Consider the following 72,089-nt stretch of genomic DNA (forward strand, 5'->3'; position numbering starts at 1 on the left):
GGTGTTCCAGCTGTTATTTGTTTTAAATGCTAAAACAAATCAATTAAAAAATATTCTTTCTTTATGTTATTTTACCCTATATTTTTATTTCAGCTTTATTGACAAAAATGGAAGATGTATAAGGGAATCTTCTGTCTCCTTTTAAATTTTTCTCTAACAATATCAGGCAGAGTTTTGCTGCCTTTTATTCACTCATTCATTCATTCGTTTAAATTTTCACAATTAATATGTTCTATTGGAATTCATGGTGTAAATCCCAACATTAGGTGTAATATTTTGTGTTCTCTGACATCTTGTAACTGTGTAGGACATGGAATGTTTTGCCCACAGTTTCCCTCCCCTCCCCGCTCTCATGGATAAAGTCCACTAGTCAAACAATCTTCCTTGTTGAGGGGATCAGGCCAGTTGCTGCTTATACTTGTGTAGCATGCTACAGTTCCCTACCAGCCAGTCGAATTATTCAAACAAGTCAGTCACGTGCTGTGGTGGAGACCGGGAGCCACCTACAAAGATTGCCTCCCAGAGAACCAAGTTGGTCACTCCGTTCCCAGGTGCAGTTCCCATGTGAACCTGGAGGGTGCAGGGTGTTCTCCTCTCTCAGTCCCTCAGTTTACCCAACGAAAAAACTGCTGTGACTCTCACTTCTCCAGTAGGGGAAACCTTCCTTCACCAATGAGATGAATAGGAGGTGATTAAAACAGAATTTCCTTTTTGAAGGCAGGCCTTAAGTACATAAATTTTGTTATTATCTATCCTCACCATGTAGCAACTAAAGCTAGTGTGGTGAGTACTTTAAAGCAACCTAATTAGTATCTGCAAATTCAAGATGTTCCTTCTATAAAAGAAGAAAAATCCTCAGTGCAAAGATGCAGACTCCTGGAAATTAACATGAAAAAAAAATCCAACAAAATACTGAGTAATGGAATCGCAACTGCTGAAGGTCTGGACGATGACATTTAGAAAACTTAAGAGGACATACAGTAAAAAACAATATGACAAAATTTAGGAACACTCCACTCTATATCAGCATGGTCAATATTCTTAATAAGTTTCAAAAAGAGAAAAACAAGAAAATGAAGGAGTGGAAATAAAGTGGATAAAGGAACTATTCACCAAATAGAAAACAAAATAGAAGTCCATTAATTGGGGAAAGTCTTGAGAAATAAATGTATGTTTATTCTATGGGATAGTACACATAAGTTAGCTCTAGAGCCAAGTATTTGAAGATCTGAAATTGTTTTCATCTTTATTAAAGGACAATGATATTTGAAGTATACTAGGTAGCATAAGCACACATTAACTGCCATTTTTGTAGATCTGTGAATATTAATTTTCATATTTGCATGTGATTTGGGTCACTTAGCCTAGCTTGGCTGGCCAGCTGCATTCAGACTTGGATCAGCCTCAAGTTTCCTGTACTGCTTCTTGAAAAAATGATTTTTCAGTGAGTGCTTCCTTTTCCTTAGAATTTCATTGCTTTTTAACGTTGGGCTTGAATTTAATTTCCTCTAGAGAAAATTTACATCTGATGCTGCTTCTTATCTGGAGGCTCTACAAACTGCTCTCACAGGGGTGAATTTGGACGACAAACCCACAGGAGGGCTCACTTATGGTTTTAAATTTTCTAAAGATAATCCCCTCCCCCTCCCACCTGCGATCATTTCAAGGCACACAAACCTTACTATCCTCTCTTGCACAGTGAGGATAACTTCTTGTCTACTTCTCCATATAGGTTGCATCCCTTTATTGCCCTAGCTTAAACCCTGCATTTTCTTCAGTCCTCCGTTTTATCTTCTGTCCTGCAATCCTGTGTGTCATCAAATGAGGATTCCTGGTCTCCAGGATTCAGTTAGAAAATAGGCTGAAAGTCAGCTATGCTGTGATACCTCCATGGTATATACGCATGCATGTACATGTTATAATTTATACATATGTATATACATATATGTATGTTTGTGTAGGTATGTGTGTGTGTGTATATGTATATATACATATATATATAATGTTGTAATTCAGTTGCTTCAATTGAGAGGATTGTTCATAATGCGTTATTCACAATATTGAGAGATGCTAGTTCACTCTTCTAGGACCCAGACTTGGCACAATTTCTCAAACGCTAAGCTTGCTTCCTCTCACAAAGCTGTGCTAACTCTCTTCCGTTAGGGACTGTGCTCATGGAGCTGGCGTCCCTCAAGGAAGCCGTGCCACTGGTTTTAACTTGAGAGTTCAGTATTTGCCCATTTTGTCTGGGAATTGGTTCAGTTTTATAATTATCATGTTATGATATAATGTTCCTTGTATTCTCACTCATTCTCTAGGTCTTCAGTGAGAGCTCAGACTATTTTCTGCCTTTCTCCTGGCACATCAGTCCAGTCACCTCTGTGCGTGGAGCTCAGCACAGCAGGAGGGGTGGCCTTGATTCAATTCATATCCGTGCTGTTCACCAGCCAGGCAGTGTGCAGCCACACAGAGCGTTGAAAAGCATGTTTTTATGAACTGATGATTTATAACAGCATGGGTCTTGGTCTAGCTTTTGTCTCTCCATCTCTCTCTCTTTCTTCCATTGTTGTTGTTGTTATTGTTAAGGCAAAACATGGAAGAAACATAATTTAAGAGATTTTCTCCTACCCCAGAAATCTTAACAAAAGGATTAGAAAAAAATGCTCTTATTATTGAATAAGCATTAAGTCAGAATGGGATGCACATTCTAGGCAATCTGCTAAGATATTGCAATGACAAAAATAGGTTCTGCCCTTTCATTTAGCCAAGCAGGTACAACCCATTGTGTATGTGTTCTCAAGATAACTAGTCAGTCCTCGAGAGGACTTGACAACACCACAGTTCATCCATCCACACCACACACACACACACACACACACACACACACACACCATCCTAGAATCACTGGAGTGACCATTTGTGTTAATTAATTGGCTTTACATATAAGCCAAGTAAACTGCTCAGATCTCCATGAGAGGAGGTGGTTCTGCAACTTGGAGCCAGAGCTCATCCAACAAGTTAGGATCCTCCTCATTCACACAGAAACTGAGAGGGAGAGGTACTATCTCCCATAAGGTTTACATTTCAGAATTGCTCCTTCGCCTTTCAGAAAGATGTTTTTGGGACCTAGCACTGGCAAAAGTTCTATCTTACTTCCAAAAGGTCTTATATACATTTCAAAAAAGTGGAGAAAGTACTTAAAATAAGTTTTCTAAAGTAAATGACCTAAGAATAAGGAAGGAGACCATGTCTTACCTATTAACAGGGAGATTTAAACCTCTTATTTTTAACTTTAATCTGTCCTTGCAAAATGGTAATTGGCAAACATATAAGAAGACTGGCTTCTTTAAAACAGCACTTCTTCATTTTTATTTATGGCATTTTCTTATCACACTTTTTTGATCATTAAATTCCTTAAAGGAAAATAATAGAAAGCACATAGTATTAAATTTACTTCTGTGGTGGGCTGAAATCCACAGATATTAATTCAAGTGTTCATTATGGTTAGTGTATATTTTCTCCTATTTTCCCTCCCTCACTTTTTTTTTTTTCCACCTTTCTTTTTAGACTTTTTCTTATTTAGATGATAACTAGACCACCTCTGTGTTCAATACCTTCAGGGCAGAGCTGGTACAAGAGTTAGGAAAAGAAAACACCTGGGGTGCTCAGTCGGTTAAGTGTCTGCTTGGCTCGGGGGAGGGCATCAGGTCATGATCCCAGGGTCCCGAGATTGAGTCCTGCATCAGGCTCCCTAGTTGGCAGGGAGTCTGCTTCTCCCTCTACCCCTCCCCTCTACTTATGCGCTCTCTCTCTCTCTCTCTCATGTTCTCTCTTTTGATCTCAGATAAATAAATAAAATCTTTTTAAAATTTTTTAAAGAGAGATAAGAAAAAAGAAAGAATGAGGCAATTTAGTCAAATAAATTTTAGTCAGAAGTAGTAAAGACAAAAGTGCTCTTGACTTTGAAAAACTGGAGATTGTTAAATGCCAGAGCCTCAAGGACTCAGAATCTAAACTTTATCTGAAAACAATAGTTTGTAAAGAGGGCACTGTAGAGAGAACAGATTACTCTGCACTGGGAAATGGCTTAATATTTACCTATAAGGTAGGGTGGAGAGGGAGAGAGAGATGAGAGACAAAGACAGAGAAACAACTAGCTTTGAACACAAAACTGAATGTTAAACTCTTTAGAAAGTGGCCTATTGTCGGATAAAGAAGATGTGGTATATATACAAAATGGATTATTATTCCGCCATAAAAAGGAATGACATCTTGCCATTTCTAAAACATGGATGGAGCTAGAGAGTATAATGCTAAGAGAAATAAGCAGAGAAAGACAAATACCACATAATTTCACTCATATGTAGAATTTAAGAAACAAACAAATGAACAAAGAAAAATAAAAGCCCAGAAAGAAACAAACCAAGAAAACAGACTTTTAACTGCAGAGAACTGGTGGTTAGCAGAGGGGAGGTGGGTGAGGATAGGTCAAACAGGTGATGGGGATTAAGGAGTGTCTCGATGAGCACAGGGTGATGTAAGAAATTGCTTAATCACTATACTGTACACCTGAAACTAATATAGCACTATGTTATATAACACTACATTAACCATACTAGAATTAAAATTAAAAAAAAAAAAAAAAAGAGGCCCATTGTCTTCTCCCACCCAATGGCAGAGGGGTGAAAAGGAATGAGGGATACTTTGGAGGCGAGGCTTCTTAAAGATGACTAAGGATTAAAACAAACAACCCAGGAAAGTTCTTAAAAAAAAAAAAAAAAAAGAACCAGGCAAGACTTAAGAAAACATGAAAACATGAGCATTTCCAATGTACACCTGAAGGAGGCAGCAGCTTCATGGAAGGTTTTGGATTTCCTAGGCTGACCTGGCAGCTAGGCAGGTCTACACCAGAAAGCCGTACAACCTCTCGTTCCCAACTCAACTACTTCCATGAGTTTTCTGAGAACCCCAAAGGTAGAGGGGAGATCAGTATATTTCTGCCACCACTCACTGAATAAGGGCAAAGAAGTAGGAAAGAAAGACCCACTTTATACCTTCAAAATTCATAAGATAAGAATCAATTCACCTTTCCAGTATCGCAGTGCTTCTCCAATTGTAGACCTCCCAGGGTTCATGGAGATCAGATTAGTTTGGTAATAATTATAAATTATTATCTTTTTATTCTTCTTTTTCTCATGAATATAGAGAAAATTTTGAGGTGCTACATAGTATGTAATAGCAACACCAGACTGAAAAGTAGCTTTCTTTCACTAAACCAGGCCTATGGTGTTGAGTAGAGTATCCACTGTCTTTATAGGGCCACTGAGCACCTACACTGTGACAACTTCTGAGATGAGCTGTAGTGTAAAACAACTACTGGATTTAAGAGATTTTGTATTTTTAAAAAAGAGAGTAAAATATCTTAATAATTGTTTCTCTTTTTTGTTTTAAGATTTTATTTGTTTATTTATTTGACAGACAAAGATTACAAGTAGGAGGAGAGCAGGCAAAGAGAGAGAGGAAGAAGCAGGCTCCCCACTGAGCAGAGAGCCCAGTGTGGGGCTTTATCCCAGGACCCTGAGCCGAAGGGAGAGACTTTAACCCACTGAGCCTCCCAGGCACCCCAATAATTGTTTATCTTAATTACATGTTGAATTGAAAATAGTTTGGATATATTGAAAATAAAACATAAGAAAATTAATGCCATGTGTCCCTTTTTAAAAATGTAAATACAGGAAAATTTGAAATTGTACATATGGCTAATATCTGTGCCTTGCCCTATATTTCTATTGAGCAGCATTGAACCAACCATTAAAAAAATTAGAAGGGGAAAAAAAAGAATAGGTAAAGCAATGCTGCTTCTATGATGGTTAATTTTATGTGTCAACTTGACTGGGCTAAGGGATGCCCAGATAGCTGGTAAAACATTATTAGTGGGAGTGTCTGTGAGGATGTTTTGGTAAGCGATTAGTATTTGAAAGGGTAGACTAAGTAAATTAGATCACTCTCACCAATGTAAGTAGTCATCCTATCTGGTATGGGCTTGAAAAGATCAAAAAGACGAATCTACTCTCTGTGCAAGCTGGGACATCGATCTTCTCTTGCCCTAAGACACTGGACACTGGTGCTCAGGTGCTTGAAACTTCAAACTCAGAGTGGGACTTACACCATTGTCTTCCATGGTTCTCAGGCCTCCATGCTTGGAAGGGAACTATACCACTGGCTTTCTTGGGGCTCCAGCATGCAGACAACAGATCATGGGAATTCTCAGTCTTCATAATCCCATAAGTCAATCCTTCAAATATTTTGAAAATTTGTCAGTTTCAATTGTGAATGCAGTATGTACTGGTAGATAAAATGCACACAAACAACAGTCCTTTTGGATGCTCAATAATATCTAAGAGTGTAAAGAGTCCCTGAGACCAAAAACATTTGGGAATCACCGTAATAGTCAATAAATCAACATCATCATCATCATCATCATCATCATCATGATAATGTGTCACTTACTATGTATTGGGCATTGCACTTAAAGCTCAATGTAATTAGCTTATTTATTCTTCAAAATATTATTTAGTGATACACGCTGACTATCCAGCTTGGTCATACTCTTAAAATTATTCCTGGCCTAGATTTAGCCCTGCTAAATTTAGACTGCATTGGTTATGCTTGTATCCTATAAAGAAGGGTTTCAACAAGACTGTTCTAACCAATGAGATGAAAGACCAGAGTAGGCTAGTCTTAGAGCCAGAACCTTGTCAGTCCTTATATCGAGCCATACCTACAATCTGAACTTTGCTATCTCAAACAATTGAATAATGGGATATTAAGTGTTACTAATAATATTAATAGGGCAATAACCAAGAAACCAGCTGAATATAATTTTATAATGAATTAAATATTATTCCAGAGATTAATTCCAGGGATGGGAGTGCTAGGATGTGAAATTCTTACATGACAGTGAGCCTTCACTTTTCATTCCACTTGAAAGCACTTAGCCTAACATGTGAATATTTATCACCTTTCAACCTTCTTTCCCAATTCTATGAGAGTATATAAGAATTGAAGTGAAGGATGAATTTATAATCATTCATTCAATTATTCTGTCATTTGTTTAAAACTACCTGCCTGGACCCACTGCTATCCTGAGGGAAGTGGGGAGTGGGGAGAGGATGGATGGCGGCCATCTTAGGCAGTTGTTTGTGAAAGGGTGTTCTATCTGAGCTTTGAATCAGCAAGTTTAAGAGGTATCCTGAGATGTTGTCCCAGAAGACCAGGGTAGACTTGTAATATCTCAGTACCTGTTTGAAGAGCTCTTAAACCTTCCTCTTGTTCATTTTTCTGTGGATGTTGGAAGCCAGATGCTGGAGAAGTAACAATCTCAAACGAGGTGTGGTGACAGCAAGGGCAGGTGGGAATGTTTGAGCCCCACAGCTAGAGAAAGAATACAACCATGCTACTTTGAGAAAGTTCCTACAAAGGATGATTTTAAAAACACAGAATTTGTAGTTTAGGAAATTTAGAAAATTATTTAAAATCACTTAAATTTAAAAAATAGAAAAAACTAACTGAAATCTAAAATGATGATTTAATAACTATACACTTACACTTAAATTCCATGATGAACTACCTTCAACAGGCACATAAAAACCAAAATATTTGGATGAGAGAGGACCAGATGTCTGTCTGTGCCTGAACTATGTTTTAACTAAACATGACACAGAGGTTCCTTTTAACCATGGATCACTATTGTTCCCAAAATAATTACTCTCAATTTTCACAGATTTTCCATATTTTTTGAATTTCAGTGAAATATTTTATTTTTTATTTACACTACTTACTTAAGAAATAAAAATATAATTTGTTATAGAAAACTTAGAAATTCTCCACTGTACACATTGGCTAAATAAGCTATGTAAGATAGTTGAAGGTTTTTTTCCATTCATACAGTCTTATGTTAATTAAAAATGAATGTACATTAGTTTTTAATTAGCTGCAAAATTCCATGTTTGGAAGTAACAAAATTAATCCATCCAAACCCCGGGGGCAGTCATATGGATGTTTATAAACATACATGTGCTTATTTAAATTTTTGCCATTTTAAACTGTGTGGCTGTACATTTTTGATGTTTTCAATTACTTGTTTTATTATAATCTAACCTGCATCTCCCTCTCTACTTTCCTTTTTCTACCTCCTTTCTATAAACTGTGTTACCAGATTAATATTTTCCCTTCCAAATCGATCTTCATGATTATAAAATTATGTAAGTTTGGGATCTTGCTTATTCATTTGTGATTTATATCAAGACGTACTACTGTAAGACAGTCCCCAGCATACAATGGCTCTGCTTAGGGTTTTTCAACTGTATGCTGGTGCTAAATCAATGCACATTCAGTGGAAAGCATACTTTGAATTTTGAAATTTTTACCTTTTCCTAGTCTAGCAATGTGTGGTACAATACTCTCTCATAATTCTGGGCGGTAGCACACGAGCTGCAGCTCCCTGTCAGCCCTGTGATCATCAGGGTGAACAACCAGTGTACACTTACACCCATTCTGTATCCGTACAGCCATTGTATTTTTCACTTCCAGTACAATAGTCAGTAAATTATGTGAGATATTCAACATTTTATTATAAAATAGTCTTTGTGTTGGATGATTTTGTGCCAACCATACCCTAAAGTAAGTGTTCTCAAAATAGCTATCATGTTTGACAGGGTAGGTGTATCCAACGGATTTTTGACTTCCAATACTTTCAATGTATGATGGGCTTACTGGGACAGAAGCTCATCATAAGTTGAGGAAGAGCTGTATATACCTTTCATTACAACTTACTCTTGTCATTTAAACCATCATGTGTGGGGCGCGTCGCCGGGCCGGCCGGAGACCCCCACTAGGGGCTGAGCGGGATGGCGAGTGTCGCGAACCCTGCGAACCCGGAACCCGCAGAGGAACGACACCAGGCTCGGGAAGTCTGTCGAAGCAGGATCTCGCTTTATTGAGCAGGGCAGCAGCTTATATGGGGTGAGGGAAGGGAAGTGAGGTCAGCAAAGTGGGGGCCAATGGGGATGTGTCACGTTGGCGGGAGTTGGGAGAGACACGCCCTGCAGGGGGTGGAGGCTCTCGGGAAACGAAACTGATGGGAAACCGAAACCGCCACTTTGGCGCCTTTGTGGTCGGCCATGTGGGTTCCCGATCCGGAAGAGAAGGCCACCCGGCGCCATCTTAGCCTCTTGGGGCCCAACAATCATGGAAGCCTCTTCCAGTCAATAAATTCAGAAGAAACTCTGTCTTTAAAAAGGCATATTATTCCATGATCCAACATAGTGTATTTTTTCCAATCATCCCCGAACTGATGCAAATTTACTCTAATTTGGGTTTTCTGGCTGTACAAATCATATTGCACTCCACAACCTTATACTTGTAAAGCTGTAGCTTTATGACAGTACCGCCAAAAGATTGAACCCTAGACTGAGGAATTTTGTTTCTTTTTTTTTTTTTTTTTTTTTTTTTACACCTAGATTGAGCAGGAAGCGGAAGTAGAGAGGGCTAATATATTTTTAATTTAATTTAATTTATTATTTTTTTAGATTTTATTTATTTATTTGCCAGAGAGAGAAATGCACAAGCAGGGAGAGCAGCAGGCAGAGGGAGAAGCAGTCCTGCTGAGCAAGGAGTCCGATGCAAAACTCAATCCCTGAACCCTGGGGTCATGACCTGAGCCAAAGGTAGGCACTTAACCTACTGAGCCACCCAGGTGTCCTGATATATTTGAATTTTAAAAGAGATTAAAAACTGCTAAATCAAATATAAAAACTGATATGGCCACTGTCCTGTTTAGATTGGATCGTTATTAATAAATTACCACAGGCTTATAACTGAAACACTAAACACATTTCTCATATCTAAGAAGCCCAAGATGAAGGTGCTGGCCAATCTGCTATCTAGTGAGAACTTGTTTCCTAGTTTGCAGAAGGTTGCCTTCTTGCGTCCTCCATGGAACAGAGTAGACAGAGAGAAAATAAGCTCTCTTCTAAGGACAATGCATCATGAGGGATCCACCTGATTATGTCCCAAAGGACGCACTTCCTAATACCATCACATTGGGAATCAGGGGTTTCAACATATGAATTTTCAGAGACACAAACTTTCTGTCTATAACAGCCACCAAAGTTTATGAGAGAATAAGCAGTATTAAGGATAAAGTTTTCATTGTGTTTCAAGTATTTTTTTCCCCAGCCCTTTTGCAAAATACTACAGCACCAGGAGGATAAGAAGGGCAATAGGGCCTTATTTGAAACCTTGGGAGACTGATTGCACAGCTTGTTGTATGGGGTGGAATTTCAAGAAAATTGTAGCCTTCAGGGATCCCCCCCAACCAGTACTTATACTTTTCAGGAGAATAGGGAGAATCAAACTCCTTACGCCTTAACAGCGACCTCACATGTACATTCATTCTATGTACTTAAGTTGAAGGGAGAGAGAGGAAGAGCCACAGAGGGAAATAGAGAATCTTAAAGGTGTACACACTTCCATCTGCAGTTCCAGTCAATGAACCAATACCTGTGAGCTCTCTTCAGATGGGAGACAGGATTGTCCTTGTCATCAGTTTTTGCTGTTATTTCACCAAGCTGAACGTAGCTGTAGTGTGTAAAGATATTTTTCTTCTTTTTCTAAAACTAGACTTCTGAATTCCAGTCAAACACTGTATTTGGTGTTCAGCAGAGGAAATAATGATCTGTTCTTTCACTCGTGAACGAACAGGCTGGGCTGGACTTATAATGAGGGAAAGGATAAGTCTGTCTTTCTTTCTTTCCTCCTTTCTTTTCTTTTTTTTTTTTTTTTTTTTTAGATTTATTTATTTATTTCAGTGAAAGTGTGCACGAGGGAGGGACAGAAGAAGAGGGAGAGAGAAAATTCAAGCAGATTCAGCACTGAGCATGGAGCCTGACACAGTGCTTGATCCCAAGACCCTGAAATCAGACCTGAGCGAAAGCAAGAGTTGGCCACCCAGGAGCCCCAGTATTTCTTGAATATACTAAATTAATGGTTTTTAGACTAGTTCAGACTTGAATTGATTATTGATTTTTGAAAAGACTTTAGATACCTTAGGTTTCTTCACCTTGGAAATCCCTTAATTAGGAAGTTGGCCATTTTGCATAAATACAACCTCTAGACAAGGTAAAAGAAGGGTATGTGTTTTCTACTGAACGTCATAGATGAAAAAAAAAAAAAAAGAATTATTACTTTGAAAGCTTTGCAGAACAGTTAAAATAAAATTTTAAAAATCAGGTATATAAATTCTGAAATATAACCCATAGTTCTGTTTGGTAAGGGTAAAATAGCAATAAGGTGGTCTGATTTTTTTTTTCAATTAGAAACTAAATTGTATACATTGGCATAAAGCTGTAGAATGAATGCTTCTCTCACATGCTCTCCAAATTTGTGTATTCTTTCTACCTGTTCACAGAAAGAAATTACTCGTGTAGATATTTATTTTTCTTTCAGCTCTCCAAAATTGTTCTGTGGTCCATTATGGTCCACATAGTTGATCTTTTATGCTAACTTTGATTATTCTAAAACTGTATCAAAACATCAATCTGTATTTTCATTTTTCTAAAGATTTATTTATTTGAAAGAGAGAGAGAGCTGAGCATGAGTGGAGGGAGGGGCAGGAGGGAAAACCTCAAGCAGACTCCCCGCTGAGCAGGGAGCCCAATGCAGGGCTTGATCCTACAATCCATGAGATCATGACCTGAGCTGAAACTAAGATCCAGACACTTAACTGATTGAGCAACCTAGGCACCCTGCATTTTCATTTTTAATAAGAACTTCCAATATGTCACTTAGGGACTCTAGGGTTTCACTGATTCTTTCATTCATTCCTAAATTGGTTTATTCATTTAACTTATACATATTCGTGCCCTACTGTATGCTGGGACTTCTTCTAAACATGTGGGACATAACAATTTAAACAAAATAAATTATTTCTTTCTTCTGGAATATAGAGACAATAAATAATGCATGTACAAAATAAGTAACTTACATATTATGATAACTAATGATAATCCCATGGTAAAAATCAGTTGAATTATTTCCAAGTGAGGTAAACTGGGGTGCTTGGCTTGGAAAAAGATGGAACAGGTCCAGAGAGCAATTTTCAATAGGGTCACTGTAGATCTCCTTGTGAGAATATTTGAGGAAAGACTTAAAAGGGGTAAAGGATTTTGCCAAATAGATATGTGGGGAAAAACATTTCAAGCAAAAGGGTAACCAATGCAAAGATCCTCAGTTTGGAGTGCATTTTTGAGGAACAGGGTAATATTGGTGATACTAATACAAAAAAAAAATGAATTGTTTCACCAATAGTAAACTATCTGGCTAAGTCTGACCTCAGTACTGTGGCAAAAATAACTAAAATTTCAGTTCGAAATCATGCATACCATGTGAATTTGGGGCAAATATAATGAAAGACATTCTATAAAGTTACTTTAAAAGTACAAAAAATTCATGACAAATCTCAAAGTATATACCGGTTCTCAAATATTTGGCGATTAGAATGTAATATGGTGTAGTTTTGAAAATAGTACTGTGATAATGAATCATTCATAATATAAGATGTCTATTTTTAAAACAAAATCATTAGCAAAAAAAGATCCAAATATCAAGATATATCATAACTGGGGGGTGCCTAGATGGCTCAGCTGGCTAAGTATCCAACTGGGTTTCAGCTCAGGTCATGATCTCAGGGTGATGGGATCGACCCCCACTTCAGGATCCTCACTCAAAGTGGAGTCTGTTTGTCCCACTCCCTTTGTCCCTCCCCACTCTTCACATGTGCCCTTGCTTTCTCTCCCTCCTTCTTTCTCAAATAAATAAATAAAGTTTAAAAAAGAAAAGATACCATGACTAGAATTAACAATTATTCAGATTATCCAGTGTATCAGTCTTTTCAGACTGCTGTAACGAATTACTAGAGACTGGGTAGCTTAAAAAAGGAACATTAATTTCTCACAGTTTCACAGTTTTGGAGGCTTCAACTCAAAAGATCAGGGTACCAGTATGATTTGGTTTTGGTAGGAACCCTTTTCCAGGTTGCAGAAAGCCTACTTCTCCTTTTGTCTTCACATAGTAGAAAGAGTAAGAGAGATCTCTGGTGTGTCTTTGCATTCATGGGAGCTCTGCCTTCATGACTAATCTCCTCCCAAAGTCCCCACCTCCTGATACCACCACTTTGGGGGATAAGGTTTCAGCATAGGCGTGCTGGTGGGATACAAACATTTAGTTTGTAAAATCTATAACTGTGTCCATAACTTGAAGTAATGTCTGTCAATGGGATATGATACCCAGAGAGACCATCCAAATGTTTCTTGGTTTTCAACTGATAATGAAGATGATGAGTATAATTTAAACAGTTACCAAAAAAAAAAAAAAAAAAAAAAAAAAAAAAACCCTCAGTATTGTCATCATTATTTGAAGAAAATGTGTTGCCAGGCCTATGATAGCATTGCTGTCATGTGTGAAAGCTTTAATGGAATGCAGAAATATTTAATGAGGAAATGACAAGAACTTTATACACATATTTAAAAGAATATCTTTGGCTTAGAGGAGATGAAATGTGAAAAAATTAAAAGATTTCCAGACACTTTTGATTCTTTCATTTGTTTGTATGATACTGCTCATGCATATGCAACAATAATAGATTGACAAATTTTCAAAAGTTCTTAATGGGAAAAAAAAAGTTTAACAAGTTGGAAATCCATGTAAAATTTATGTAGTCTGTCAAGACACACTGAACAGTATTAGCTAGAAGTGAAAAACTTCTGGAGAGCAGTGAAACATTCAAAGTTCCACTGAATATCAAATTTACAAACATTTATGTCAGTGGTTAGCTCAAATCTGTTCTGAATTTAAAGTAATATTTAAAATAATTTTATTTGCATCAATTATATATAAAATGCATTAGGTTAATTATTTTTATTCATATTCAGAAACTTTCAAAATCTTGATTAATACCTAAAGCTAAAAATTAAATAACTATTTTTGTTACATTCCAGAATATCATAAATGTTGAAAGTTGAAAAATCTTTTGCAAAAGGGAGGAAAAATAAGAGTCAAGAAGATGCTATAGAAGGAGTTCTTGAAAACCTAATAATTTCAATAGTGCATATTTTCCTAACATTTCTCAAAATAACAGCATCGTATAAATACTGATTTCTAAAATTTGAAAATAGTAAATCACATTTAAATTTATGCTTTTATAAAAAGTGTTGCAGCAAAAATATTCAGCCTTTATTTAGATAGAATAACTCACTAAATTAAGCAAGAGTTATCTATTTGCAAGAATGACACAGACTTGAAATCAATATATTCTCAGAGCTTCCAATTTTACATAAACAAGTCAAACTCTACATTTGCATAAATTATGCCATGAAAAAAAGTCTTGCATTTTTTCTTAACATGTTCTTTCCAGGATTGTTTCTTGTACTTCAGAGCTACTAAATGCAACTTTGTCTTGACCAAAGACCACAAAGAGCAATTAAAAAAAAAAAAGTCTTCTATTTTTGGTCCTTTGCAACGAATTTTCATAGCAACATGTGGTGAGGGAGTCATTGACTGTCACTTAGGGCTATGCAATTGTTGTGCATAAGTCTAACACACTTGAAGATAAAAAGCTTGCTCAGTTGGAAGATAAAAATGCCTTATTGCATCTGAACTATCACACTTTATCCTTTGGCTGGTAAGAAATACTTTTACATTTTAAAATATACTGCTTTAACCACTGACATATATACTATTGATACCATTTGTATTATAATACAATATAATATAATTTGCAATTATTTGTCATTAGACCATTATTTGTAAGAGTTAATGGAAATTTAGTTCCTAATTAACCAAATGTCTCTGCCTTTATAAATAACTCATTGGAATCTACTATATTGGAAATGTGGAAAAAATATTTATATATATATATATAGTGTTGGTGAATATATGGAACCAAATGCATTATAAATGAGCAAAAGTACTTTCCAGACGTACATTTTCAAAAAGTGCACTTGGTGACCCCTTATTTTTATTTTATTGTTTTTGACAGCTTATTTATTTTAAAAAAGGAAAAGGACTCATTTTGTCACACACACATATAAACACACACACACACACACACACACAAAGTAAAGTTATTAGGCATATATTCTCCCTTATATTTACTTTTCATTTGCTTGTGGAGAAAGATACTTATTTTTGTGAATGTGTAAGACAAGATTAAACATGCAGTACTTCTCAATAACTATTTATGGAGAAACTATGACACTCCAAAACCTTCATTATGAAAGTGTTAGGAAGGATATGTTGCTCAGAGAATTTAATGTCTATTACAATCCACCGTTACTGGCCTGAAACTTGACTTAAATTCTTACGTGTTTATTATTTCCATAGTCTGTTGGAAAGATCCTAGTCAGCCCCCATAATACCCACTTCAATTATTCACTTCTTCATGTCATCCTCTCCCTTGATTGTAGGCAGGACCTGTGCACTAATACAATATAGAAAGATCCTGAGATAGCAGTGCTGTGACTGTGCACTTTATATAAAACAGTGTCTTGTCAGCAGCCTTGCTCTAGAGACTCTCCTTGCTGGTTTGATGAAGTCAATGACCATGATGGTGAGTTCAAATGGCAAAAAACTGGACCATAAGAAATGTGAGTAGCCTCAAGGAATCAAAGGCAACCACTTGGAGTTGAAGTTGGCCTTTAGGCGGCAGCCAACAAGCAGCCCAAGCCTCAGCCCTAGAGCAACAAGGGAGCGAACTCTGCCAACACGTTGAGTGAGGAGAAGGGAAATCCGTCCCCATTCAGATCTTCATACAAGAGCTCCTTCCTTGAGCAAAGCCTTCAGAGAACCCAGATAAGCCATGACAAGACTCTTGGACTATAGAAATTGTGAGATAATTACTGTGCTTTATTAAGACACTAAGTTTGTGGTAATTTGTTACATAGCAAGAGATAATTAATACATGGAGTTTTAGTTGTTTTTATTTTTTCCTATGCACACATTACTAAGCCGATGCTAAAAAAATTTTTCTGTAAAACATTTTACTATAAAAATAAGAAAACAAAAAATCTCTGCTCTATAAGATATTCTAGTTAAGTAGTCTTTCTGATACGTTTTTTAGAGCCATTTGTTGACTTTAAAAAGATTTTCGAAAATGTTAATAATAAATATATTTTTTGACTCTAAGACAGGTGGATGCATTAACAATTGGAATGAAGTTGATTTAAGTAAGATTTGAGAGATTCTTAAATTCTCAAAAGCCTCTAAAATTATATTAATTGATAATTAAAATTTTCTTCAGTTTTATAATTAAGCTTGACATTTTAGTGAGATTTCTCAGAAGTGGTACCCTTGAGTATATATGAATTTAAATATATGTAGCCATTCAGTTTATATTATGCATACTTTAGCATTTTTTTTTGCTTTCTTCTCACTCCAGTGATTTCCAAAATCAGAAATCTGAATTTGTTATAATAAATGTCTTATCTTTATTTAATAATGCTTAATATCTCATTACCATCTACTTTCAAAATCACAGTATGTTAAGAATATAATCTTCGTTATTTTCATCAATACAATCTTTATTTTAGCAATATTTCATAAACGTATGCTAGCATTTATCTGACATTCACAGCCAAATTTCTGGATTGATCGATTTATAATAAACTTTTAAAAATTATTTGATACATGGATACTTAATAATCATGTAACTGAACATTTAAGTATGTAATTGTAATGGTAAGTTATATTTCTATAATAGCTTAGATATCATAAAATACTTTTAAGTCACTGAAATTCTGCATCTGGGGGCATCTGGGAGGCTCAGTGAGTTAAGCCTCTGTCTTTGGCTCAGGTCATGATCCCGGGATCCTGAGATCGAGCCCCATATCGGGCTTTCAGTGGGGATCTTGCTTCCCCCTCTCTCTCTGCCTGCCTCTCTGCCTACTTGTGATCTCTCTCTCTGTCATATAAATAAATACATCTTTAAAAAAAAAGAAAGAAATTCTGCATCTGAAGAGAGGAGAAAAATATATAGTTAACATATATTAGAGGCTTGCTACAGTACTGTACAATATGCATCCTGAATAAATAGAAGAGACAATTGTCTAAATCACTGAATAATGAAAAAGGGGGGATGGGTGGGACTTTAAAAGAGAGGAGGACAATTCACAAGAAGATAGGAGAGCAAATGTTTGGTAAACAAATTATTGCCTTGCCCTGCCATGAGGAGAAGTCTTTCTGAGTAAAACAAAGCAAAATGAGTTATCTTTAGTAATAGCTCTCTTCCTGGTGCAGACTCCCTATTTAAACTTTTTTAGGCAATTGTGTGTGTGGGGGGGACTCTTCTTGAGTCTGTTTGGCCTTGACTCTTTTCAGCTTGAAATAATCCACATGCCAAAGTAACACATTCTACAGTCGCCTGCCCGAATCCCATCATCACATTTGTTAAACTGCACTTACAAAAAAGAAGATGTAGACAATCAACCTGTCTTAGGTCATTAGCATGGGCCAAATTCATATCCAAGTTTATTTTGCCTTCGCACGAAGCCTCTGATACAAATCCTCTGCTTAACTCTCCCCATAAAGTCAGAAAATATGTGGGAAATTATTGAAATACCCAAGAGAAATGATAATCTGAATAAAGGGCATAGATACCATGGATGGAATTAGGGACACAACTGAAGAAATATCAATGAGTTAAAATCTTAATGGGAATGGGAAAATTCTGGGGATAATTCTGGCTACTGAGCTAAATACCTGGGAAATGTTAAGTAATGACATTAATGGAAATGAACCCAGGAGAGGAAGAGAAGGGGGCGGGGTAGAGTGGGAGCACTGAGTCGTCCCATAGTATTTTTGAAGTTAATCATAGCATCAAGGAGATTTATATATACATAATACTAATGTATGCAGTGGGCTATAGAACATGAAATGCATGCCCCACTAAAGGAAAAAACAAAAATTGAAACATTTTACTATATCTTTTTATCTTGTAACTGAATATTCCCTGAATTTCCTGGTCTTGACTGAAACCTGGCTCTATGGAAGGTAGATGTAAAGTTATTACCTTGACTTCTCACTGTCACTTTTAAAACCTTTTTCTACCATTCGCCTAGGGTTCTGGAGGCATGTTATCCTACCAACATCCACTCACAGAAGACCTCAATGCATGAATCTTGACTTCCGCACTACCCAACTTTCCTAAGCCACAATCATCTTACATGATTTCATTTTTCATTCAAATTCACTTAAAATTGAAGAAATTTAAGATCTATTCAAAAATTAATTATGAAGATCCTAAAATGTGTCAGGAATTGTTCTTCTTGAAGTTTGGAATATAGCGGCTTTGAATATAGAAAGTTAGACTTCATCCTAATAATCTTAGGATAGAGTGGCAATTAAAGGTCTTTGAAAAGATGTTATTCAACACATGATCAGGCCTGATAAATACAATCACTTTCCCTGAGTTGTACAGGGGTAGATAGAAGGAACCCGTGTTAGCGGGAATGAGACAGTCCTAGGAAAGGATAAATGGACGGTGATCTCTAGGTGTGGAGAAAATCACCCTGTTGGGTGAAATCTCTGAAGATCAGGGGCCTGTTGTTTCCTTTTGTTTTTGTAGGAAGGATAGACAACCTATTCATTTCTTCTATTTAAGAAAATTCTCGGCCTACTCCTTTCTACACAAACCATAGATGGTATCACCTCCTCGTTAACAATGATCCATGAAAATGAAACATACACACGATGCGAGAAACAGTACCAGTAGTTATCTAGTCAGTTGAGTTATACTTACTTGACAACCTAGACCACTCAAACTCATGCCCTCAGTAGATTAACACCCAATGGCTTTAGTAAAACAAAGCGTAATCATTTTGGATGACTTCGCAGGTAAGAAAGGATAAGGACAAAGACCCTTCGTTTATAATGTTTAAATCACAGTGATGTGTTATATAATTTTTTCTTTTTTACAATGCCAAGTAGTTCTAAAAGTCATCAACAGCGACACATGGCAGTTGCAGCAAGTGAAAGAACAGCTTTTCAAATAGGTGTGCACATGACAAAGGCCTGTTGGTTATAAATCAATTTCTTCAGAAATACTGATGTACCTGGTGACTGATCACAGTCAAAAGGATCCCGCTGGGGGCGCCTGGGTGGCTCAGTGGGTTAAGCTGCTGCCTTCGGTTTGGGTCATGATCTCAGGGTCCTGGGATCGAGTCCTGCGTCCGGCTCAGCAAGGAGCCTACTTCTCTCTCTCTCTCTCTACCTGCCTCTCCATCTACTGTCAAATAAATAAATTAAATCTTTTTAAAAAATTAAATAAAAAAAAAAAAGAAAAAAAGGATCCCGCTGTACGCAGGCCTGTTTATCATCACATACACTCACACACGCAGAACTAACTTTGTGGCAGAGAAATTAGGATTTTTAAATTCTGTAACTCGCATTCAAGAATTCTTTCTTCCGTTTACCAAGTTCGAGAATTTAGACAATTTAACTAACTTAATTAGTTGAAGACTAACTGCCGCTCGCTGGAATCCTACCCCATGCTAGATGGGATTCTGCCCAACTTACAAATTGTTTAATACAGCCAATTAGATCTAAAGATGTACTTGTTTTAATTTTGTTCTTTAACATTAGAGAAAAAAAATAAGAAAACCAAACAAAACAAGGCAAACAAACAAAGCATAAATTTGAGTAAACTGCTACTAGTCTGTCATACTATCCAAGCCCATTTTTCTCACACATAAATTTGGAAAAAAAATACCCCTTGGGAAGTTGTGAGTGTTCAACTCAGTCAATCCACCGAAGAGTGTGATTTGTAGGTGACAATGTGTTACTTTTCCATTGGTGTGTCCTCAAATATGCAAATGAAAAAGCAACATATTTTGAGGGTGTACCCAATTGTCTCTCCACCTCTGTATTATAGAAGCTGCAAATCCTGGCTTAAAATCACTACAAACATTTCTTCTAACAAAAATGGCAGAAATGCTTGCACAATTTTGGTTTTAATTATGCATAATTCTTAGATTGTTTTCTCAGTATATTCCTAATTATCTTTCAATAGAAGTGCTTTGGGAAAAAAATGTATACCTTTGGGCTCTGTTTAGTTAGTTTCTAAACGAGATCTTACTGAGGATAACATGAGAGTAGGTGTTTGTGGGCAGAATGAATTCATTCTTCCAAATTTCAGGAGAAGCAGGTGCTCTGTGTCACTTTAAGTTTATCTTTATAAGGATCTTAAGTATTCAGACTCATTTATTTTGGTCCCAGATAATTATATCATCTTGTTGGCTACTTGGATGTTTTATACTTACAAAGAACTTTTTCCACATGGATAGCTCAGAACTAGTCATCTTGGATACAGCTCAAGCCAATGAAAATTTGGCCTGTTACTAGTACAAGGCTTTAGTACAAGGCCCATACTAGTACAAGCCTTTGGTAAACTTGACCAAAATAATGTTCTCTAAATCTCAGTAGGAAGTCATTGTCCGATGGTTATTTTAAAATATAGTACTATCTAATGCAATCATTTAAAAACACTTAATCATGAAAAATGATCACTAATAAAAATTTACACCATAATAAAATATAGGAAAATGTTTATTTTAAATATTTATTTATTTATTTGAGAGACAGAGAGCACAAGCAGGGGGAGCAGGAGGTTGGGGGGGGGGAGCAGGCTTCCCACTGAGCAAGGAGTCCGATGTGGGGCTTGTCAGGACGCCAGGACTCCAGGTCCTTGACCTGACTCAAGGACAGATGTTTAACTGACTGAGCCACCCACGTGCCCCATGAAAAATATTTCTTTAAAGATTAAAAATATGTAGGATTTAGCAACTAAAACAAAATTCCTCTGAAAAATTCACAGAATCTCTAAAAATAAACATTCATTTTCAAACAAATAGAAGTTCTGTAATCATCAGATAATGCGTTCTAGGAAGAAAAACACTGAGGTTATTTGCTTCCCTGTATTTTATTATTAGATTTGCTTTGTGAGAAAGTATTATTAAGGTTTCGAGAGGACATTAGATCTGGTAGGCCAATTTTGACAGTATAATCCAAATCCTATATAGGGAGACACACTCAACACACATTTGGAATTGCCTTTGCTCAATTTGCTCTGACAATTGTATAACTGAACATTTTCAGGTATCTAATATTCAAAATTAAATTAGAGATCATTGAGCAAATAGACTTATGCCAGAAATTGATGAAAATCAAGTGAGTAAATCATGTTTCAAAAAGTAATCATTTAGACCTTATGTTGAACAAAAATACATTTTTACAATTTCCTTGAAAATGACATTTTATTTCGAGTTGTTGAATGTGCTCCTCTACTTCAATTTAAACCTGACATACCAATAATGACCATTGTATTAGCCAATGTTAGTCAGGAAAATAGAAACCAATCTATATATACCAAGTAAAAAAAGTTTTAATATACAGACTTATAGGAAAATAGAGCTGTTGGAAGTCCTGGAGGAATGAGGTTGAGGAATGGCTTTTACTAGGTCTCTAGAGGTCGGGGAGGAGCATAAAACTTAGAACACTGCTAGTGATGATCATATCTCCCTATACACTGAGCGAGAGTTTTAGATAAAACACACAGACACCTCCCCAAATTTTCTGAATTATCTGCTGAATTCCAACATGCAAAAAGTGCCATGTTAGGGCTCCTGCTTTTCTTGTACATTTCAAATGTCATTTCTGCATAATATAACTCAGAAACCTTCTGAAGTATTAAGTATGCAACCATACTTTTTATTCTTTTTAAAAAAAATGTTTAATTCATCTGTGAATTTGTTGATAAATGCTAAGCTATATGGTTCTACTTTGATATTTCCACTTCTAAACAATAGTGAATTTTCTACACATAATTTACTTAGTAATGAGTTCCCTCCCAAATATTTATGACTCATTTACTTTGAAATATTAATTTGTTTTTTAAGTTGGGTAATTGGGTATATTTTTGAGCTTTTAGTTTCCATTATTAAGTGTGCTAGCAATTGAAACACAGATAATACAGCATTAAAATTATTTTAGTTCATAATATTTTACAAATCTCAGGGAAAGTTTTTTAAAATGTTGTTACATCCTTATTTTTCCTGTTTCATTTTCCCTGGAGATGAATTTTTTAAGGCCTCATTTGAACTGTAATAGATGTGTACTAATTTTTGTAGCTTCTCGGTTGTTTCTATTTATGTATATGGATAGAATGTTCTGAATCTTCTTCCCCAAATGTCACAGATCAGTTTAACACCTTACTGCATTTTCCAGAACTTAAAAAAAAAAAACTATTTCTATATTCAATCTAAAAGTAAAAATGATCAAGGAGCATAATTTACATTAGAACTAAAAATATTTTATTTAAAAACACTTAAAACACTTCATTTTACTTCTGTTATTAGTAATGAAAAAGAAAATGTGTACCACTGTCCAATCAAAATTGTTTTTCTATTTTCACCAACATTTTATAATTGATAGTTAAGTATACATTTCAATTTAAATTATCAAAAAATTCTCTCAGTAGAGAAATTAAGGGTGCAGTATAAAAACCGTCCTTTATAAATGCACTGTTAATCACTTGTCATCAAAGCTACAATGAGATACCACATCACGCCAGTTAGAATGTCTAAATTAACAAGTCATGAAACAACAAGTGTTGGCGAGGATGTGGACACAGGGTGGTATTATACACAACCGGTAAATGATTGAACTCTACACATGAAACTAATGATGACTACATGTTGGCTAATTCAATTAAAAAATAATTAAAAATAAATGCAATGCCAATTAATTACCAAGTTTTTTAAAATATTTATATGTTAGGATAATGCCCAAGAATAATATAGTCATACTGACTTAAAAACAAAACAAATAAAACACAGACATATATATAATATATATCATATTATTATTTATTACTGTATTATCTATTTGTATTATATATTAATATTATATTATATATTATTTATGTATTATATATTATATATCTAGTTATAGACACATCTCATAGTTTCATTTTTAAATAATTAAATTTACTGTTCCATAAATGATGTGTGGCTATTAAGTAAATTCTTTAATATTGATAGGAGATTTAGGTACCTTTGGTTTTGATGTTATAATAACAGAAGAAAATAAAGTAACATTAAATTTGTATCACCTTGAAGAATAACACCTTTAATTCACTTACATAAGCCTTTGATGGTTAATATAATTTGAAATTTAAGGACAGACTTTCTTCATTTCATTCAAATAATATAAAAGTGTCATAAATAAATTAATGCTATTAAATGCAGTGTTCCCATTTATAATATATCAACTTCAAGGTATAATTGTTAGTATTTCAAATGTTTATTAGATTATATGTTTATGATATACTTAAATTACTGTTTTATTGCTAGTTTAATTCTCCTTAAATTTTGATAAGTGTGGGCTTCATATTCCTATGAAAGAATAAAAAATGTAAGTGAAAGAATGTAACATGTGGCATTAAACAAGTCTACTCTTTGGGGCACCCAGGTGGCTCAGTTGGTTAGGCATCTGCCTTCAGCTCAGGTCTTGATCCCAACGTCCTAGGATGGAGTCCTCTGATAAGGCTCCCTGCTCAGCAGGGAGATTGTTTCTCCCTCTGCCCCTCCCTCTGACTTGTGGTGTCTCTCTCTCTCTCTCTCTCTCACAAAAATAAATAAAATCTAAAACAAACAAACAAAAAACATGCCTATTCTGACTGCAATCCACATAATAATCCATTCATTTATTTTGTTTTTTAACTTTCTGTCTTGAAATAATTATAAACTCAGGAGTGAGAAATACAGCCCAGACACATCTTGTGTACTCTTTGTCCAGCCTTCCACAGTAATAAATGTTGCATTAATATGGATACAGTATCAAAACCAGAAAGTTGGGGCACCTGGGTGGCTCAGTGGGTTACAGCCTCTGCTTATGGCTCAGGTCATGATCCCATGGTCCTGGGATCCAGCCCCGCAACAGGCTCTCTGCTCAGCAGGAGGCCTGCTTCTCTTCCTCTCTCTCCCTCTGCCTGCCTCTCTGCCTACTTGTGATCTCTGTCTGACAAATAAATAAATAAAATCTTTAAAAACAAAAACAAAGAAACAATAAAACCAGAAAGTTTACAAGTTTACATGAATCAACTGGAATAATCTTAGAGGCCAATTTTTATATGCATTCATTTGTGTGTATGTGTGCATGTGTATAGTTCTATTCAATTTTACCACACTTACAGATTAATGTAACCACCACCACAGTCAAGATTATTAAAAAAAAAAAAAAAAAAAAAAAAAACAACTTTCCTTCATTACAAAGGAATTCCCTAGTGCTGTCCTTATAATAGCTATTCTGCCTCCACCTTGGTCCTTGGCAACCATTAATCTGTTATTGATTTCCATAGTTTTGTCATTTTGAGACTGTTACATAAAGGGCAGGCAGTATGTAAACTTCTGAGATTTTATATATATATATATATATATATATATATATATATATATATACACACATATTTTATTTAGCATAATGCCTAGGAGATTTATCCAACTAAGTTTTTTAGTATACCAATAGTTTCTTCCTTCTGTGAGAGACTGGGATCCTAATCATAAAAAGAGCTCGAAACCATGATGTAATTCAAATCCTGGGTAGCTATTGAATGGAATGCTATTTTATTTTTAAACTTTACTAGCTACCTTAGAAATTATGAAGTATATGCCTTTTCTTTAAAATATCCTGAATAAGACTAAATATGTTCTTAAACTCAAATATTTGGTTCACTTCTAGACCTGTACACATAGCATGATTTATGTCAGTTTTCTTTTAAAGTGCTTACTTTGTTGGAAAACGAAATCAGTTCTCATAAAAATGGCAACTGCTTTTAAAAAGCTGTGCTTTGTGATGTCTAAAGTAAACCCCTGGGGACCATCTAAATGCATATGACCAGGAGGGAAATCAGCCTGCATTTAATATTTATATTGGATGCCAGTTCACATTATCATTGACTCTGGTGAAACTGATGCAGAAATTCTAATTCTAAAATGTCTTGGTTTTTTTCTGACATGCATTTTATTCTTAAAAAAGTAACAATTGTTCTGAAAATGAGCTATCATTAAAAAAAAAAAAAAAAAAAAAGATCTGTCCATTAAATCCGTTGACCCAAAAAGGAGTCACTGCTGTTCATTGTATACTTAAGTGCCAGACACTTTCACCACAAGAAAAATTTCAGTAAGTGTCAGAAGTAGTTTCTGCCTTAAAGTAGTCATTTGTTTACCAAGAACAGGTCTAGGTTTGCCACTCAAGATCTGAGATAAGCTCGAATTTTACTTTAAAGCATCAAAGATTGTCCCCAATGGTCCCCTTGTCCTAATGCTTATGTCTTCCCACATTCTACCAAGATTGTCTGTAGTTGAGCTAAAGCAAAAGTGATCGTGTGTCACATGTCACTGCAGAGATCTGATCATAAGAGACTGAAATTTTTGCTTGGGCTCTTTCTCTTTCTCTGTCATCAGTCACTCTTGGGGAAGCCAGCTGACATATCATAAAGACATTTATGGAACCTATGGAGAGGCTGATGTGGCAGGAAACTGACGTCTCCAGCCAACAACCAGTGCCTACCAGCAACCACATGAGCAAGCTTGGAGGAAGATTTTTCAAGGCCAGGTTGCCAATTGAATGCAATCTCATAAGGGACCTATGACCAAGACCATCCAGCTAACCACCCCAGGTTCATGACTCACAGGAAGTATTATATAATAAATGTTTATAGCTGTAGAATGCCAAAGTGGGGAGTAATTTGTTGTGGAGCAACAGATAACTAGTGCATAGCTAATATGCAGTTAATACAGAATTTTTGTACCCCAAGTGGAATGTCCTCATAACAAAACCATAAACTGTGAGAATGACTTTCAAAATGACAGTGGGCAGAAGCTTAAAAAAAAAAAAAAGGATGTAAGGATTCTGAGGAAAGATGTAGTGAAAGCTTAGCCTTGACCAAACAATTCACAGCACTGGGGCTTCAATGAGGGACTGGGGAGGGTTTAAAGGGAAAACAACAAAAATCTTGTTGGAAACTATAGAAAAGCAGATCCCTATTAGCAAGTGGCAGAACTTTGAGCAACCTTGTTTTCTACAGTGATGTGGAAGAAGGCATACCTAAAAGATGAGGCAATCTAGCTGAGATTTTCAAGCAAAGGGATGAAAGCCTACCTTTGTTTCTTCTTGCTGCTTATTGTAAAATATAAAAGAGTTGTAAGCTGAAGAAATTAAACTTAAAAGGAGCTAGAACTTGCTGGTTTTGAAGATTCTTAGTCTCCCCCATGGCAAACAATGGTAGAATTAAGAAATGTTTTCCAACCCAATATCCAGGGCACTCACGGGAAAGCATGCTCCAAAGACGCAGCTGAAATGTTGACTATAAAATCTTTTAAGACCTCAGAAGTATCAAAAGTGTTGCCTCCAAGCACTGTTCAGCCAGACAAAGGTTCTGTAAAGGAGTGAAAGGTATGTTTGAAAGATTTTTTTGACAACTGATATTGAAACTAATGTAAAAGAGAGGAAAAAGAAAGAAAGAAAGAAAAAGAAACTAAAAGAGAGAGATAAAGAGGGAGAAGAAGGAAAATGAACCAAAGCTGTTGTAATATTATTCTGAATAGCCAATAAAAGAGCAGTAGGAAATCTTTTCAACTGGTCTTAATATTTCTTGGTAACCTAAAATATCCATCATTTTGTATAATTTTAACAAAGAACATAATAAAGCCCTACAGTAGGTAGCTATGAACAGAAAATCTAAACTCTAGCCCTTAGTACATTTAAAACAAAAACACTGGACTCTTACCAGGTTTACTTTAATAGCCACTAATTTGTTTCCCCCTTCTTATCTCTCCCATTTCTCCTACCCCAAACCTACATATGGCACGTTTGCCATTATGTTCTTAAATCAATCAATCAATAAATAAGTAAAATAAAACTTAGATCATGTCACTACTCCACTCCATACCCTTCAATCCTCTCTGTTTTACTCAGAATAAAAGCCAGATTTCCAGTAATGGCCTAAAATCTCTACATAATTTGGGCCTGTTACCCTTTGACCTTGTCTCCTATTGTTATTTTCTACTCAAAGGAGAAGATATTTAACTGACAATTCAGTAGGAACATTAAAGAAAGATCAGAAACATAACCAGGATAATGAAATATAATGAATGAAATGTAATGAAAGAGGTAAAATATATCAGGGAAGATATATTTCAAAAGAAGATAAGCAAAGGAGAACCAACAATATAAAGTGTCCGCACTTCCTATTGAGCAGCGACACTCCTCATGAGCTCCCATCCATTCATAAACACATATATTGAACTTTTTTTATGACTTTCAGACTAATTTTTAAATATAAATGGACATTAATAGATATCCAGATACTTGAGAAGACCCCTTTAGGAAAGACAAATGTCAAAATAATAGAAACAATAAAGGGAACATTATATAAACAGAGAGTATAAGAAAATGTAAGAAATGGGCGCCTGGGTGGCTCAGTGGGTTAAGCCGCTGCCTTCGGCTCAGGTCATGATCTCAGCGTCCTGGGATCGAGTCCCGCATCGGGCTCTCTGCTCAGCAGGGAGCCTGCTTCCTCCTCTCTCTCTGCCTGCCTCTCTGCCTACTTGTGATCTCTGTCAAATAAATAAATAAAATCTTAAAAAAAAAAAAAAAAAAAAAAAAAAAAGAAAATGTAAGAAAAATTTATTTGGATTTTAAGATCACTAAGAGAAGGTATTATATTCAAAAATAAAGTATATGAGACTATGTAAAATAAAAAAGTGTGCAATAAAAGTTTCTTACACATTTTCTGTTGTAAAATATTCTGTTTTAAGCTAAAACAAGTTCATAGAAAAATGATTTTAAAAATTCCCTCAAATGACAGAGATAGAAAATGAGAGCAAAGACAGATAACTGGAAGATGTGACCAGAAGATGCAACATCTGAGAAAGACAAATTAATAAAAGTCAAAATTAAGATGAGGAATTACAAAAATAAACCATGGAAGAAAATTTTCGACAAGTATGAAAAAAATCAGTCTAGTACTCAGTGTAAAATATATAACTTCTTTTTTTGTTTTTATTGAATGTTCAATAGATAGTTCTATAATTTTTTGAATAATCGATGAGCTAACTTCCATTTAGTATCTCAGAATATTGAAATAAGTTTAGAAATACTAAGCTACTATAGTCACATTATCTAAGGGTGATGATGTAATTAGCATAGTTCATCTATATTAGAAATATCCTTTTTAATTTTAGCATCAAAATTAGAAATAAATGACTATGTGAGTACATAAGACAATTAAACAGGAAGGAAATTGGTTGCCTTATATAGAGATCTCAGTTTATGTTCCTTAGAATAATTAATACTTTCTAATGTTTTATGTGAAATTGCTGAGAAATTATGAATTTGTGTTACTGTTTTAAGATTTAAGGAAAGGAAACTGAAAACAGTCCCCAAATCATCCATAGTGTTTTCTTAAGAAAAAAAAAAGGGGGGGGCACACTAAAATCTTTTACATATCTGGGAATCATTAAAAAGCAACTCACTGAGATTTAAAATACATAAAACACTACGAGGAGAATCAGATTAAGCCACATATATTTTGTCTTGTTATACTTAATGGCTCCTAAATACAGGTGTGTTAATTCTGTTCAATGTAAAGTGAGAGTGTGGGTAATTTCCAGGAAGGATAGACTTTAGGCCTGATAAGCACTTGATAAAGAAAAGATATTCTTGTGATATCAACCACCTACCACTAAGAACTAGAATTTTCTGAGATTAGTACCAGTTACTTATGCCTGCTGGGCAGATAGGCACATATCTACAGTTTTCAGGAATGCTAGAAGAGGCCTGAAAACTTTGTAAGGGAAGCTAAGCCAGCTTATTAAAGTGCCTGATGAAATCACCACTCCAGGCAGATGACATTATTGGAAGCTGGCCTACTAAAGGCCTGGGTATCTGATACGGAGTCATCTGTAGGGATCACCACATTGCATTTCTTGCTCTGTATATCCATTTGTGTATGCAACTGTACTACTCTTTGTTTTATTTTAGTTTTTATGTAAATCACATCATACATTATCTCTCATGCAGAGTGGTGGCTAAACTGGGACTGTTGTACTATTCACAGGACCTAGGGGTAAAAGTGAATGGATGTAGATGTTAGGAACAGAAGGTTGCTAGGAAGGAGACATTCACACTTGTTCCACAATATAAGCTATCTTAGTCAGCTTGGGCTGCCCTAACAAAATACCAGACTGAGTGGCTTAAATAACAGAAATTCGTTTCTCAGTCTGGACGCTGGAAATCTGAGATGAAGGTGCCAACCTACTTCACTCTTGGTGAGAGATGGCCTTTTCACTGTGAGCTCACAGGACCCTCCCCTAGTGCGTGTGCACATACAGAGAGAGGGCTTGCTGTCCCCTCCCCTTCTTATAAGGGTATCCATCCTATTAGATGAAGACCCAACTTTTAAACTTCATTTAAACTTAATCATGTCCTAAAAGTTCATCTCCAAACACTGTCACATTGGGGCTTAGGACTCCAATCTTTGAATATGGGGGTGGGGGAAGCAATTTCATTCATAGGACAAGCCTTTGAATTTGGTAATGGAAAGAGGGCACAATCTGAAATGACAACCATACATTCCCATGGATGGCATGAACTAGATTATCAACCAATGAAAAACAAAGACGTGAAAAGTGTGGACCAATATATTTGCAGAAGACACACATGAGGTAGGAGTGTAAGAAATGGTGGATGGTTCACAACCGCTTGGAGTTTCCGGTAGCCTAGCAGGTAGCAACTTTCCAGGCAAGGAAGAGAGGTTTTAAATGTTTTAAATGTAAGATGGGTTGGGAGTGTAATTGAAGTATGTTTTAAATCTTACTGCACCAAATTTTCTTATAGAAGTGTTCAGATATACAGAAACTATAAAAGATGGAAAATACAGAATACAGAGACAACAAAGACTACGGAGTGGGAAGGAGTAATAATGATCACAATGAAGTTTTTTTGAAAAGCTGTGTTTTTTTTCTTCCTTAAAATAATGTAGAAAAGGAGGAATCTGCTCAAAATTTAATTTGAATATTTGTGTCTTTAAACCTTCCCCCCATTCTGGGCATTATCAATTCTACACTGTGATTTGTGCAGGCTAATAATATTTTTCATGATGTACATAGTATAAGGTTCAGATATAAAACAGACTCTCAAATATGATAATGCAAAAATTTAATTAAGAAATAAGACCTCCATCATTAGAAGAATGTGATAAAGGCTCTTATTTTCTTGAAAGAAAAGTGAATGTCATGTGTCTGAGCAGATACAAAGTTCTCAGTGTAAATGTTTTAGTTATGTGTACCTTCAGAATTTGGAAAAATTAAGGTTTGTTTTTTGTTTTGTCTTTTTATTTTTGGAGCACCTCAATATTTCGAGTTAACCTGTGTGTTTCAATAATTGCCACAGGTAAAATTCTGTTCAGGATAAGATAGCCTTTCTTCTGAGATATAAGAAGAAAGAGGCTGTCAGTGTTGTACATACAGAGATTAAAAAAAACATATATATATATGCAAGAAAAGAGTTTCACAAAAGAAACTCTAGGCAATAGTTTTAGACAGATATACATGAATAATAAAAATAATTATATAATTGTGGTAAGTAGTGTCTGAGATGACCACCAGTGATGCCTACCCCCTGGTATTCATAGCTTTGCCTGATTCAATCTCCTTAAATTACTTTCTTCTAACCAATAGAATATTTCAATATTTAAGGAAACATCACTTCCATGAGTTGTTTACAAGAGTTTTACTTCCAGCTTGCAGTATACACTTTCTCTTGCTCACTTTCATGAAACAAGTTGCTATGTTAGGGAAGTCCATGACAACTGATGTCTACAGTCTAAGAACCTAAAGGGAACTGAAACCTGTTAAATATATATAAATATGAACTTGGAAGTAGGTTCATACTCTGCTAAGCTTTCATAGGAGACTACAGACATTGATGATACTTTGATAGAGCCTCATGTTACATAATGAAGCCGAGGACCCAGTTGAGCAGAAGCTGGATCCCTGACCCACAAACTGTGATAAAATTAACCTGTGTCATTTTAAGCCAGCAATTTTGTGGTAATCTATTACACAGTGATAGTTAACTAATGAAATACTTTTCTCAACTAAAGATAGATCAAAGGAAACATTCAATGATATAGAAAACACAGTGAAAAAGTTATATTGCAGGATAGTATATATGTATTTTTTAATGTGTCAACTAGGTTACAGTTTCTGGTTATTCAGTCAGTCAAACACTGATACAAGTATTTCTGTGGAAGTATTTTGTTGAAGTGATCAACATCCATTATCAGTTGACTTTTTTTTTTTTTTTAAGATTTTATTTATTTATTTGTCAGAGAGAGAGCGAGCGAGAGCGAGCACAGGCAGACAAAGTGGAAGGCAGAGTCAGAGGGAGAAGCAGGTTCCCTGTGGAGCAAGGAGCCCGATGTGGGACTCGGTCCCAGGATGCTGGGATCATGACCTGAGCCGAAGGCAGCTGCTTAACCAACTGAGCCACCCAGGCGTCCCATCAGTTGACTTTAAATAAAAGAGATTGTCCTGTATTTTCTGTGTGCCCTCATCCAATCCTTTGAAATGCCTGAAGAGCAGAATTGAGGCTCTCTTGAAGACATTCTGCCTCAGGCAACAGCCTCATCCAGTGTGCAAGTTTCAGCTTGCCCCTCCTGACAGGCTCTTCTACAGTTTTCGATTTGTCTAGTCAGCCTCCACAGTCATGTAAGTCCATTCCTTGTGACAAATCTCTTAGTATTTTTCTGGTACTGTTTGTGTTTCTCTGCTAAAACCTCACTGATTCAGACTTTGATACTAGAAGGGGTTCTCAAAGAACAGAATCCTAAGGATGAGTTTTCTGAATAGTTTTGGGTTTTCCGGAATTTGTTCTCTAACCTACTCAGATTTGTAGGCACTGATGGTTCTATGTCTTGTGCCAAAGGCAGTACTAGAACTGGTAGGCCATGGTGTGATGTGACAATAGAGATATGTGAAATGTCACCATTGGTTTTTCCTCATCAAATGTCAACAGAAGGCAAGGCTTTGGGTGACCATTTATTTGATATCTTAGAATATTTTAGTTTAACTAAAGAGTATACAGGGATTGGCTGGTGTTCCTAGCTGCTCTGGGGAAAGCCGGCAAAGAAAAGGATGAACTTACGTTTTTAAATTCCCAGCTCAAGGTCTGCATTAAAGACCTTAAATCTTCTATACTTGACCCTAAATGACAGGAATGAATTGAGGCATGACTGCAAAGGTGTATAAGAGAAACTTGGAGTTCATGGAAAATTTCTGTCTTAATTGTTGCAGTGAATGTATGGATTTATGTATCTATTGTAACTCATCAAATCATATAATATAAAAGGATGCAGTTTATTGCACAAAAATTATGTCAATAAAATTGAAATAAATAAAATGCAAAAAGAGTCACTTTTTGGGGCACCTGGGTGGCTCAGTGCGTTAAAGCCTCTGCCTTTGGCTCAGGTCATGATCTCACGGCCGTGGGATCGAGCTCCATGTTGGGTTCTCTGCTCAGCAGGGAGCCTGCTTCCCCCCTGCCCCCTGCCTGCCTCTCTGCCTACTTGTGATCTCTATCAAATAAATAAATAAAATCTTAAAAAAAAAAAGTCCCTTTCCTATCCTTTGATTTCCAAACTTGTATATTCTAGCTATGAGGAAAAGAGCAACACATATTGGTTGTAAGTTCAAAACATACTAGCTCTTGTAAGACATGACTCCAATATTTCTCCCTTGTCTCTGTATACAACTAAATCTACAGTAGTCCATTACATCATTGCATCAGGAAAGTTGAGTCCATAGGCATGTGTGCAATGCTGATTTTCTTCCCCTATGAAATGCATTCCTTTTTCAAAAACGATGTTGTGTTGGGAAGGATTCCTTAAGGAATTGACTAAGTCTGCAGATGGTGATGTTACCAGCGACACTTTGGAAAGGAAAATCAAATCCATCCCTTGAATATTTGTCCACTCCAGTGAAGATAAACTTTCTCTCTATCCCTGAAAAATTCCAATGTAATCCATCTTACAAAAGATGGATGACTACTTTACCCAAGAGACTAATATAAGGGACTCAGCACTGATATTTGCTATTGGAAAGAGCCCCTTAGCAGTGTGGATGACCAGATTATCCAAAGGGATAATTCAGATTCTTGAGTTCAAGCATGGCTTCTATCCATATCCCATGTCTGTGTGGTATTTGGGCCCCTTGAACAAGTACCGAGTAGCTACAGAAGAAGGCTGATAGGTATCCACAACTAACGTCATAATCACTACCTGATACTTCTTTGCAGCAAAAATCTTTGATAAGTATTGACACAAGAAGTGAATAGTCATCATGTTTACTCGTTTTGAGAAGTCCATTCACATAATTCTTCCCTGGGGTTTTTTGTCATATATGTTGCAGTCTTGTTCTTCTTGTGGCCTTGGTCCTTCAGCAAAATTGTTGGCTTTTGACCATGAATTAAGATAGACCCAAACCTCTTCCCATATTTCATTCAAGGGCATGTAGACAAAGAATTGTATTACTTGATGTTTTGCTGCTGAGAACATTTTCCATGGCTGTTTTATTACAGAAACACTCCTGATTGAGGCTATAAGAGTACTAGAGGTAATAATTAACAAGAGAATGCAATTTGAGGCAAAAAATTGGAAATGAAGGGAAAACTACCTTTATTTGTAAGTAATGGTATTATACACCTGGAGAACCTAATAAAGCAACAGAACAAAGTGTGGAAATAATAGCACAATATGAAATTAATGTATAGACATCAACAATTTACCTAAATAAAAATAACCAATTAGGGCGCCTGGGTGGCTCAGTGGGTTAAGCCGCTGCCTTCGGCTCAGGTCATGATCTCAGGGTACTGGGATCGAGTCCCGCATCGGGCTCTCTGCTCAGCGGAGAGCCTGCTTCCCTTCCTCTCTCTCTGCCTGCCTCTCTGCCCACTTGTGATCTCTCTCTGTCAAATAAATAAATAAAATCTTTAAAAAAAAAAAAATAACCAATTAAATATATAATAAAAGACCATATATTCATTATCAACAAAAGGTTAAATGCTTGTGTGTAAACTTAATAAGGAATGTGCAAAACTTTATGAGATGTTGTAAATTACAAATTTTTCTGCTTCTCCTCTGCCTGGGCACATAATAACCATATAGTTCAGAGTTCCCTGAAGTCAAGCATTGGCCATGTGACTAATTCAATTCAATGACTGCGGCCAAATGTCATAAGGGTCACTTCCCAAACAGGGCAGAAATACTTAATTTCTACAACACTGATTTTTATAACCTCTGAATGGGTTGTGGTTCCTCCAAATAAAACAAAACAAACCAAACAAACAAACAAATCAACCTACAATTAAGAGTGTGGTGTTGAGAAAATCCTTTGATTGAAAAGTATTGTTATCATTTGATTTTATATTCACAGGTCACAATGTCTGGATCAGTTCTGTCCAGTGGAACTTTCTGTAATAATGGAATCATTCCATTTTGAACTTCCCAATATGGTAGCCACTAGCCTTGAATGGTTACTGAACATTAAAAAGTGTGACTGAAGAGCTAAATCTTTAATCTACTTTAACTTAATTTTTATAATCTAATTTCAAATGTAAATAGCCACATATAGTTAATAACTACCATATTTGATAGAGTAGGTCTCAACTGATAACATAAACTAACAGGCATTGTGGTGAGTTTAAAAGCATAAAGACTATCTTCATTCTAATTCAAATGAGTCTTAGCCTTTTGCCAACTCTATTTATCTCGGGTATAACCCGACTGGGAAACCATTTGTAAGATGAGAAATTAGTGTTTCTTAAACTTGATGATTGTACTTTGACAATCTCTATATTTGTAGTAGACTATAAAAACACATACAAGATTTTTCTGCAACTAACATCAAGCAGTGAAGTCTATGTTCTTTTCCACATTGACTGTGGCTTTAAGCTTTGTCAATGAGATAAATTAGTCATAGTCAATCAAGTAAGCCTAGAAGAATTATCAAGCCGATCCCAAAACAAAGTGTCAACACATGAAATGATGAACTAAATAAAGTTCATTGTTTTAAGTGTCTAAGTTTGGGATGGTCTCTTATGAAGCAAAAGAACTAATGTAAATGTTTTATTAAATGCTGGATTCTTTCAAAATAGGACTTCAGATACTTGTTGAATTAATTCTCTTAAGTTAACTACTCCCACTCCTATAAGAACTGGGCTGAATCTAGTGAGGTAACTTCAACTCCTACCAGATTTTGAAAATTTTTAGTTTGAGAATTTGCAAATCAAGAAAACAGAAAAGGGGTGCCTTGGGTGCCTCCGTGGGTTAAAGCCTCTGCCTTCGGCTCAGGTCGTGATCCCAGAGTCCTGGGATTAAGCCCCACATTGGGCTCTTTGCTCGGTGGGGAGCCTGCTTTCTCCTCTCCTTCTCTCTATGCCTGCCTCTCTGCCTACTGTGATCTCTGTCTGTCAAATAAAAAAAAAAAAAAAAAAAAAGATAAGAAAAGAAAACAGAGAAAAAAGAGGGAAACATGGTTCCTGATCTTTAACTTAAGAAGTTTTTTTCATTGGATATGTAAAGTCATTTGGCAAGAAAACTAGTATTTCACATATTAATTCCTTTGGACTTTAACGTATCTGGGCATACATTCGCAAGGATATTTAATCTTCAAATTTTAATTATCTTGGGAATTTAAAAATGAAAGGTGTTTAATATTTAAAACATTGTCTGTGGTATATATTATTATTTGAGTGCCTATCCATTGGAGTACCTTGTGAATCTCCTTACAAATTACTGGTATGTTATTCTGGATATAATTAAGAAAGGGAAATTGAATAAGGAGTAAATTCTCAGACTTAGTTATAGAGTGGCTTTGGAATTAATAAAATTAATGCACTATTCCAATATATTTCAGTGCCTTCTGGGGACTAAGTCTGTATTTTCCATCAGGGCTTCCAAAACCAACCCAAAAGAAAAATGTTGATAGTGGGATGCTGTGGGCTGTCTTTCCCCATGAATGCTAATCCAATAGGGAGAATTGCTTAGGGACAGCATTGCCTATGACTGATGGCTAATCTACCTAGTTTGTAGATTGAGTTAAAAAAAATCTATTATCATATTTTTGGGGGTCTATAATTTAACTTTTATCACCAATACTTCATAATTTGATTTCTATCTCACTTTTTTTTGCCATATTCTGCATTTATTTCAGAAATTGGGTATTTTATTAATGATGGTAAGTTAAGAGCAAACATATACACATACACAATTCATGATACATATTCAGTGCAGGTTGGCAAAGAGTATCAGCTCTTAGTGGTAATTTAGGACTCATGACGATTAAGGCTCCACAACGATGTAACTGTATCCTCTGGATATCAAAGTCTCTTCAATTACTATGGCAGGGCAAGAGACAGCTCAAAAGCCAAGCACCAACAGTGCCATGATTGGCTTTAAAGTAACACAGATCATTTGCAATACCATTTTATTAGCCAGAGTAGTCCCATGGTCATAGCCAATTTCAAAATGGTGGGGGAAAAGTTCTAATTTCATTCTTAGATTCTTCCTTCCTTAAAAGAACTTTACCCTCCTGCATCACTGTGAATGTTGCTACATTTTCAAAGTATTTAGCAGCCACTGACTGTAGAGAAGGAGTCTGCAACAAGATGAACTAATGTCTTCTGCACTCTTATCTAGTGCTGGAGACACCCATCAGCTCAGACTAAGGTGTTTGCTGAGACCACCAGGACATTCAGTTCCATGGAGCACCTTGGTATCAGTCAGTATCTGGGTGGTGACAAGTAATTAGCAGTCTCTAGGCCCCTGAATCTGGAATCTTTGAAGCTGGAAACCTTCTTGGTATGGCCAGCAAGTTCCTGCCTGTATACCTGACTGAACACATATTTTTTTATGTCAGTGACCCAGGAGAAGGGAATGTTTAGACTCCATGAAGCCCATTTTATCTCTTTGTGGGAACTTCATACTCTCAATAGTGGTAATAGTGGTGGAGATGGTGAAGCATCTTGATACTTGCCCTCTATCTACTCATCGTGCCCCTCTGCCATCTTTTGTGTCTTTTCTTCTATATTCTACTAGTTCTAGGCATGTCTTTGGATCCTAAACCTCAGGAAACTATGAAAGGACATATACTTGTTTCTCTGTCAGCAATCACACTGCTTGACAGAGTCTCTCATCAAAACAAGCCCCTCTCTCTAACAGAACAGCTCTTTGGGATAATGGTGTCCACTTCAGATAAATACTGAGGAATTTGCTATTTCGTTTATACCTTTGAGATCCCTCACATGAATTCCTGTACTGTTCTGCTTAATTGTCTGTTGGGGTCACTGAAATCCAAAAGGGTAAGAGGAGTTCCTACTGCTGATACATGGTGGATGGAGAAATAGGAGAAGGGGATTACAGTACACTTATCTTGATGAGCGCTGAGTAATATATGGAATTGTTGAATCATTAAATTAAATATCTGAAACTAAGATAACAAGATAACACCAAATGTTAACCACCCTGGAATGAAAATGAAATAAAATATTTTAAAAAAGAAACTCTGTATGTCTTCCTAAACATAACATTAGTATAGAAATATTTTTAAAAACTGGAAATGACTTCACTAGGCTGTAAATCTATGACATCCAGTTGTTTAAAAAAGCAATTGTGTTTCTCAGCAAGTTGTCAGTATAAAAAGCAGACACATTCGTTTTTAGAAAGTAACAAAAACGTATAAATTCTACCACTCATAGGGCTTTCCAAATGCATTTCTAATGCCTGATGTTTACATTTTAAAGCAATAAAACCATTTCATTAAGAAATCTTGAAATGTATTAAATCACCATACATATCCATAATTTAACTGGCATTAGGTTAATGAATATATTTTTTACAATAATAGAGAAGATGCTTGTAGACCTTCGTTCATTTAGTTGTACAAACTGACACAATATTTTGAAAACCAAAATGACGTCACATGTTAAATGTGACTAAGAATAGATTAGAAAGGATTAAGTGACGTAGGAGGGAGAGAAGTCTCACACTGAGAGAGAGAGAGAGAATGGGAAGGAGAATAAGGAGGAACAGAAGAGAAGAAACTGGAAACTAGGAGAGGGAGGGAAAAAGGACTATACACAGTAAGATAAAAAATTAGCTGTATTTCATTACAGTCCTCTGATCAAGGGATTGGATCCATTATCATCATTTCACCAAAGAGGTTTAGGAAAGTAATTCTGTTTGCTCCACTTGGTGTTTATTAAAGAGGAAAGAAAGTGATCACACTCTACTGTCAGCAAAAATTTAATTGTAGCAAAGCACTGAAGCTTGGAAGCATTCATTTTCCTGTGCTAAGTTATCTTCAAACTTGTAAGGAAAATAATCTGAGTTTGTGAGAAGTCTTTGAATGCCTATAAAATAGGGACTATTTGATTTGTCACAGAGACAGTTCTCATCTTGAATATGATTGCATTTCTTTATGTTTTGATCAGTAAATCTTGAAACCAATCCATGTTTCAAAGAACTGTAAAGCTGGGCTTTGGGTGACTATAAATCAGATATGTAGAGTGTGGTCCTCATGCTGGCATTGTCAGTTTGATTTAAAAATATCTGAAATGTGCTAGTCTACCTGTTCCACATAAACACAAGTTATAGAAAACTTTAACGGAGTCCAAACAGGAAAACAGAAAAAGGTCCCATCCCCTGTCTCTAACCTGCGCTCCTGCCATCTGCCATCACCCACACACAGACACACCAACACACAAAAACATATGTAGACTCAAATCACACATCTGAAAGTACCTTTGCTTTCTGAGACAATTTTTTAATCCCCAGTTAAAATCTAAACACAAATTCAATGGTCCATTGAAGCAAGAGGAGTGACTCTTCATTTAAGTGATTGGGTTAGTTAAACTATTTCATCTAAGCTAATATTCTAGAAAATTCGTTGTTTCTTAAGGCCAACAGGATATGGCTTTCAACAAAGGAAATTTATTTCTCACAGTTCTTGATACTTGTCAGAAATCAAGGTATCAATAGAATCCTGCTTCTTTTGGACTTTGGCTAAAATCCTCTCTCTCCCTCTCTCTCTCGCTCTTTCTTACTTTATCCCTCCATAGCTTCCGGTGGTGAAAGTCAATTCTTGCCACCCCTTAGCTTGCAGCTGCATTACTCCATTGTCTACCTCTAATCATCACATGGCACTCTCCTCCCATAAGTCTCCCCTCATATGTCTCCACCGTCTTCCTTCTCTTCATGTCTGTCTTCTCACAAGACCACCAGCCTATTGGAGTAAGCTTCCACCATACTGTAGTATCATATAATCTTAAATAATTACATCTGCAACAGCCCTATTTTTAAATAAGATCATATTCAGGGGTTCTGGGCATCAGGACTTCCAACATATCTAGGGGATACAATGAAACCCATAATAGTAAACAAAAGTTTCTTCTTTTTTTAAAAATGTTTGAAGTGATTTCTTAAACAAACAAAGCTATTTCCTTTCCTGTTATCATATTAGAAAGTCTCTTAAAACCTTTTAAAAATATATGTAAAATCATTCTTAGCTTAGGGCCAAACAGAAACAGGTCCTAAAGACCAAATACACTGTGGTGAGGATCCCTGAGTTGTCACAAAGAGAGCCTCAAGTGGTCCCTGGCAGGCAGCAACCGCTAAATAAGTGTTCCAAAAAGAGGAAATCTTCACCCAGAACTCCTCTATCTGAACAACCATTACCTTCCTGTCTTTCATCATGTACATAAATACTTCATATAATCACATTCAAAATTTTTAGGGTTGCTTGATGTTACATCCTGCTATTAAAATTGCTGGATAGTAAGAATTACAATATCTAATTATAGTACTAAACTGCTACCTAACTTCCACCAGATAAATAAACAAAAACTTGATTAAGCATGAGGGGGAAAGAAACCTATTAGGAAATTTCAAGTCCTCTTTTTTTATTTGTTTTACCAACTAGTAAAATAGATTTATCATGGAAATTTTTAAAAAATACATAAAATTATAACAAAGAAGTTTACACTCATCCATAGAGGTTTGCTAATTGCAACAGTAATATTTTTATATTTACGTGAAAGCATAAATATTTTTCTTCTGCATCTACAACTGCATGCGTTATGGATGCAAAATATCTAATCTGTGAGTTGTATCCACAAAATGCATCAACTAGCAGTAAGATCATATATTTAAACATTTTCGTGTTAACAAATATTCATTTTCTTTCCAAATATATCCCACATTAAATAATTTTGTAGTAAAATGCACCTAAAAGCTTTATCTACATCTTATATCATTTCCTTTTATCACATTTCTCATGGTTTTTCTTCTCCATCTCTGATATCTAAGATTATAAACTTCTTTCAGTTTCATTTTGTCATTTATAGCAGCATTTTGTGCGTGCTGTCCAGCTCCTTTGCCTGGAACACATGTTACTGAATATTTCATAGGGCTCCCTCTTTCTAATCCTTTAGGTACTTGTTGAAATATCACCCTGTACACAGGCCTTTCCGGACTCCTAGGAAAATGGTTTCTTGGTTCCTTTCTATACTGTAATAAAATCCATAACACAGGTATTTCTCGTTTTATTTTTCATTTGTTTTGTTTTCAATACTCTAAGTGCAAGTTCAGTGACTTTCTTATCTACCCAACATTCCCCCAAAAATATAACATATATGCTCACCATTATGTTCCCTAGTAGTCCCTATCTTGTACATTCTACCATCATATTTCCAGTTTTCAAAACCGAATCCTTGGGTCTTGAAAGTCTTCTCTGTTATCTTCTTTTCTAATAAATCTACATTATTACAGCACCTTACTTGATGTACTTTAGCACTCTCTTAAAGAGTTGTCTTTTATAACCCACTCTAAATTTTTTCACGTGATCTTTTAAAAAGATTAATCATATAGCTTCACTATACAAAATCTTCAAGGTTTCTACTGCTTTCAGGATAAAGAGAAAATTCTTCATGTTACCCACAGGTTTTACGTATGGCTTCTGGCTTCCTATTCAGCCTTATGTCATCATTTCCTTCCTTGTTCTGTCCTTTCCAAGCATATGGGCCTTCTTTAAGATCCACCAACCTCCCATGTTTCTTCTGCCATAAAAAATTTGCACGTGTGGTTTCCTCTATCAGAAATGATTCAACCTGCTCTAACTCTCCATTATATAATTTGAACTCACTCTTAAAATATCAGCTCTAACGTAATATGTTCAAAGAAACACTTTCTAACTTTGCTGACTTCATCAGATGCTGGTATGTTATCTCCTCAAGCATATTGTGATTTCCCGTTATAGAACAGCCCTTATTAGATGTGTATATATTTTACTTATATGAATAACTTCATTTTGTGTTTCTATATACGTACAGACACACACACACACACACACACACACACACAGTACACTAATATCAGATTTACTCATGACATACAGGTGTAAGGCTGGCTCTGAAAGATGAGAGATAGGACCCTCAACTGGGAATAGAGTAGATGAATTTATTGAAGGAAATCTGCTCTGAAAGAAACTCAACTTCTCACCCCCAGTTGAGTCTCCTCTCATTTCCCCAAATGACCTCGCTCACTTCTCCCTCACTGAGCCATATTGGAACACACAGAGCTTATCAGCAGACTACGTGTGTCTGAGGATGATGGGAAAGATGAACACATTAGAGGACTTCTGGGAGTCTCACAACTTCTAATTTCAATATTGTAAAATAAAACCCATTGTTTAATAACTCCTTTCAACATGAAATCCAGGGGAAAAAAGTATATCAAGTTTTGTTACATCTAGGAAAAGGTAGTAAAGCTGTTATGTAAGAAAAAACTTTGGGGGGAGGTGTTTTTTATAACATTGTATTTTTGATTCATGATACGTAAATATTCACAGAAAAAATGCAAAACTTACAAAAAGTCAAATTGATATAAATAAATCTTCATAATCTTCACCCAGATACATATATATTACTTATATATAACCTCATATATAACTTTAGTAATAATAGTAATAGTAAGTAGTAATAATAAATAATAATAATTACTTAATAAGTAATAATAATGATATAATAATACATACAATATATAATAAGTAATAATAGTAATAATAAGTAAACTTATATATAACCTTAGTAATAATAATGGCTTGTATAGCTTTCTGGAGATAAAAGAGTATTATCAGCAAAGATTTTTTTTTTACAGAGATCAGTATACTCTTGCAAGAATCTTGACTAATGAGAGGGACCAGACCTTAATGTTAATATACCTAAAAAGATCCCACATCTTTATTGTCTTGACATTCAGTTCAGCCAAACATTATCAGTGGTGTCATTTCCCTCATCCTTGTTTCTGTCGTTACCATTTATGAAACTTTTAAGGATTCTGCACTGTAAAATATTTGTTGCTCAGCTTTCCCCATTGCCTGCTTAGAATTCAGCATTATTACTTCTGTTAATTCTGTTAACACTAAACCATATGTTTTTTCAGCTTCCAATATTTTGTTGCTGTATAATAGACTCCTTTATCCTCCCTGCCTTCTTAACTTTATGATTCACTTTCTTTTTTTTTTTATTTTATTTTTTTTTAATTTTTTATTTTTTATAAACATATATTTTTATCCCCAGGGGTACAGGTCTGTGAATCACCAGGTTTACACTTTCTTTCTTTTTAATCCTGTTTTCCTTAATCGCTTTAGCAAAGTTTCAGAGAAAGCCAAACTATAACTTATAATTTCAACCCAGAATCTCTCATTGCTTTGAAACTCTTAGAGCAAGAGCACTGGAAAATTTTCCTACAAATGAACAGATAGTATATAATGCAGGCTTTTTCAGCCAGTTAGACACCCATACCTACTCAACTCTGCCTTTGAGCTATAAGGGCAGTCACAGACCATATATAAATGAATGAGCACATTTCTGTCCCCAAAAAAACTTATTAAAAAAAAAAAAAAACAGGTGGTGGGTGGGATTTGGCCAGTGAGCCATAGATTATCAACCTCTGTTTTATAGCTGAAACAGCTAATGACTAATTTCCCCCACTTCTCTTATTCAATAGATTCTTGAATTGTATGAATGCAGGGTCTCTAACCAGTTTATCTTTCTCTTCCTCCCTCTCTCTCTCTCTCTCTCTACACACACACACACACACACACACACACTACCCCACAATTTTGGCACTTGTGACTTGTAATCAGGATATAATATTATTTCTATCTCACTTTTCTTTTGAATTTCTTCCTTTACTCAGATTGAAAACAGACCCAATTTCATAATTGATTTCCATTCAGCATGTGAGAAACTTAAATCTGGGGATATAGAATGGATAACTGTTCTCAAAATTGAGAGCCTCCCCCACCACCCTGACCCTGCTTGCACTGGCTATAGTTTTCTATCTCTCTGAGGATAATACATAAAGATACAACAAGAAGAAGAAAACTGGAAATTTCTTACTTAACTGGACCTATTGCAAGGGAACATTGGACTCTCCAGGCCCGATGGGGTTAAAGCTGACCCTTTTCCGTGTAAGTGCATCCATGGTGTTCTTCAGAGGATTTTCCACGGTGTGAGCCCTTCTGACAACTCCCACAAGCAAAAGGCAGTTGTGCCTGACTCCCCCTCAGCTTCTGTCACACTGTTGGTGAACACACAACTTCCGACTGTTGAGGATCCATAGGAAAATGGCATATGAGTCATGGTATGACTTGCTAACATCACTTTTTAAGGGATATATCTGTATGTAAAGCTTCATTTTAGAATCTTTTTTTTTTTCCTATTGCATCTGGTGTATCATTTGAAATTCCCAGCTTAACTTCCCATTACACACACACACACACACACACACACACACACACACACATACACACACACCTCATTAAGAGTTTAAGCTTCTCTGTCCTGTTTTTGTTTTTGTTTTTGTTTTTTTACATTTTTGAGTTTTGAATCATGTTTGTTATTTGGATTAAAGACATCTGATTTGGTTTGCACTCTGACTTTAATCTCATATACCTCAATAAACATTTCCCACAACCTAAAGATGTTGGTGGAAAAATAGGAAATGGTTCTGTCTTGCATATTTCTCCTCACATTCTGACTTCTGAATCTCCAGGGCCAGATCTGAAGGAGAAGGAAGAAGAGCCAGCGTAACGTGACTGTAGTTAGTTGGTACTATTTACATTTCACTTTTGCCTATGACCATCTACTGTCAAGACAGACACCCATATGTAATATATATTTTACTGGCTATTCTAGTTAAGTTTTGAGCCCCACCATCCCCATACATCATTTTCTGGTAATGGCTCTGTACCTCTTGCCCCCAGCGGTCCTCTCTCAAGGCCTCCTTACCTCACCAGGCAGATATTTTACCCCTGTTGTGTGACAGACTATCTTCGTAGCCCAAGAGAAAACTCAACTATGTCCTCTATGTCAGACTCTAAATGCAAGCTGCTGCTGCTGCCAAGCCTCTCTCTTTGCCCTCATATTTTACATTGTTTCAGAGGACAACTCACATTTTGGGGTGTTTTTTGTTTTGTTTTTTAAAACGTATTTATTTTTGAGAGAGAATGTGACTGTGTGAGGGAGGGTGTTGTGGGGGCAGAAGGAGAGAGAGAGAGAGAGAGAGAATTCTCAGACAGACTGAGCACAGAGCCCCACGTGAGACTTGATCTCATGATCCTGAGATAAAATCAGCATGACCTGAGCTAAAATCAAGAGTCAGTCACTTCATAGATTCACCCAGACATCCGCACATTTCGGTTTGACAAGAAGAAAGCACCCATTTTATCAGTATAGGTCAACCCCAGAAAACTCCTGGAATATATATCATGCTTTCTTTAAATGCTGTTTGTTTGTTTGTTTGTTTGTTTATACAGAGAGAGAGAAAGGGAGAGAATGTGTGCATGCATTCATAGGATAGGGGTGAAAGGCAGAGGGAGAGAGAGAATCTTAAGCAGACTCCACACTCAGCTTGGAGCCTAACATGGGGCTCGATCTCACAACCCTGAGATCATGACCTGAGCCAAAATCAAGAGTCAGACGCTTAGTTGACTAAACCAAAAGTCCCAACCATGCTTTCTTAAGAACTAGTTTAACTCCAGACAGAAACATTTGGTGAACATATGACATCTTTGGCCTCAGCAAACGTCAGCCAGGAAGAGAAACTAGTTTTCCCAATATGCGGTAAGATTTTCTTGACACCTGCCTTTGAGGCCACAGAGTGGAAGAAGCACCTTAGGAAGGGGCGATGGAAAGGCAGAGCCTACTCTACTTTCCTGGATTCTCCTCAAACTACACAGTGTGTCTACTAAGGAATCTTCTGGAAGAATATAATGAGATGGAGTGGCACAGGCAAAACTCTGTTACCTTTGCACAATTCTGAGAAGCATAACAACCAGTGAAACCTAGGACTCTGATCCGTTCTGTTTACATATAAACAGCTACTAAGATAGAAAGTGAATCCTTGGGATTCAAACTTTCCTTTTTAAAATACAGTTGGCTTGGGGAGCCTATCGTCCAGGATTTAGTACTGTGGAGGACAACTGGAAGATCATTTGAGGATAATTCTGAGGCCAACTTGGATATTGTATCTTCCTGTTTACAATTAAATAGATACATACATGAAGAGATAAAATGATTGATTCTTTTGGGATTTATTTTTCAAATAAAAATTTCATATACATACGTAGATGTGGGTGTGTTTTCATAAATTTTTTCCAGAACATAATGCATCTTTAACTATAAGATGAATATGGAAGTAATACAAAATAATGAAAATTCTAACATTACAAATAGGTGAAAATGAAAGTTTGCCTTCTATTCTTTCCCCATCTATCATAACACTGCTGACTCAATAGTCTCTTGACGCTACTGATATTTTGGACTGGACAATTCCTTTGGTGGGGAACTGTCTTGTGCATTCTAGAGTGTTTTGTGGGGTCCTCTGTTCCTTACCAATGGATGCCCATAGCATCTCTCTTCTCCCTCAATATGTGACAAAAAAAAAAAAAAAAAAATGTCTCCAGGCATTGCCAAATGTTCCCTAGGGCAAAATTTGCTCCCCAGATAAGAATCATTGTTCTAAGAGGTATACGTTTATGAGTTTTACTTTTTAAGATAAAAAGTGATTTCTTCCATAACTGGAATATATGCTGCTTCCTCTATTTCAAATATAACGACCCCACTTCCTATCACTCTTCTTCCTGCATTTCATTATTATTGTCAATAATAGTGCTACACTGTACAGCTTTATAAACTCCTGCATTCCTTTCACCTCTCCATCTTACCTCCCCAAATCTCTATACAGTATTCATCTTGCATTTCTTTTAATAACCTCTCAGTGTTTTTGGTCGAGAATTATAAAGAACATACTTAAAGTGGCTTTGAAGTCACCGTGTGCGTAACTGCTATTGACAAAAAGAAACGAATACATATGGCTAGAAAGTCAAACAGTGCAGATGAGTATAAAAAAAAAAAAAAAAAAAAGTAAAAACCTCCTTCTCTACAATAGCTCAGTCTCTTCTCACAAGAGACTCTGGGCACCCAGGATGAGAAATTTAACCTGGCAGAAGCACAAAACGATAAAATGGAACACGGGAAGAAAATGCAATTGAGTTTCTATTGCTTGAAAGAGAAGTCCCAACACTGACAAGTGAGTTATATTTTTCAGCCTCCATCAAATCCTTAAATCCTGTTATATGACTGTTTGTTTCATTTTCTGGCTTAGACATACATGACTATTGCTGCAAGGTACAGCAGCAACTTTGCAGCTGGTACAGGCATAGAGCAGAGGGATTTGTGGACAGTAGCAATACCTTCCTCCTCACTCAGTTTTCAAGGGGAACACCCCGTGAAAGATGAGGGTGAGCTGGCAGTGACTCTGTGGAAGGATTTGGTGTGCTCCCAAGTGGAAGATGTCAGGTAACGTGTTTCAGGTTTTTCATGTTTGTACTGCTTCAGGGCAAGTCTATATTTATAAAAGACCTGAAAGTACAAATGTCTTCAGTATCCCCCAAAGCCTAGTATAAACAGTAACTATTTTCCCAGGCACTACTTATGTCCTGAAATGCCTCAAATCATTTGAATTTTCCATTTTGATCCTTTTATTTGAGTATGGCACAAGTAAAAATCCCAAGATTCCACCAAACTCCTACATAGTTTTGAATCTCCAGCATCCCTGTGGGAGAAGGACAGACCACACAGGACCAGCTGGTGGTCATGTGTTCAGGTTTTCATGCAAACCTGCACTTGGTTTTGCTTTAATTTCCCAGGAAACAGAACATACATGTTGGCTCAAAAGAACATATCAATCATTATCCAGCTATTTTATTGATGGAATAACAAGATGCATCTGCTTGCCCTTCACTAAGGAGAGTAACTTGAAATGGTCTTTATGCCCTGAAAATTTACAAAGATAATAGAATCTGCTCTTTTAATAAAATTGATCTTTTATTCTCTAGTACACATGCGGGGTAAATATTGTGTTTCAGGTACCTGCTAATTTTTTTTTTTTCTTCTAGAAAACATAGGTGTGATCTCTTGTATAAAGTATGGCATCCTGTGAAATTGCTAGATGATTAAGATCTCTGATCACCATACTGAGGTGCAGAAATGGAGAGCTGATTTATTCCAGTGGTGGGAATTTGCCACTTACATCAATCCTCCAGAAACAACTTTTTTTTTTTCTTCCCATTTTCAGTAATATCAGGAAGCCCATATAAGGTGAAAATCTTCTGATCATCCTCAATCATGAAACCAATCAATCAGTAAAGAGCATTTCAACATGTTGGTGCTTTCCACACAAGTGTATGTATGTATTAAATGTATGTTAAGAAAAAACGAGGGGGGTGGGGCGCCTGGGTGGCTCAGTGGGTTAAGCCGCTGCCTTCGGCTCAGGTCATGATCTCAGGGTCCTGGGATCGAGTCCCGCATCGGGCTCTCTGCTCAGCGGGGAGCCTGCTTCCCTCTCTCTCTCTCTGCCTGCTTCTCCATCTACTTGTGATTTCTCTCTGTCAAATAAATAAATAAAATCTTTAAAAAAAAAAAGAAAAAGAAAAAGAAAAAACGAGGGGTGTGCCTGGGTGGCTCAGTGGGTTAAGCCTCTGCCTTTGGCTCAGGTCATGATCCCAGCGTCCTGGGATCAAGCCCCACATCGGGCTCCCCAGGGAGCCAGCTTCCCCCCCCTCTCTCTGCCTGCTTCTCTGCCTACTTGTGATCTCTCTGTCGCTCTGTCAAATAAATATATAAAATCTAAAAAAAAAAAAAAGAAAAAAAAAAGAAAAAAAGGAGAAAGAGATTTCAGAATACTTGAAAGAGATGTTCACTGATGGTAAGGATACAGTATACTGGGGTGCCTGAGTGGCTCAGTGGGTTAAAGCCTCTGCCTTAACTTAGGTCATGATCCCAGCATCCTGGGATCGAGCTCTGTGTTGGGCTCTTTGCTCAGAAGGGACCCTGCCTCCTCTCTCTCTCTCTGCCTGCCTCTCCCCCTTCTTGAGATCTCTATCAAAGAAATAAATAAAACCTTAAAAGAATACAGTATACTGTCCCTAAGAGATTCCTTAATTCAATAGTTATTTAGATTATTTTCTCTGCATTTTTAGCAGAGGCTATCCAGCCTCTTAATTTATTTTAAATAGGGTCAATGATTAGTTAAGGTTTTTCATGAAGCAGCCAGACAAAATGGAAGTACAATACTTAGTTTTCACACAAGCATTCCAAATGAAGATGTTTTCGTATGTGAAATCATATTACCACATTCAGACCATTTTAAAATATTTCCCGGGATTTTTGTGGTTAGTTGGTTGACTTTGTTCACGCATACTTAAAATCCCCACATTTTTGTAAATATAATGTGGCCTTTTTTAATAAGAATGTTTTCTCTTCTTGAATTTTATTTCAATCTGTATTTGACTGAGGGGGCATGGTAAAATTTAATTCTAATTGTTGGTGTGTGTCAATAAGAGATGGGACATAAAGACAATTTAATATAATATTAGCTTCCTGTTTGGAAGAATCACCTTTACCCAAGACTAACCACTTAAAGAAGGAAAACAACAGTGTATTCAGACAAGGGTCATAACCCCTTTTCGAGGGAATAAAGTTATTCTTTTTCTGGAGAAAAAATTTTTTTTTTTTTTTCAGAGCAAAAAAATCAGAAAACCACAAGGCCATTTTGGAGACAATCTGGCTGGGGAGGATTCTAAGAACAGGAGTAGAGAGTTATGAAACTGAAGGTAGAGAGGTAGACTTGGTCTTCGAGGCTTTGAATAACATTTGTATTTTAGTGAGTCGGAGAAGATTTTGAACAGGACTGCGCCTAGAATAGAATTGTTATTTAGGGAAATTAATTTGACAAGAATGTGTAGGATGGATTAGAAAAGTAAGAGAATGGAGACAGGGGCACCAATTAGGTAACTAAAAACAATAATCCTGGTGAGAGTTAATGAGGCTTCACCTTACTGTGGAAGAGTGGAGAGGATGGAGGGTTAGCACTGGTTTCCGGCCTCTGGACTGTTACCGATAGATGCAATTATTAGGCCCCTGACCTCTAAATGCCGGGAGTGGGCCTCTACATCAACCTGCTTACTGTAACATATTTACCAAGATGACTTCATTTTTTTTTAAGATTTTATTTATTTAACAAACAGAGATCACAAGTAGGCAGAGAGGCAGACAGAGAGAGAGAGGAGGAAGCAGGCTCCCCGCTGAGCTCAGAGCCTGATGCGGGGCTCGATCCCAGGACCCTGAGATCATCACCTGAGCCGAAGGCAGAGGCTTAACCCACTGAGCCACCCAGGTGCCCCAAGATGACTTCATTTAAACTTAACATGGGAATAGGAAATGTGTAACTAAGATGCTCACCAAGGTCAGGATATGGCAGAAATGGAGCCAGGAGAGCACACGTGTCAGAGAAGCGTGCAGACAGTGTGCAAGGAGAAACCTGCCAGGAGCTTCTCGGATGTATAGGGATGTCAGAATTACTGGGAATTTTGAAAAATAAAAACAATTTTGAATCTCACCCCAGAAATATAGACTTAGGAATTCTAAAGTGATGCCATGACATATTCATATTCATGAAAGATCTACATATGATTCTGATGCACAGTCAAGACCTTGTTCATCTGCAAATTATGATCTGCTAACGAGGAGGACCTCCTGTGGGATACACAGAAATCAAGGCTTTGTGGCAATCTGCTTTTCAGATGACGACATGTCTCTCCAGGTTTGCTCTGTTCCTATATGTGATTTTGCTCCATAATGTTCATTCTGTGGCCTCTGATCATCACTCCGGTGCAACAACTTGAACTTTGGGTTTCTGTGTACATCTTGATAACCTCATCCCGAACCTCTGAACTGATAACATTGGATTCATGGAAAAATGTCTATTTAATCCAGGATTCCTCTCTCTGTTATCAAAAATCTCAGATTTAGTAACCTGATGCTGACATCTTCAAACTGTTTTGATAGAACTGACACCGAAGACCACCTCAACTGCTGTTAATTCAAGAAAGCTCCAAGTCTCTTCAGCTTATTTGCCAAGGGTTTCACTAGCTAAATTGAATTTTTGCAGCCTAATGATTTTTGCAAAAGACCATTTATATGTGTATGTGTTCTTGGTGTGAAAATACACACACACACATGCACACATACACCTCGTCTCTCTTACTCTTTCCATCTCTCTCTCTCTCTCTTTCTCATACACACACACATACATATCTCTATATATGGAAATAATTAATTCACCTCACATGGACTGGCTATATTTTTCCACAAAATAGTTTATACTTTTGGACTCACCATTAATCTCACGAGGTCAATTTACAGCAGAACTATTTTACTGTAAGAAATAACAAAAGGTAAAATTTACCTTCCATCTTTTTTATAATAAATTAACTTAATTATCTGATTTCTCTTTCAGCCTGATCTTACAAAAATTTTATTTTACCTAATGTAGGAGTTATAGCAACTAATTTCTATTGGCTGGCTCTATTAGGGGAGTTATGTTTTTTTACTTTTTGGCTAGAGCAATATTTAATAATATTTACACTGGAAAATTTTTAGGCACAGCATGCAATCTCCAATTTAACACAAGTCTTAACACACTATGTGGCCTTTCATCTAGGTATCTGTGCATTCATGTTTCTTGTCTTATCTTTAATGGAATTTGAACTTGAAACATCTGATGTAAAACCAAGTTTATATATGAACTATACACAAAATTCAGCTATAATTTACATACAACAAAATGTACTCATTTTTGGGCACAGATCCTCAAGTTTGACAGATAAATGCATAAGTTACCACCACAGTTAAGATACAGAACATTACTATCACTCTGAAAAGTTTCCTTGGGCCCCTTGATTCTAGAATTTAATGTAAATGAAATTGTAGAATATATATAATTCTGTGACTAACTTTTGAGATCCATTCATGTCTCGTCTATCAGTAGTTCATTCCTCTCTATTGCTGAGAAACAACTACATTGTATAATCATTCCACTTTTTATTTATTGTTTCACAAGTTGACATTTTGATTATTTCAAATTTTCAATTATTGTGAATGGAACTGCTCTGATTATTTGCATTAAATCTTTATATTTGAATTTATTTCTCTTGGATCTTAAATACCATAGCCTTACTGGCCCTTTCATTTTCAAATGGTTTCATATTTTATCTTACTAAATCTGAGTTCATTTCAATAAACATCTATTGAGCAATTATTATGTACCAGACACTCTAATAGACTCTAAGTACCTAAAACATATAGCTCAAAATTCTTGACATAAAGAAACAAATCCAGTCTGTTGAAGGGCATCTCGAGTGGGGGGGATGGGTTAGTCCAGTGATGGGTATTAAGGAAGACATGTATTGCATGGAGCACTAGGTGTTATACGCAAACAATAAATCATGGAACACTACATCAAAAACTAATGATGTACTGTATGGTGATTAACATAACATAAAATAAAGGAAAGAAACAAATCCAGGAGTATAATCCAACTTTTAAAAATTAACAAATGGTATGATATTTTCTAAAGAACATTTAAAGTATATTATTTGAGGAAGAGAGTAAACTACACAGGAAAATGTCAACATAACTTAAAAAAGAATGTAAAAATTTCCAATTGGTGCTAGTATCAAGAAGAATAAAAAGTAACACATTATCTTTGGTTAACTGCAATTAAATCGGGAGGTGAGGATGTAAATGCGTAGAGAGGAGACAGTTATTAAGTTTAGACATGTAGGCAGACCTTTTGAATCTTATTTAGAGGCAGGATCCTAGAAAATATTTTTGCACAGGGGAGTAAAAAAAAAAAAATTAGAGTTTTGTTTCAGAAATTTTGCACTGGCAGCAATACAGCAGTGCGAATTGGAGGAAGCTGAAAGTAGAAGTCAAACCACAGCAGGAATGAAAGAGGCACTGGGAGAGTTTGTTGACTGATAACATCTAAGAGAACACAGAACTCCTAAGTTTCATAACTCATTAAATGGAGATTCTTAAGGAAGTTTAATAAATACCAAATGACTGGCATATAAAGATAAAATTACCATCTTCTGCTATTCTCATGGAGTTTAAAGTACATCTGGGTATTTATGCCCATTAGGAATTTCGTTGTGTAGATCTGAACCTCAGGAAAGAACTCTAAGCTTCTTCAGAGGCAAATTTTAGATTCACAAGGATATAAATGTCTGCTAAACCTCTAGGTGTGAATGAGTTTATCTACCTAATGCGTGCACGGGATGATGATAAAAATGATGAGACAGTTCTGGTAAACACCAGCAAAAAGGAGGCAGGGGAGTTACAATGAATTGAATATTTATGTCCCTCCAAAATTCATATGTTGAAATTCTAACCCCTAATAAGGTATTAAGAGGTAGGATTTTTGGAAGGCGACTAGGTCATTAGGACGGATCCTCATGAATGGGATTTGTGCCTTTATAAAACTCAGGTGCTCACCTTTCCACCATGTAATGGTAGAGAGAAAATACAGCGTCTATGAACTAGGAAGCAGGCTCTCACCAGACACCAGATCTGTTGGCACTTTAATCTTGGACTTCCCAGGCTCCAGAAGTGTTAGAAATAATTTCTGTTATTTATAAGTCACCCAGCCTATAGCATTCTTTTATAGCAGCCCAGACGGATGGAGAAGTGGGTTTGAGGAAAGTGGGAGAAAACAGAAGCACAGAGAAATATGGCTAGTCATGAGAGGTAGCACAGAAGACATGGTAAAGTTTCCTGATGAGAGGGCAATCAGAATGGCCAAGGTGGAAGAAGTCAATAATTTTTAATATGGTAATTAGGAAATCATTGATAAATCTATACAAAAGAGATTTAGAAAAATAGCATGAATTAAGACAAGAATGCACTGCACTGAGAGGTGAGTGTTAGTTAACAGGACGTATTACAAATATGTGGCTACTAGCTCAATAAACACATGGCCATCAGAAGGTCTCCCAAAAGGGAGGTATTTAAATATAATTACATTACGAAAGATAAATTGATTAAAAACAAGAGGAAATAATTGATTGAAATAAGATAAAACCGGTTGTAATTCAGAGCAGTGGTAAAATTAAACTTGGATAAGATGAAGTTCACATCTTTTTCTTAGACATGTGATTCTCAAAGTGTTCCCCAAACCAGCAGCCTCAGCATCTCTTCGGAAATTTTTAGAAATGAAAAATTTCAAGCCCAACCCTAGACCTACTGAAAAAGAAAGTCTGGGCTTACAGCCCAACATTCTGTGTTTAAAAAACCCTTCAGATGACTTTGTTGCACAATAAACTTTGAGAACCACTGGATTAGAGAAAGAGGAAGGAACAAAATTTGTGACGGCCGAGGTTACCACAGGGATGGAGGACAACAGGTATAACAAACTCGAAGAACTCCTGCCTGCTAGCCTCAGTTACCTCTGTGAATTTGAAGACGAGGCCAAGGATAGAGGAGATAGAAACACTTCAGGAGAAGTGGTAAAATTCTTCAATATCCACTTCCTGCAATGGAAGATAAAACCGGTTACAGCTGGGACATGAAGAAAGATCGCTGAGAGTCCCTGTGTGCCCTGTGGTGACTTCATAATGGCATGCTTCTTCACAGATACATTCATTTTGTACTGTAATTTTCAGTGACTTCTGGTAAGGGAGCAGAGTGGGGGTCTTATCTTGGGAAATGTGCCAAAGAAAGGCACATGCTAATATTTCACTAATAATTGTACCTTTTCTTCACAACCCTCTAAATCCTAATATCTTTGAAAAAAATGACAATTCCTTTATAATCTTCTGTTTCATGATATGGACTAATTTATATGAGTAGTGAGATCACATGGGATTTAGATTTGAGTTGTAAGACAGACCAGTTGTAAAGCATGTGGTTTTCTTTGGTTAAATTGCTTGTAGCTGTAAGAACTCATTGTTAATGGCACCGTGTTATCTCTCCCCTCCAGAGCCATTAATGTGTCTCCACTGAAATTGCATGCAATAGAGTCTTATTTACTTCATTAAATACCATGCAAGCTGGACTTCTTCCGGGAGATATGTTTATTTCTTGCGTGAAAGACTATGAGGATAAAACTTCTGGAAGCCCTATACAGTATTTTGGGGACTATTAAGAAGTGGACAATACTTTCTTGCCTCCAGAGTAATGTGCATGCTTCCCTATTTAATGGGTCACTAGATTCCACTTGCCTTTAAAAATCAAATTATTTCTAGAGATTTAATAGAAGGGTTCCAATAACAAAGACTCTTTATTTTACCTGACATCTGGTTCACCTATTTTGAAGACTTCTTCATCTTACATTTTACTAGGGAAGTAAAGTTATAAAGTTGAACTTCATGTAGGCAAAGTTCTAAAATAACTGAACCTTACTACTCTGCATAACCAGATAGGACCCATGAAAATGAGTGTTTCCTCCAATATTTTATTCCTCTTGTTGTTGTTATTGCAGTTTGCACAGCTGGTCTTACAAGTTGAGAATAAAAAGGAATAATTGAAATAGTTTAGTTGATAAATTGTGCATATTCCAGCCATTTTACTCAATCAAGAAAACATTTAGTGACAAGATGATGGCTGGTTAGTATAATGCCACTTCATCCAAAATAGGTGAATTAAGGAGCGTGTAGTTAGGGCCCATGGTGGATTTCTATATTTTCCAAACTGACATTTAAATGACATTTCCAGCATGAAAGGTTATGATTTTTTATAACAATCATATTATGATGATGATTGCTTCCACATTCAATGTGTTTCAATTTACACGTGGGTAATATGAGAGTGTTCATGGTTAGTTATAATCTCCCCACATCTAAGGTAGCTCCAGGATCTAAATTATTCATAAGGAGCTTATCAGCTGGTGAGAGAATAGGGCTTATTTGCAAAAATCTATATTTCTATCACTTAAAGATAGTGGCCATTAAAAGAGAAAAGGAGAAATAGCGAAGTTCCATATATATAAGTAAACAACAAACAGATGCTGTAGAGGATGATTAAAAAAATAACTAACCTTGAAGGAAGGGAGGGAGCAAAGATAAGGGAAAAGCAAACTCACTGGAGTTTACCAGTATGGTAAGTAGGATATGAAGACCTCAGCGTATCCAGCTGCTTTTCTTCCCCGGAAACTTTTTTTAAAAATATCTTTCCTTAATTTATTTACTATCTATTTAACTTTCTTTTCCAGACTTTGGCTTGAATTTGGAAGTATAATGAAGAAAACGGAAATGTAATGTTAACAGTTTGAGATAATTCAAAGAAGTAATGCTGCTTAAAAAACCTTACAGTGGCTTTTCATTGTCACAAATCATTCAGCTGTGGAGGAAAAATCTAATATTGCACAAATACAGCAAAGACCTATTAATGTTCCTTTGTATTTCCTTAATTTGCTTTTGTTGACAGCGGCTGAGACAAAAATAATCAGTTAAATCCAACTACTTTACAAGCATTGCATGTGTTTGGTTTAGTGCTTTTCATTTTAGGCAAAATCTTTAATACCTTTAATATCTTACTCTAATAATTTAGCTTTCTTGGAAAAAAATAAGTTAATGTAGATTAAATCATATTCAACAAACTTATGAAATGTTATTACATTTACAGGCTCTTTGCTAGGCACTAAGGCTTAGAGATTAATATAAAGGCAGGGCTTTCAAGGTATTCACAGAAGAGTGGGGAGCAAAGCATATCAAGAATGGATGGCATCAAATCTAATAGGTTTATTAATATGGATGAAAAGCAAGGTAGAGGGGGCTTTGGAGGAAGGTGAAGTTAATTATAGTTGAAAAGTTTTTTTTTTAAGAAAGCTCACAGGAAAGCTATTGAGAACTCACCTTTTTTCTCAGAATACATTACACATTTTAAAAGGTTTTATGAATCATTACATTTTTACAAGTCTCTTCCAAATATGTACACATGTATATATACACACGTACATGCATGTACGTATAAAGGTACACATATATTGAAAATAGGAGCAAACAAGATACATACAGTTTCCCTATTCATGGACCTTTATTCTAATTAGTGGTATTTGACTGGGGATGAATATATTCCAGAGGATATCCAACATATTTAAATATGGTGTTGGGGGCGCCTGGGTGGCTCAGTGGGTTAAGCCGCTGCCTTCGGCTCAGGTCATGATCTCAGGGTCCTGGGATCGAGTCCCGCATCTCAGCAGGGATTCCTCCCTCTCTCTCTCTGCCTGCCTCTCTGCCTACAACATCAATTAATAAATAAAATCTTTAAAAAAAATAAATATGGTGTTGGAATAAATGTTAGAACTTTTATGTCTATATGTTGTCCTGAAAAGGGAAGAAATGAAGGGCACAGAGTTACAGTAATGTCCTCAGGTAAGTTGCAATCCAGGCTACACGTCTCATGCACTCTGCTTTTATTATTCTGGGGGGGAATAGGTATGCCAAGGAAAAGTAAACATGGTGTTCTCGTTCAGTTGTATATTTTTAATATCATTGTGCTCAATTAAGTCAAGTTTTTGACCATTTTTTTTTCCTAATTTAAGCTATACTTTAGCTGCTACATCAACATAAAAAATTGAAGTGGCTTACATAGATTCTAGTTAAGATAACGGTTTGGTGATAATACTTATTTGCAAATACAAATGTAATAAAAGATAACTGACCCCTTTTCTATTACATAAGTACTTTAGTCATTAGCCCCAGAGTTAGTCTGTCCTTTGAAGGTAAATGTGATGCTGTTACATAGTGTGTAAGGAACTGCTTCTCCAAAGCAACTTGTGCAAAGAGAACATCGTGAAAACAAATATTTAGAAATCTTCCTGGTTTTAACTGATTCTTGTTATTGTCACAAGTTGGCTTCTCGGCAGATGGTGAGATACTGAGTTTGCGGTATAAGTTGTCTTAAGGGAACAACATTTTTGAAAGGAAATAGGTGAAGCAGGATTGGGCACAGAGAGAGAAATCAAACTGATTCAGGTTCCACAAAGCCTTCTTCAGTGTGTTAGCATGGGCTGCTACAACTGAATATCACAAATGGATGAATTATAAACCACAGAAATTTATTTCTCACAATTCTATAGTTCTTAAACTCCAATGTCAAAATGTAAGCTCAGGTCTTCCCAGGGTGCAAAAGCTGTTTTCTCATTGTATGCTGACATGGCAGACAAAGTGAGAGAAGTCTCCAGGGTCTCTTTTATGAAAAGACAATCCTATTCATGAGGACTCCACCCCATGACCTAATAACCTATCGAAGCTTCCATTTCCTGATTCCATTGTATTGGAGGTTAGGATTTCAACATCTGAATTTTGGGGAGGCAGAGACATTCATCCCTAACAGATAACCCCACAGAGAGTTCTGGAGTTTCTATTTCTCACCATAATTGTCCTATACCTAGTCAAGGTGTCTGGATCTCAATACTCTAGTCTCACTCAGTTAGCAGACTCAGACTGCCCCAAGAAGGGTGCTTTCTGTCTTCTGCAACTGAGGCAGATCCTAAAGGTTCTCAGAGGTTTCAAACTCAGTATATTCTAAGATTTAATACCTTTCTATTCAGTTTTAGAATATCTTGACTGATGGAAGTTAGAAATGCAGTGGCAGCTAGAAGAGATATATCATCCTTATCAGTTGAAATAAAGTTGATTATATGATTGAAGTCTGAATCTATGAAATGAATGTCTCCATGACTGAAAATCTATAGAATCTGATTAAGACTTTTTATGGGGATAAGGAAAGAAGTAGCTCATCTAGGGTTTTTAAAATAAGATTAAGAAGAAACATAAAGTTTCAAGTGTCATGTCTATTTAATATAACATAATATTTACACTTTCTCTCATCCATTTGTTCTCACAGTTATTATACACAGTCTAAGACCAGGAACTAAATTTTGTTACCATTCATTTCCAAACCTACATATAGTATGTGCTTAGTTATTATACCTTCAACAATTAAATATTGAAAAGAGACAAGTTCACAAGATATGGAAGAGTAGACACATGTTGGTTAATGCTTATCACTGAAATCTCACTAAATGGTAAAGAAGAGAGAAAGAAAAAAATATAAATCCACAAGTATTAAGAGAAAAGAAAAAAAAAGATATCAATGTTTTTCAAATGCAAAGTAGATATATGATTGGAAACCAAACTAGGAAAATAAATGGGAAAAAACAAGATAGAAATTTTGCTCGTGAAAGGAGAGGCTCAGGAATTTGAGGTACCTACCTTGTCTAATATGAGATGAACCTGGAACTAAAATTCAGCTACTAAAAATCAGTCATTTTTCTTATACCCATCACAGAGCAGAGACCACAGAGCAAAATAAAAGACAGCAAATCCAGAGTGTTACTGCAATTGAGATTTACTTTTCTAGAGCAGACATTCTTGAATCAATAAAGTGGTGAGACTACTTATATGGTAATTTTGATTAATAATGGAGACTCAGTGTGGACTAGCTTAAACAAGAACCTCATGGCTTCTTAGTTGAACTTCCACAGTTTCATGGGTTCTCTCTCGAAAGCCAGGAGATTCTATGGTGAGGATCCAAGAAAGAGTTTTTTTTTTCTCTGGCATGGGAAGAAGATGAATCATTGTGAAACAACTCTAGTGTTTTCTCTAAAACATGGGTGTTCTTTCTAGAGGAAGGGTTTTGCCAGAATGCAATTCAGAAATCTTATCCCAACTGGGAGAAAGGAACCTCTCCCCCACATAATGCTTCTCCTGGCATTCTATCTCACCTAAAGGGTAGAAACAATAACAGGGGACAAACTTTAAGAAAATAGGTAAGAATGCTCTCTCTAGGAAAGGGAGTATGATATAGCAAAAAATAAATAAATAAATAAGAAAGCTACTTGTGAAGATTAACAGAACTAAGACACAGGGCCACTGAAAGACTGGAGATTAATCAGAAAACCACAGAATGTTCCTCTCGCCCCAAATTTTATAAGCAAACAAACAAGTGGATTACATCTTAAGATTAGGAGAAAGAAATAATCTCTTGGAGGAGTATATATGGAAACCCAAAGTCAAGAGAAGAGATAAAAATAAAGACACTAGAAGGATTAGAATTCTGGTACCTAATATCCAGCAACAAGTTCCAAACAGTGAAACCCTTAGCCAAATTAACAGACATCATCAGATTAAAGGGCCATTTACCTTTCTTTTTATTGTCCCATACAACACATAAAATTTGAAAAAAGGCAAGAAGAACAAGTCTGAGAAGACAAAGTCCTCATAAGAATCAGATAAGACACAGATTTTGGAATGATTAAACAAGGAGTTAAAATAACTAAGATTAGTTTAAAAATATATATTGTAATTCCAGAGAAACCACTTTTTTTTTTTTAAGTAAAATTGATGAGTTCAGAGAAGAGAGAAAATGAAATTACATGAAATGCTCCATTAAGGTCAGAAAAGGTTATAAAAAGAGTGGGGTGGGGAGAAAAAAACAACAGAATGAATGCAAGTTTCAGACTTGGTAAATAATAATCCAATTATATTAATTACTTTAAGTGTAAATAACCTAAATACATAAAATAAGAGTAATTATCATGGTGGATTTAAAAAAGAAGAATAAATATATGCTATCTATGAGTAACTCAATTTAAATATAAAAATTCAGATACATTAAATGAGAATACAAAAATATATACCATGCTAACAGTAACAAAAAAGAAAACTGAAATAACTGTATTCATTTAAGACAGAGAAGATTTTATAATAAGGAAAACTATAAAAGATAAAGAGGTGCACTGTTACATAATAATCAATAGTCCAAATTAAAAAAAAATACATCTAAACATGTACACACCTAAAGGAGCAGCAAAATACATGAGATAAAAACTGATATAATGATAACAAAAACAAGAAAAATATAGTGAAATAGAAACATCAAAACCTCTCTATCAGCAATTTACAGGTGAAACATGTGGAAAATTAGGACTACAGCCGATGTAAAATACAATGTGAGCTGATTTGATATTTACAAAATCCACAAAGGAAAAATAGAAACTCTTTTTAAGCTCACATGGATCACTCACCATGATGGTCTGCAATCTGCATCATAGAACATTCCTTAAAGATTCACAAGCATATAAACCATGTTAAGTATGTTCTCAAACTAATGGAATTAAACTAGAAATCAAGAACAACAACAACAATGACAAACAACAACCAAAAATAGCTGGAATTCTTCTCCAAATATCTGGAACATAAACAACATGATTTTAAATAATCAATGGATCAGAGAAGAAGTCTTAAGAGAAATTTCAAAATTATTTAAATTAAATAAACATAAAAATGCAATTTTTCTGAAGTTGGAAACGTGAAAACGATTACTAAAGGGAAATTTAATGCATTAAATGAATACGTCTCCATATTTAATCTTCATTCTTAGCCATTGTAATTTCCTAAATGATAAAAGCAAAAGTGACTGAAACATCTTTTGTTATAATTTTCGGGTTTTGTTCCCAGTTCTCAAAATAGCTCAGGCAAGATAAAAGTCAAAGGAATTTCCATTATTCATAACACACCTTTTCAGTTTATGTTAATGAGGTGACTTTTGGAAAGCCCCTAAGGATGAAGCTGATTGCATAGAAAAAGAATCAGTGATTAGAAGGTTGGAACTTTCAGCCCCACTCCAGGACTAACTAGAATAAAGACAGGCTAGAGATTGAGTTCAGTCACCAAGAACCAATAATATAACCAGAATATGGAGGTGCTGGGAGAGTGGCACAACTGAAGAGGGTATGGAAACTTTGAACCCTTTCCCCATACCTTGGCTTATACATCTCTTCTATTCGCATGTTCCTGAGTTGTATTCTTTTCTTTTCTTTTTGTTTATATATTTTGTGTGTGGGGGGGGTGAGAGAGAATAAGAGAGACAGAGAAGAGGGACAGAGGGAGAGGGAAAGAAAGAATCTTAAGCAGGCCCCATGCTGGGCCAATGTGGGGCTCAATCTCATTACCCTGAGATCATGACCTGAGCTGAAATCAAGAGACAGATGCTTAATGAACTGTGCCACCCAGGTGCCCCCTGAGTTGTATTCTTTTACCATAAACCTGAACCCTATTAAGTAAACTGTTTTTCTGAGTTCCATCAGCCATTCTACCAAATCACCAAACCAGAAGAGGAGGCAGTAGGAACCCTGATTTCTAACTTGTCAATCAGAATTACCAGAGACCTGGACTTGAGATTGTTATCTGAAGTCAGGGGCCTATAGCCCTTAACCTGTGAGATCTGATAATAATTCTAGGAAGGCAGTGTTAGAATTGAATTGGGTTGTAGGACACTTGGTGTCTGAAGAGTTAAAGAATTGGTTGGTGTGGGGAAACCATCATGTATTTGGTGTCAGAGTGTGTAATGTTGTGTAGGAAAAAGAAAGTGTATTTTTCCTTTTACGAACTAATGAAAATTTAAGCAAAATTAAATTGAAACCATAAAAAAATAGAGAAAACCAACAAAACTAAAGGTATTCACTGAAAAGGTCAATCAAGTAAATTAACCACCAGCCAACCTAGCCAAAAAATAAAGAGAAAAAACACAAATTACCAATATCAGAAATGAGAAAGGGTTGATATTGATTAGTCATTAAAAAGATATTTAAAGAAATCACACATTCAAGTCTATGCCAACAATTTTGATAACTTACATGAAACTGACCAATTCCTTAAAAGACACAAACAACCAAGCTCATACATGAAGAAATAGATAATATAAATAGACCTATATCTATTAAAGAACTTGGATCAATAATTAACATCTTCCTTGTGAATTCTACCAAATACTTCAGAAAGAAGTGATACCAGTTCTTCATAATTTCCTTCAAAAATTAGAAGTAAAGGTAACACTTCTCAGCTAATTTTGTGAGCCCACCCACCATTACCCTCATAGCAATACCAGATAAAGACACTACAACTGAAGAAAACATCAGACATATCTCTCATAGGTGGAAAATTCTTAAAATATCAGTGATTCAAATCTGGCAATATATAAAGAAGATATATTATGACCAAGTGAGTTTATTTCTAGGAACGTAAGGCTATTTAACATTCATAAAGTAATCAGTGTAATTCATTATATTAACAGACTGAATAAGATAAAACATGTGATCATGCCAATAGATGCAGAACAAGCATTCAATAAACATTTATTCATGATAAGAACTCTCAGTAAATAAGTAACAGAGATGAGCTACCTTAACCTAATAAAGAAAATATACCAAAAAAAGAAAAAAAAAAGCCTACATCAAACCTCATACTTAATGGTGAGAAAGTGAACAATTTCTTTCTTAAATTAGAAACAGGGCCAGGATGTTCTTTTAATTAAATTTTTTTTATTTTTTTATAAACATATAATGTATTTTTAGCCCTCAGGGTACAGGTCTATGAATCGCCAGGTTTACACACTTCATAGCACTCACCACAGCACACACCCCTGCCAATGTCCATAACCCCACCACCCTCTCCTGACGCCCCTCCCCCAAGCAACCCTCAGTTTGTTCTGAGAGATTAAGAGTCTCTTATGATTTGTCTCCCTCCCGATACCATCTTGTTTCATTTATTCTTTTCCTACCCCCCAAACCCCTCACGTTGAATCTCCACTTCCTCATATCAGGGAGATCATATGATAGTTGTCTTTCTCCGACTGACTTATTTCACTAAGCATAATACCCTCTAGTTCCATCCACATCATCGCAAATGGCAAGATTTCATTTATTTTGATGGCTGCATAGTATTCCATTGTGTATATATACCACTTCTTTTTTATCCATTCATCTGTTGATGGACATCTAGGTTCTTTCCATAGTTTGGCTAATGTGGACCTTGCCGCTATAAACATTTAAGTGCACGTGCCCCTTCAGATCACTATGTTTGTATATTTAGGGTAAATACCCAGTAGTGCAATTGCTGGGTGATAGGGTAGCTCTATTTTCAACTTTTTGAGGAACCTCCATGCTGTTTTCCAGTGTGGCCTCACCAGCTTGCATTCCCACCAACAGTGTAGGAGGGTTCCCCTTTCTCCGCATCCTCGCCAGCATCTGTCATTTCCTGACTTGTTAATTTTAGCCTAGGATGTCCTTTTAAACCATTCTTATTCAACATTGTACTGGATATCTTAGCAAATTGCAGTAAGACATGAAAATAATAGATTTGGAAAGAAGAAATAAAGGTTTTTGTTCAAACATGACAGGTTGTCTATATAGAAAACCCCAAAGATTTTAGAAAAATCATTTGGAGCTAATAAGCAAGAATACAGAGGTCACAGGATACAAAGACAAAATTCAAAAGTCATCACGTCACAAGTCAATCACTTTCCTATATACCAGCAATAAACAATTGGAACTTCGAATTAAAAAACAAACAACCAAAATAATAATAAAAAAAAAAAACCTACTATTCTACAATAACACTAAAAAAAAAAAAAAAGAATACTTAGGTATTAGTTATTAAAAAAAGAAATATTTACAGGGTCTGTATGTAATAAAAATTATAAAACAATGATGAATGAAACCATAGAAGACTTAAACAGAAGATCAGATATTCTATGTTCATGAATTATAGAACTCATTGTTGTGAAGATGTTAGTTCTTCCCAATTTGATCACCAAACTCAACACAATTCAAATCAATGTCTCAGCAAGCTGTTTGGTAGATAGTGACAAACTGATTCTAAATTTACATGGAAAAGCACAGGTCTAAGATTAACCATACTCAAGAAGTCCTCTACTGACTGGTTTCTCATACAGTTTTAACTAGTGTAAAATGATTTGGAACTATGGGCCCAAATGTAATGATTTGATTAAAAAAATGTTTCTGGATTCACTCAAGTGAAAATAAAAAGGAAAGACAGAGGAGAAACAGAGAGAAGGGAAGGAAGGGGGAGGGAATAGGAGGGGAAGGGAAGGGAAAAAGCATTAGGAAAACAGTTTTAGTGTTTTTGTAATTAATTTACAAATTAACCTCAGCTGATAGTTTGTCCTTAAAGAAAGAAGAGCTTCAAAATACACACTTGGATGGACTATGTTAATTTCAAATGCAGCTTTTGTCCGTGAAGTCACAGCTTTTATTTCTGAGGTAAATGAAGTCTCTCTCATCACCAAAATATTAATCCTTATTACCAATCATAATTAATTATTTGCAGATGATTTTTTTTTTTTTAAAGATTTTATTTATTTATTTGACAGAGAGAAATCACAAGTAGATGGAGAGGCAGGCAGAGAGAGAGAGGGAAGCAGGCTCCCTGCAGAGCAGAGAGCCCCATGCGGGGCTCGATCCCAGGCCCTGAGATCATGACCTGAGCCAAAGGCAGCGGCTTAACCCACTGAGCCACCCAGGTGCCCCTGCAGATGATTTTTTAACTGCTGAATACTTTGAAAGGATAAAACCTTCCTTTTTAAAAAAATAAAGTGCTTTTTTTTTTCCCCCAGAGACAGGTATATAAGCTTTTTGCTTTAGTATAGAATATATTAATTTTCTAAATGTTTAATTGGCCCAGGCCCTTGAGATTAAAAATTTTCATTTCAGAAACATTCTTTAACAAATTTTAAAATATGGTATGGAAATCCTTTCTCCTCCTACACAGTCACTGTAAAAATCAACTTATTACAAGATTATGGAAACAACAAAATCATATTTTCATACAAATAAACCATGAGAGGGATAACTGGCTCTCTATGTTTAGGGAAGAATGAGTATAGGATTATCTAATTTCCATTAGTAAGATTTTGAAGCCAGCTACCTTAACAATGGACATTATTAAGTTGATTTTTATGGATATAACAACATTTAATTTGCTAAGTGAGACAAAATAGTTAAATGAATCAATTAAATTCAGGTTCCCTAACATTAGTATTTCCTTTCTTAAAAGTAACAGTCTTCAGACTTGACTTTCCATATTGATATTTATCTTAAAAGTTAATATTAAAAGATAAAAGTTTTTCAATTGTAGCAGTCACAAGTTTTTTGAAATTTATTAAAATAATGTTTTATGTTGATAGGCTATAGAAAAATTCTAGAAAATTTCAAGAAAAAAAAAACACATTGTCAATGACAAAAAAGTAATTAAATTTTGGAGGCCCTGTATTTAATTCCCTAGGTAACACTCTAATATTTGTCTGTGTCAGGAAATTACATAGGAAAGTAAAATTTACCTATTTCATAAATATATGGATTAATTACATGTCTTGGTATCAAAGTAGTATCTTCAGATTTATTAATTAACTTCCCTTAATAAGTTTTAAGAGTTATTCCAAAATCACACTTTGTCTACATTTTTTATCATCCTTAAAATGGATAATGTCTAGTTCATCTAATTTTGCTCCAGATCACATGTGCTATAAATGGTCTGATGTTCAACAATATCAGTTTTATTATTACACAAAGTTATGTGACAAATATCTTTGCCAGACAGTAGTTTATTTTTTGTGTTGCTTAACTAATTGGCATCAATTTTGCATGATCAGATACATTATTCTCTTCCTTTAACAGTTTTAATAGTTTTGTCAGATCCAAAAATTCTTTATAATATGGAGGTTGTAAAGAAATTCTGTTATATTTCCTTCTAGGTTTTCTTTTTTTTAATTTATTATTTTATTTTATTTTATTTTATTTTATTTTATTTTATTTATTTTTGAGAAAAAAAGAGAGAAGAAGGGAGCGAAGGGGCAGAGAGAGAATCTCAGGCAGACTCCACATTCACCGTGGAGCCCAACTCCAGGCTCAGTCTCACAATCCTGAGATCATGGTCTAAGCCCAAATCAAGAGTTAATCACCTGAGTTACCCAAGTGCACCCTTTTTTACATATTTTTGTGTCTCCTTTATCTGAAGCTTATTTTTATGGTGTAAGGTAAATATGTAATATGTGTTTTTCCACATAAAGCCACATTTCCTTATGCCAATGATCAAGCAATATTTCTTTGTTTCTTAATTACTATAAATTTGTAAGTCTTCATACCATACAATTCTCATTATATTTACTGTTTTTTTAGAATTTACTCTTTCAAATTGTCAGGTTCTTGAAGAATTATATTCATATTATGATGCAAATAGAAGTTATAGGTTTATCTCTACAAGAATTCTATTTCTTCAAATAATAAATGCCCTTATTCATTTTCTGCCTGTGTTAGTTGAATAGTGGCCCCTAAATAGGGCCACATCCTAATGTTTGGAACCAGTGAGTGTTACGTTATATAATGGAAAAAGAGATTTTATAGATGTAGTTAAATCTAATGTTGGTGGTAAGATTATTCTGGATTATTTAAGCATGAAGAAGGAGTCATGGAGGAAAAGGTCCTGTGATCATGGAAGCAGAGATTGGAGTAATGTGTTTTGTGTAGTAAAGGACCACACACCTTGGAATATAGGTAGCCACTGCAAATTGAAAAAGGCAAGGAAACAGATTCTCCCCAGTCTCCAGAAAGAATTTGAGTGATTTCAGACTTCTGACCTCCAGAACTGTGAAGTGATCTATTTGTGTTGCTGTAAGTTACTGTTTGTGGTAATTTGTTACAACTGCAATATTTTTGGTAACAAATGCTCTGTCCTATAGTACTATTGGTACTTTCTTTCATCAGTTTTTGACTTAGCATATTATAGCTGTAGGTGTCATATTTACTATTGGTTTATTTTATATGTAAATCAAGTAAATAGCAAAAATAAATGAGTCTAAAAACCCAATTTGAGGTGATTTTTGATATATTGTGATTACTGATATAGTTTTTTGTTAGCTTATTTTTATTTATTCTATTTATTCTATTTAATCTTCATTTCTTCAATTGTGGAAAAACCTGTTATTATCTCCTCAAGTACTGCAATTCTAATATGTCATCCAATCTTGACTTCTGGAGTTATTTTTGGAGGTGCTAAATGTATCATTTATTCTTTTATTTCCTTGCCTTTTGTGCAGATTGCTGGGTAAGTTAAGTACTACTATTTCCATATATCTAATTCTTTGAGTCATTTCTCATATTTAGTTATTGTGATATTATCTTTTAATATTCAGTGATGTAATTTTCACTCCTAACATTGTTCATGCATTTTTAAAAAGTTTTTATTTATCTGAGAAAGAGAGAGAACACACAAGCATGGGGAGGGGCAGCGAGAGAGAGAGAAACGGACTCCCACTGAGTAGAGAACCCATATAAGGACCCCTTCAATGGCTTCTTTTTAATAAATATCTGGTTATTAATATGCTATTTCCTTATTGTAGTTTATCATTTTAATGTATGCTATTTAATCTTTTATCACTTTGAGGAAATTTAAACATACTTACTTTAAACTATTTTTAGAGGGGCATCTGGGTGGCTCAGTCAGTTAAGCAGCTGCCTTTGGCATCAGGTCATGATCCCAGGGTCCTGCATCATGCTCCCTGCTCAGCAGGAGACCGTTTCTCCCTCTCCCTCTTCCCCCAAATCCACTCGTGCATGCACACACTCTCTTTCTCCTGCCCTATCTCAAATAAATAAATGAAATCTTAAAAAAAAATTTTTTAGAGAGATCTATCACTTAACACTTATTTTGAGATAAAGAATCTACCAACGAAGATCCAATTATTGTCAATTTAAGTTCTTTGAAAAAAAAAAGGCTCTGGGGTACCTGTGTGGCCCCTGGTTAAGTGTTAGACTCTTGGTTTCAGCTCAGGTCATGATCTCAGAGGTTGTGGGACTGAGCCCCACATCAGACTCCATACTTAGCGGAGAGTCCGCTTGAAGAGTCTCTCCCTCCACCCCTCCCCCTACTTGCTCACTCTCACTCTTTCTTTCTAAAATAAATAAATCCTAAAAAAAGGCTTTGTTGTATATTTATCTTGAATGTGAGGATCTCTGTCTTTTTCCTTCCCTCCCCCTCCTTCCTCCATCCCTCTCTCTTCCTCTCATTCTGTGTGTGTGTGTGTGTGTGTGTGTCCCTAGTTATGGCCACTACGGCCAACTGTCACTTCACCCCAGTCTTGTACATTCCTTTAGGAGAGTGAAGTTTAATGTCAGATCTTTTCACTGAACCAGTGAATACCTTGGTGAAAATCCCTAATTTATGGTCTTTTCTTATTTCTTATTTCCTTAGTGACATATCTTATAAAAGTGGCAATTCTGGGAAGCTGTCAGGGTTTGTCTCTGCATTTTAAGGGAGTACAGGAAACTGCTCCAGATCCTGATATAACATGATGGGCCTCACTTAATCATCAGTGAAGTAATGGGAAATTTGGTTCAAGTTACCATACTGGAATCATGCTGCCCCAACGTTCCTGCTGAAAATCCTAAGCCTCATGAGATCACCCCCCACATAGTACTGTGAAGATTGTTTTCCACTGTTGGACTATAGAGAAATTTGTCATCCTTTGAGCATGGTCATGAGTTTTATTGTACTTTAATATTTACTCATCATTGCTACAGGTTATTTGGAGCTCCAGAGACTTTATGTGCTAATACTACCATATTTATTAGAATGTAAGAGTGTGTGTGTGTGTGTGTGTGCATGTGCATGCACGTGTATGTGTGTGTGTTTGCGTGTGTGTGCATGTGTGTGTTTGGGGGGTATTTTCTTAGGTTCTATTTCCAGAAGTAGAATTATTTAATTATTAGGGTTGTTCTTTCCTAATTCTCTTGGTGTTACTGACAAATTTCTTTCTTAAAAGGTTAACATTTCATTTAGTATTGCTGTTTGCAAAGGCCTTTTTATTTTAAACTAAAAATACTGTAAAGGGCTGGAAAATATTTTAATACCTTTTTTTACCTGACATAGTCATAAAACTTCTAATTCCTAAGGTTTTAAAATGTCCTGGGTGTAACATATTTATGTGTTTTATCCCATTCTCCAGAGGTGGTGTTTTTATGAATCTAAAGAAATAATTCATGTTTTCTTCTGCCAGAATCAACACTGTAAACTGAATTATCTTTGAGTCAGAAAGTCTGCAATAGAAAGAGCAATCCTGAAAGATCAGGGCTGAATGAGTCATGGATGTGATATAGACGAACTGAACCTCCTTGAAGGTTTTTGTAGAAATCCACGAGGAATGGAGAAATACAGAATTCTCATACTGCTGTCTGTACAGGAACTTGGACTCAGACACAGTTAAATGGACATTCTTAGGAAAGTAGAAAATGAAGGGAAATTGTAAACACAATTATTCACATTTTCACACTATAAAAGTACCTTGCACAAAAATATATGAAAAATTACCAGTTCATCACAAAGTGAGATAACCAAACATAATAGGAGAAGGTGGTTTGTTCCTGGCCGATGGTTGCTTTTATCACATCATTTATTTGGCTAAGAAATAAAAATAAGATACACTTCATCCGTCAGTTACTTGGACAAATACAACACTTTAACTGGCTTTTATTCATTATACTTATTAACTTTGGGGGCATTTTAACACAGCAAAAGCTTTCTTGACTGCTTTCCAAGATATTTAGTAATAGATAGCATGGGTAAGTTAGGATCAAAGAAATTCCACACTCCTTTAGCATGTATTTCATGTTAATTGCTGCAACATTGAACTCAATAATGAGCCTGACTTTGAAGAAGTGTGAACGTGTTGATGTGTGTCTTAGTTTTGGGTATAGGAGTTTGCTAGGGCAAAAAAAGGAAGAAAGAAACAATTGACAGGAGTCTCCTAGTTGACCCCAGGTGGGTTGGTTGCACTGATTCAGGGAATTTGGAGGTTAAGAAGGAGATGGGAGCACATTATTAGCAAGAAGTTTCTTATAAGGGCATGCATGGTATGGGTCTTAGGACATAAATATTCCACCTAGAGTCCAAATGACCAATTTTAGTAGCTTTACTTTTTTTCCTTTCTTCCTTCTGTCTTAGAAACATGGTGGCTTTGCAAAATCAATTATGGTGATATAACTGAAAGAAACACAATGACAGGCAAAAAGTCTGCATATGAGTTGTCTTAATGTAAGTAAAAACATAATTTTTGAGTTTATGGAACAGTAAAATATTTTTTGAGAGAGTAGTCCAGTAGCAGCTGGGGACAAGCCTCACTCGTGCTGAAATCCCAAGAAGCTATCCAGCTCTAAATCATAATTCCATGTCTTTAAAGGGGTAAAGTGCCACTCTCACTTGGTGACAGGGTGTTTAAGCCATTTTGATTTCCCGTAATACCTCTGGGCATCCTAGCTACCTGTATGTTTGTCCACCAGTTTCAAATAATTTTAGAATATTTGTGAAGAATTACTATGAATTTAAGTGAATCATTCACCAATTTTTCAGTTATACCATTCCTTTAACAGGCTTGGGCATCCAGACTTCCTGAATTTTTTTCCTGCAAGCAGGATTTCTCTCAATGAGAAGCTATTGGGTATTTTAAATCAGTCTTATAACTAAGAGTAAACAACAGGGTCATCAGTCTTGGCAGCTGACTTTCTGAGAAAGAAGAGAAGAAAATTTAGGTAGCACTAAAAAGAGGTATGTTATTACTTCTAATTTTAGATTTCTTTTTTTTTTTCAATTTCATTATTAGTTTTAAAGTGATAAATGAGATAAGGTAAATCCTTGCTTTTGAAGGTAGCCTTGCTCTTTAAGGTACTCCTTGGGAAAAAAGTCTGGAAGAGTATGATCAGGCTCTCTTCTTAAGTTTTACCTTAAAAGGTTCAAAAGTGTCCCCAAGATTATATACTTTTAAACTCTATTGTTCTTTGTAGAGCAGACAAAAATTGGGGAAATTACCTAGATATAAAGACCCATTTTCTTGCTATTTATTCCACAATATATATGTGGCAATAAGTTGCTGGTTCAAGATTCAGATTCAAGACGCCCTCTTCGCCTTTCCCCCAAATTTTAATGCAATAATGGTACCATAAGAAGTTAGAGGAGTCCATGTATTTTGAAAGTGCCTATCATACATACTCTTGTCTATACTTTCATTAAGAATATCTTCCTTTTTTTTAAATTTTGTTGATTATTTGTTGAGAGAGAGAGAGCACACAGGTAGAAGGAGAGCAGTCTTCCTGCTGAGCAAGGGGCCGATCCCTGGGATCCTGGAACCCTGGGATCATGACCTGAGCAGATAGGAGAAGCTTAATTGACCGAGCTACCCAGTTGTCCCTATCTTCTGGGTTTTAATATTAATATAACCAGGGGACATTTTATAAATATATAAGCAGCACTAAAGTTTTGGAATGCTGTTTGGAAAAATAACCTTGCTTTTTTAAAAATATTATTAGTTCAGTTTGTAAAAACAAACATTGACAGGGGTATCTATTATGTACATATCAATAGAAATATTTTACTTATAAGGCTTTATCTGTGTCTGTCTTCTCTGATATCTAAAAATTGATGTTAGACTATATCATAAAACAGGTTTAATAATTATTCCCATTTTGAAAAATTGCTAAAAACTAGGTTCAGAAAGATTAATTCATAAAATGAAGAATTGGATTTAAACTCAGACAAATCTGGTTCTATAATATTTGTTTTGGCCACTGAAAAATGGAAGATGAGGATTACACTTTCCCCCGTCAG

The sequence above is a fragment of the Mustela putorius genome, unplaced genomic scaffold, assembly GCF_011764305.1.
Source record: "Mustela putorius furo isolate JIRA1106 unplaced genomic scaffold, ASM1176430v1.1 tig00000407_pilon_pilon_pilon, whole genome shotgun sequence".
Taxonomy (NCBI): Eukaryota; Metazoa; Chordata; class Mammalia; order Carnivora; family Mustelidae; genus Mustela; species Mustela putorius.